Source organism: Thunnus thynnus, chromosome 5 (assembly GCF_963924715.1).
Source record: "Thunnus thynnus chromosome 5, fThuThy2.1, whole genome shotgun sequence".
NCBI classification, from domain to species: Eukaryota; Metazoa; Chordata; class Actinopteri; order Scombriformes; family Scombridae; genus Thunnus; species Thunnus thynnus.
Window position 1 is genome coordinate 13,279,181 of NC_089521.1, and position 72,089 is coordinate 13,351,269.

A 72,089-nucleotide genomic window follows, 5' to 3' on the forward strand; every position below is an offset into this window, starting at 1 on the left:
AATTGTATATACTGTAAATTTCTTAATTTGAATATGGAGTATACTAAGTGCCTTGTATTTCTGGCAGCTGAACCTAACTAGAAAGATATATGCACGTTTTTACATACTGTATGCGCATATATATTTTATATATAGTACTTTGCAAAAGTTTTAGGCACTTTAGATGTTTAAATTATTGTCCTTTATGCAATACCATCAGAAAGGTGTCTGATCTGTCCCAAATTTACTATGACAATGACCCCAAACATACAGCCAGAGTCATAAATAACTAACTTCAGCAACAAGAAGAACAAGGAGTCCTGCAACAGATGGTGTGTCCTCCACAGAGCCCTGATCTCAACATCATCGAGTCAGTCTGGGATTACATAAATAGAAAGAAGCAACTGAGACGCTTTAATCCACAGAAGAACTGTGGCAATTTCTCCAAGATACATGAAACAAACTACCTGCCAAGTACCTTGAAAATTGTGTGCAGGTGTACCAAGTACCAAATTGGTGCTGTTTTAAAGACAGAGAGTGCTCACAACAAATATTAATTTCATTTAAGTTTCTTCTGTTTACTGAACTTTGTATGAACTTAATTGATAAATAAAAACTATTAATGGTATTATTTTTGAAAGCATTCTCACTTTAATTTTAGTGCCTAAAACTCTTGCACAGTACTGCATGTAAATGTCATATTACAAATTTATATAAGCCCAAATGTTAAGCACTGATGCTCTTTTATTACATTCACAACAAATCTTGACAGCTTAACTTAGTGCCACTTGTTGGTGCTGTGTTATTAATGGGTGAAAATGTTTAATATACAAACAAAAACAAATATAGAAATAATAATATCAAGAGAATCCTCGTTGTGAATTTTTTTAACTCAAACGATTTGATTGGTTTAATTAGGACTACATAAAATTTCACTTTGATGGAAACAAACAAAAACATATTCAGACAAAGAAAAGGAAAGAAAGGACATGTTCTCCAACACCCTGTGCAAATGCAGTGAGTGATATTAAATCTATGATTTTTGTGAGGGTGTGTATAAACAAGGAAATTGTTGGGTGAGTTAATGGTCAAAAGTTCATAGGGAAAAAACATTAATGGAAAGTCAAAAAAAATCTGTGCAGGATATGGGCCTAAAAAATCAACACATTTTCAGCATCATCAATACTTCCTCATATTTTGGTCTCATCAAAAATGAAAAGACAGGACTGTAAATCACACTGCATTACCAACTACAGCGTCTTCAGGGATGGTTTCTATTTCAAGTGATGATGAACAATGCATAATTAGTTATTTGATACCTCACTGCTGAGTCATCACCAGTACATTTAAACTTAACTCTGTGCTTCTTTTGTGTATTCACCTTTACTCATATGTAGCTTTTTCTTTCATAAGATTATTAAGTCATGTTTTATTTCAAAATGGGCAGTGAACTGTTACCCAGTTCCCTACAAAGTAAAGCCACATCAGTGACGCAGCTCTAATCTGTCCAACTCACAGTTTGGTCTGAATGCCTCACAGGTCCATTTGAGTGTGAAGCAAAAATGATAAGGGAGCCTGATAAGCTGGGACTGTGTATCCGCTGAGGGAACACAATAGCCCCACTGAGCAGGCACGGGACCAGACACAAAATCCCAGCTGGCTGTCTTTATGCCCATGCTTAGGCTATCTTTCATCACTTCCCTGTTCTTCCTCCAGCATCTATCTGATTGAATTAATGCACTCCCTTTTAAATAATAAAATGTCCTGTGTGGCTCATTCAAATCTGAAAATAATTTTGCGACAATAAGAGATAAAGGCAGTTGTGAACAGATATTCCACTGTTTTTTTGGCAAAACAAAGGCAGCCATTGTTTAGATAATTGCCAATGGATAATGTCATCCACACATGCATTTTGTTGTCATCTTCCTAGACAGTTGTCTCAGCTATTGTCATTATAATACAGTTTTTGTGCAATGAATCCATTCAGTTAAAGTGAGGCACATGGATTAAATATCTCTTCTCAGGTGCGTGTATGTGTTGTTGTTCTTTCCCAGATCTATTACAACCGGTTTGGGTGCATGTTTGTCTACGTGCCATCGGTGCCTGCTGCTTGTGCCCTATAACCAAGTGTTGTAAATACTTGTTTCGCTGGTTTAACGGTGTTTTCCCATATTTCAGAGAATTATTCTTTATCTTCTTTCACTTACTGTTGATTCTCAAGAACCATTTGAATCAGAGGACTCAACAAATCACACACCCACAGACACAACTCCTCACATAGCCTACAGCATTACGCATATTAAAGTTGCTTGATTTGAATCAGAGTTACTGGTTTTTTTAGCGGCCGTCATGGATCTTCACATACTGTGGGTATGTAAAGCCGGTGTTTGCATTCATAGGGCAGTGGTCTGCTAGGAAAATCAAGCACCTGTCTCTTCGCACTGCAGAGGTTAGATCAGTGTAGACACATTTGCCTAACTGTCCACTTATCTTCAGGCAGTCACATCAAACATGTTCCCATATCACAGCTCATAGCAACACTATTCAAAAGTGAAACTAAGGCCAGATTTTAGATGTGTATGCCTCTCTGTGCCTCTGATGATTTGGTGGAAAGTTCATCTATCTGTGCTATAATAATATTCATGTAAAATACATTGAAACACAATGAAGTATAATTTGATCTGTAGCATTTGGAAGGTCACAGTTAAATAACACAATCCTATTCATCATGCTTTACTGCTTACTGTTTGTGGCAACTTAGCACTTGCAATTTGCGACACTGATCACTGAAAACTTCCTTTTTTTAGTTCATTGTTTAAAGATTTAAGACTTACATAACTTATAATCAAAAGTTTTATTTTATACAACATTAATGTCAGCTATAGTGTATATATGTCAAATTAAAAGCGCATACTAGACATGACAAGTGCTACTCTACAGAAACTAAAGTATGATTGCTCTATGTAAAAAATGGAACAAGACAGAATCTAAACAATGGAATATGATGGATATGCACTCAAATTTAAATTGCATTTCTTGCTTGTTTCATGTAATACATTATAACAATATAGCAATCAGTAGCTATTATCTCAGTCCAATCAGGATCAGTCACTGACTATATTGTCTCTCTGCTCGCAATTTTCTTTATTTCATCCAATTGTCAATGGAAAACAAAATTATAGCGGACTCTTTTAATCATTAGCAGTTTCTTGCTACCAGAAAGAGACGCTCTATTAATGTTTTAGAAATTCCATCAAGTCTGATAGTAGGGTTAGAGAATTAGATGTGTCTGGTTCTTGATGACATAGCTGCATGCTGGCAGCTTATATGTCAACTATATTTATTTGTTATTTCCTTTAGCTCACATCAAGATCCGTCTTTTCTGTGACATGGATGACAGTGAGAGCAAAGCAAAAAGAAAAAAAAAACTGAAATGGATGCTAAGTGGAGAGGGCAAATTTTGAACCCATCAGGAAAGATAATAGCAAAATGCGGTGTCAATCACTGGCACACTATGTAAAGAAGGGTTACAAATGCAAGATAAATCAGAGTGAAGATTAGACACGGATTTGCTTGTGAACACAGGCCAAAGACAGAAGTCTTTTATTGACACTGCTTTTATCTCGTTGGCCATCAAGGCCCAGTTAGTCATCTGTTGCCTGCAGGAACCAGCATGGCAGCAATGGCACGCACTGGCAAACAATTAACTTTGTGGCATTTCACATTGTCACGACAAACTGACATAACCTGCACTATCTCCAAGTGCACAGCTTTTCAAAGTCAAGCTTGTAACAGTTTCAAGACTTATAACTGTGGATCTAATTCACACTCACACATATTGATCAAGTCTGGGCAAGTCTGAAAATGCTGATTGACAGGAATGGTCAGCTATTACAGAATAATATTTCATGGTCTCAAAATAATTGATTTACATAATGACACAAAAAATGGCATATTTTGACAAAATGACTCGTAAATATAAAAACAATGACAAGCTTTATTTGTATCAAACATCAACAAACATTTATACATTTTCTTTACAACTCAGTGAAAGCAAAGGATGAAATGAACCAAATAAGACAAACCATACTGTTCATGTTTATAATTTTTCTCTTGTTAATGCATTTTAGTATTTCATTGCTGCATTGTGCTTATGGTCTGTTTGTTATCATTATAATATTTTTTTTGTTTGTTTGTTTTTTATACAGTGATCAAGCATCCCTCCCAAAGGACACTTCACAGTGTCAATGTCAAAACACATCCAGCATCCAGCCTGTTTTCCACATGTATTTCAAATGTTATATCAGCATGTGTTCCTTTGGGACTTAAAGAAAGTATCTGATTTGATATAATATGAGAAAAAATGTTTTATTTAAGCTTTTTGACAGTTTAATATTATTTCTTTTTTGAGATCTTATGTAAACATGTATGTGAAGGTTGACTGCTGATATAATAAGCAATGTTTTTTGTATGTTTTTTTTTTTTTGTTGTTGTTTTTTTTTGATAAGGCACAGTAAAGAACATTTCAGTGCAGCGTCACAGCAAAGGGATAAATTCAAAGAAAAAAAAGATACAAACAATGATTAACAATGTGTAAACAGTCCAAACATGTCTTATCAAAAACAGTCAGTAAAAACTACAATAAAACATCAGACATCAGACAACATCAAAGAAAACATAAATTAATGAAAATGTCACTTCTCTGACTCCCTCCATCCTCTCGCATTCCTTCCAAATTTGTAAACCAGTCTGCGTCCGTCTACTCGTTCTAGGATTTCCCTCTTGTAGTAATATCTGTAACAGAAAACAGATGGACAGACCATAAATTAAATTCAAAATGAAGTAATTACAGAACATAGAAACTATTGCAACATGCATGGTAGTATACTTTTGTAATGCAGTCTGATTAGGTGGATTATTCTATTTTTATTTTCAATTTTCTATTCTGTTTTTGCTCACATATCTAATAAATATGTACTGTAAATGGAATTATTTATGGTGCAATTACTCTTGTCAGTGTTTCATAGGTGAAATTAAATAAATTGTTTGACATTTTGGGAAACCTTGGCCAAGAAATAGTTCCTGCACATAACCTCCTGTAAGATCACAAGTTGCTGTCTTTGCGTTTCAGTTTTTGCACAGATTAAACAAACGCAGTATAATGTGTTAATTAGTGAACTTTAGAGGTGCTGGCAGGCAGATTTTTCACCTTTGGACAGAGCCAGATTAGCTGTTTCCCTCAGTCTTTATGCTAAGCTAAGATAATTGTCTGCTAGCTCTAGCGTCATAGCATAAAAATATAAAACTGGCATTACTCATCTAATTACTTGTCTATCAAAAGCAAATACACATTTTCCAGAACTTCTTTCCTTGTTTTCCCCACCCTGTCCATATATTCCTGAGTGACTCAACAGCCACAGGTAGGTAAAGTGGTACATTATTATTCTTTTATTACAGAAGAGCATTGAATTACAGCAACAGCTTTTATCAGATAACCGGAATCCTATTATGTGTTCTCATTTTAATATGCGATAAAAGTATGAGGGTGTATGCATCAGCTATTGCTGGCTAATTTGATTGATTATTTTAGCTTTTTCGCCAGTTTTATTATATTATTACATGTTCCTGCAAAATCCTCAACAAATTGATAATGGGTAATGGGTGGAGATTCATCACAAACACACTGCAAAAAATGAAAAAAAAAAAAATCAACAGGCCTCAGAAGAGAGGAGTTAAAAGTTACTTCAGCGTCTTTGTTGTTTTGTTAGTATCTAAAAATATAAAATCTCTTCATTCACTGCAAATTAATTCATGTGTCAAATAATGTTCTCAATATAGCCACAGTTCAATGAAAGTAATTCAAATGAAAGGAACAATCTGAAGGAAAGTTAGTTTGGTTGTTATTTTGTTGCTTTTGTTATTCATAACAGAGAGCACCAATCTGTTTGGTGATGCCATCAAGCTGCAAATCCTTCTGCTGCACCACAGTAAATAGAAAATCAGCTTTGTGGTCACACTGACAATACCTGCGGGCACATTTTGTAGTTCCCAGTGGTTTGCACTACAATGAAATTAAGCTCATTAGATTAGCTCATTTGAATGTAAAGCTGTGACTATTGCAGCAGCCAGAAAGATTTTCTGAGGAAAAGGCCATTTCAGTTCATTTGGGAGAAAAGTGAAAAGATGACAAAAAAGAGCCCATTATCAGTGATGGGGAATAGTGGATATGTGTTTTTAAGGGTGATTTTAGATGTGTAACTCTTAATGATGTCACCAATAAACATCTGAAGTGGCTTCAAAGTACATTTAGTTGTTACAGTATGCTCTTTTCAGTAGCAAGTGCATTATAAGCTGCTTAAGTAAATTGGATTAGAAACAATGCAGTGTGAAATTTCCTACTCAACATAGATTTTACAAGCTATTGCCAAACTAAAGAAAACGCCTGTGTAAATGTAGGATGAAAGCACAGGGAGTTTCAGTCTCTTTGAGGAAAAGTGAAGAAAAAGCAAAGAAACAATCTGCATGATAACACTGAGTGCTCACCTAGCAGTGTGTTGCCTATTAGAATGTAAAAAGGAGAGGTATAATAAGCTAAAGCTACAGCCTACTCCTTTTCGGTCAATATTTTTTTGTTGTTTTCCTTTTAATTTAATGCCTTATTGTTATTTATTTATTTCTATGTGCATTCTTTTTGAAAAATTGTTCATAATGACCAAAATAAATTACCACTACTACTATTACTACTAATCACAGTCTCTACTGCATACACTGAGGAGCATTGAAATCAATGCCATGACTTTTGGAAGATTCAGAGTCAGTATCTAAAGCAATTTTTCCCTCTACTGTGAATAAAATACTCAACAATTGATAACTTGACTTTACTTGCAGTGCACTGATAAACCATGACTGTATGTGTTCAGAGTATGCAAACATGAGGTTTTGTATTTGTGTAACTACACGTATGATAGTTGTGCAGGTATACCTCATTGCACGACTGAGTTTCTCATAGGTCATGCTGCTGTTATTCTTCTTCTTGCCCCATAACTGTGCCACTGCCTCTGACTTTAGGAAGCGGAAAACCCCCTCTGTCCGATCCTCCCATTTTATCAGCCCTGGGTTGCGCTCAGGGTTCAGTAGAATGTCCCTGATGAACTCCCATAAGTGGGTCCCCCGTGGGTCTGTTTGGAAAAAAATGTAAATTTAACGGCAGGAATAAACATGTCTAAAAAGATGATAATATGTAAGTATATATTCGTCTCACTTACTGTGTTTTTTGACCTGATGCGGGCGACTGTAAGATCTTTTTATGTCTGAAAAACAGAGATCAAATTGCTGATGAATCCTTTAATCTATTTATTTTTATTTGTAATATTTATTTTGCAGCTCTATGGAAATCAGAAAGTGTGAATATGTGGCATTGCGGACTGGTTTTGAGATAAGGTAATAGTCATGTCTTTTGGATATATCATCTTACCAGGGCTAGAGGGGGTGGGAGAGGCAACAGGTGCAAGGGGGTGGATCGAGGGGTCGTAGATTTCTAAGTTGACAGAGAAAAAAAAAGACTCAAAATCAACATTTCATTCATTTGATACATGATCTATTTAAAATGAAACACTGGTGGCAGTAAACAGCAGATACAGTACCTCCAGGGGGATAGCTGACATCTGGAAATGGACAGGAAAAGTCTACTGTAAAAGAAAAAAAGGGGTAAGTGGAAGCAGGATGTATTATGAATTAATGACTAATTTCATTCATCAGGACAACTGTGGGCATATCAATCTGTTTTGTTTTTGGTTTTTTTGGCTAATAATTTGTTGGAGGGACTCTTACGTTCTGGTTTGAGTTCCAGTTGCCCTATTTCCACATGGTACTGTCCTGTGCAGGGATGAGAAGGGAAAAGTTCAGAAATTGATTATTAGTACAAATGAAGGAATACAATTTGTCAGTATTATGTAATATCTAGCGATTGATTAATCCCTTCCACATTCATTTTTAAACATAAAAACTATTACTCAAAGCACTGCTAAAAGTATTGAGAGCCCTTCTAAGTCCCTTCATTGTATATTACATTGTGACAACTTAATAGATTGTATAGGAAATGTATTGTATTGCTTTATGGCATATGCTGATATGGTTTTACAGCCCAAAATATGGAGATGCTGCTGCATTGCAAACAGAACCACAAAATTTACTATTTCCATATAATACCAGATAGTAAAGGGAGTGAAAGATTTCCTACACATTTATCTTTTTTTAATTGTTCTTCAGGATAAAAACAGGTAGAGCCATCAAATAATCTTTTTCCAACAGGAAGCAAGATGGGAAATGTAATCTAAATTTTCATAACCACTAGCATGAACAATACCCATGTGTCCCATGACCTTAAGTTTTAGTGATAATGATACCCAGGTATCACAGTCAATTTGACAATGATATTTGACGTTTAAAAATGTAACACTTTGTCCCAAGAAACTTAGCTGGTCTCTTACAGCCAGCAACAACAATAGCAGCATTGTGCTCTGGTTTGATTTCCCTTGAATGTCTCCATAAACTGGAGGTTAAACCTGTTGTGCCTGGTCTAATGTCATTGCTGTTGTTTTGAAATGCCATCAACTACAGCCGTTAGATAAAACATGCTGTGCTGATGTCATTCACCACATAATGTTAGACAAGGATCTGTATCATTTTATCCCTTGAATTTCCTCTACACCACATGCTACTCATAATAGTTAAAAGCCCACAGGTGAAGCCTCAGATGAACTCCAGTTTCTATACAAACCCTGTTCCTTCTCCCAAACTCTAATAACAAAACTGTAGATGAGCCAATTCTCAGCTTGTTTCTTAGCTTTGCACCCCCTCTGTGCTTTGTTGGGAGACCCACTCTAGCGAGTGCAAACAACAAATCCATCATCTTCCTTGTTTAAAGCAGTTTTGCCCCATTACAGCACCATGCAGTGCGACCCCTGACCGGCTCTGTGAACACTTCATCAAGACCTCCAGACCCAACTCGAATCACCCAGCTTCTCCTTTATTGGGACTAATCATCTTCCTTTTTTCCCCCTCAGCCCCCTCTCAGACTTTCAGACGCACCGCTCCACTTGAGCTCTGTGAGGCTGTGGAAGAGAATGGGTCCCACACTGCCTGCAGCACGGATGAAGTCCTGGTAGCTCAGGCTGCAGAGCTGATGGCCGTCCATATCAAAGTTTTGGAAGGGAATGTTGGAGGCATCGATCTGGTGCATGTCCATGACCTGCTGCAGCCACTCCCACACCTGGTACTTACTCCAGAACTGAGGCTGGGAGTCATGAGGCCACAGTCGACTTGTGTAACCAGACATCACCATTGGAACTGGGGACAAGCATAGAGACAGAGGGCAAAAATTAGCAGGAACTTTAGAGTGAATTAATTTTGTTTAAATGTAAATATGCATCTGATGAGGGAAACATGAATTCCATTACAGAAGGTATTTATCATTAATCTACAGAACAGTTTACTAAACGAGCTGTTGAGATGCTTCTCAGTCGGGAGCTTTCAGAGCTCTGGGCTCACCAGGTGAGCAATATATCAGTTACTAATTGTTGAATGAATTTCATTTTGAATTGCATCTTCATAAACAGAAAGATAACCAGATTGTTGAATAGAGAGCAATCAGAATCCTTCAGCAGAATTTCTTGGGGCGTTTTAGGATATCATTCAGACAATTTAATTAAGTGATTTATGTTAGTGAAGAGCACATGCATAATACCAGGAAGACATTCAGTAGGCCTTATCAAGAGTGTGTTAGTGTTGGTCATATGCCTCACCATCAGGGTAGGAGTTAGTAGGGCCCCAGGTAGTGGTCAGCTGACTGTCCAGGGTGGTGGTTGGAGTGACGCTCATATTGTAGCCGCTACACTCTGATGTACCATGGCCCAGGGGCTGTGGTAGGAGAGGAGTAATTTACTGTATGGATAGATTGAAAATGAAACAATATTTTTTGCAGCTTTAGGATATTAAATGTAACACAAAACATATTCATAATCTAATGGTTTCATTGTAACTGTAAAACTGTACAACAAATATTTACAAAACACTCTGGTAATATATGAAATTTGATAAGTTTGTTTAATTCAAATGAATGTTACGAAACTGGATACATTAGTTGTTTTGATAGATTGAATGTATTTGCTTAATAAGCCTTCCATGGGCAAACAAGTGGCAAAACAAAGGTGTTCAGTGTTTGCTCAGTGTATGGGGTGTGCGAGCTGTTCATTGAACACACAAGACTTAGGACAAATTGGTGAGTTAGTTTTTGTGTTTTGATCGAGGCTCAATGTAATCTGTCAGTTTTCCAATCCTAATGCACTTCATATTGTAGCATCATCACTTCAGTAAATGCTCAAAACATAAACACGTTACTGCTTTTTGAGTTACTTATCTGTATCTATATTATGTCATTGTATTTTCTATAAGTAACTTAATGACTTCACTTCTGTTTTGCACCTCCGTGAGTTGATTCAGTGTTTAGGACAGGTTGCTTGCTCTACTCATGCTCCTCTCATGCTTCAAAGTTTCAGTTTAGTTTACAGTGCTGTTTGCATCCCATGTAAATATAGCTTGTCAGAATTTCAGCAGCCCCACTGTTTTTCACTCTGAGCGCTAGAAAAGTCTTGCGCGTCCACAATGGCTGAGTCATGTCTGACACTTTTAACTGCAACAACCGGTTCCACGTTACTCTGTTAAGTTACATGGAATTAGATTCTGAATGGTTGCGACATAAGACTAACATGCCAGTGACTTTTTTCTACTCATTTCAGTTCAAGCCATTAATATTGTCACAAAAATACACCACTCTTTTACATTCTACAGTCTATATATAGTTGGTTTTGTTTATGTTGCTTACACAATCAATCCATCCTGTCTGTGGTGCTATTTTACAACCTTTAAACAAGGCTTTATTGCTTTGGGAAGTGATATAAAATGTAGTTTCTTTTAAAATTACTGGAAACACTGCTGAGTTATCATATCATAATGAAACTGTCAAAGGTCAACACAACATCATTTCATTATGATATGATAACCACCTGTTTCAGATGGCTACACAATGAGGCTAATTCTTTACACAGTGACCCACTTTTCACCTGTTACCTGGAAGATCACAGTCACACCTTTATGATGGGTCATAAAAAGAAAGTAACAGCTTATACCAAACCCTGTCACACATTCTAATAGGACTTTTCAAATGCAATACTATGCTGTCTACCTGACATGTCTGTGACATAAAGATGGACAACAGAATCTTAAACATCTGGCAAATCAGATTTATAACAACTTAAAGTCGAGACCCCTGAATGAGATTTCCCCAGGAGATAGGTGACACATGCTGCCATGCCAAGGTAGATCAGCTCCTCAGTTGACAATCTGCCAAGTCTGCTCAAACATTATGCTGTGTGTTAACCCCTCACTGCTGTCTGCTCCTGCCAAGCAGGCATCAACAAGGAAGCTAGTAGTTTCTGTCAATACAAAAATCATGTAGAAGAAAGGAGTGGAGACATTGTCACAGTTAAGGGTCAATATCCCGTTAGCTAAATCATAGTAGGAAGTCACTCTAGAAGCCTTTTTGATGACGTGCAGGAATCAACAATGCTTTACTGAGGAGGTTGTGCCAACAACATCATAAGACTGTTGGTTTCATTTCGGCCCCAATGGCCTTAGAGTAGCATTTAACCTGACCACGTTGGTATTTCTTCTGTTTTAATTCTCTTCATTTTGTGCTTTACTTTTTAAAAACTTTTTTTTTTACTTACTTACTTTCTTTACTCTAAATATTGCTTTTGAAACCAGCCCATAATTAAAATTGAGGTCGATGCCCTGGCATTAAATATGCAACCTGTCCGTGACACCGACAGCTTAAACAGACTGAGGAGGTGCAGTGTTGACAGTGTGAGAGTGTACTGAAAAATTGCGAGTACAGGAGAATATATTAAAGTTAATGCATTATAGTGCATAGCATTAAATAAAACTTGTCAGAAATTTAATATTCTCTCAATAAATGTCAGCAAAAATGTCTTCAAAATGTTAATTTCCTTGTTTACACTATTCAGGGTTCCATTTTCAAAACACTACACTCAATGTCTCAATTTTACTGATTTCCAATAATGTATGACAATATATCTCGATAATCACATTGTTAGCCTGTTAGTCATGGAATGACTGTATAACTGGAGATTAGTACAACAACAGATAGCTGGAGGTCTAAACGCACTCGGAAAAAAATTCACATTACTGAGATACATAAGATAAAACAAAAAATCTTTCCACACTTGTATAAGGAATGTGAGAAGACTGGTTTAAAAAGCCAAATGAATGCATGTTAAAATTGAAAAAAATAAAAAATAAATAAATTTAAAAATATATATATATATTGATAATATATATTGATAATTATATAATTAAATGCCATTAAAACACATTGAGCCTACAAAAAACAGCCCGCAGCTCCATTATATGCTCTCAGTCATTTTGAAAATCACTGGTTGCCCAGCAGCAGTATAGCAGCCTACCAGAGCAGTAGACTGGGGTCCGATCAGGCCCGATAGAGGTCTCACGTAGCTCCACTCTCAACTCTGCTGAAAAGAAATCAATTAAGTTCCTGCAGATTCCGACACACTAGCGGACTAGTGTTTACAGTGAAGCAGGGTGAGTTCTTTTGCGTCCCAATTCTTTGGATTAACAGATGAAAGCATGCAGACACACTAGGTGCTGCCCCACCACAATGGGTGTTTTATCCTCCTAACTTCCTTATCCTGCTCCAATTGGCTACCTGTTCATACCAGGTAAGGTATTTGCATAATGCACACCCACACACCAACAATTCACCTCCTACACACATAGATATAAAACTCATTCACGGCACACACACACACACACACACACACACACACCTGACATAACTTTTATATTCCCTTTTGGCATTGCTCCCTCTCACTTACTCTCTCCCAAACACACAAACATGCACTTACTCAAGCAGAAAAGCACACACTCGTAAAGAGACATATACACAGGCATTGATCCAAACACATTCAAAGCCCACAGAGGGAAACATAGCTTAAAGTCATTGTTCATATTGTTGCTTAAAATAGTGTTTAACCTTTAGAAAAAAAAGAAAAAAAAACATCCCCTGTGTTATAATGTAGCACAACATTTGTTTTCCTTATTTCATCATGATGAACGAGGTGCTGACAGTTTAGGTAAGAGGACCTGAGAGAATTTGTTCCTTTTTTCCTTTTTGAAAGTCGCTGGTACTGCATGGTAGAAAAACATTAGTGGCTGTTTGTTTGAAAATACTGTAAGAAAATGCCTTCATCAGGGTAACACATTTACAAATGTCTCTAATTTTCCACTGTGCCTTTGTTCACACACAGTGGTCTCTTTCAGCCTTAAGTTTGCAAATTAAATTCGCACTTTACATCTGTTTGAGGGATGATCACTATCTGGGACGAATTTATTTTAGTCTCACTAAGAGCTATGGATGACCTCACCACATCACAATCAAATCAAACTTTAATCAGTTCTTTAAATAGCTCCCACTGAAATGCGGTGATCCACAGGTGTCTAACTAGAGATTGACAGATGACAATTAGCTTTGGTATACGCATTCCATAAATCCCAGTGAGCCCCAGTGGAATATCAAAAGCCGCTTTATTATGCGTGAATTGTTTGCCAGCGTTCATATATGCTGTACTAGTTTCTTGTCAGGTATCATGCATTTCCTTTTGTGAAATTCACAGGATGTGCTGTCTTTGAAGAGGGCATCAAATAATACTGTACATGACATGTTAAATTGAGTTAAGTCATGACCTGAACTATGATCCAAAAGATAAAATCATCTTTCCATTCACAACAGCCACTATGCTCTTCAAGGCTGTACTAACAAAGACAGATAGTCAATGTGAAAGTAATTACTTTGTTTTTTTCAAATTCCGCAAAACATGTTCGTCCTGTTTAGTTGTTTGTTTTTTTCCAGTTCATGTAAATCAAATCCAGAACATGTATTTCCAAAATGAAAACCGGCTAGGTTAAACAATCAGTATCCATACAGAAGTAAATGTGACAAAAAAGCATTTTTGCTGAACTTTGTCACCCTTTACACCCGCTGTTGCTCTATACTGACAACAATCAGAGGGAGTTCAAACATTCTATTTTTGCTTGACGCCAATTAGGGTTTGGGCAAAACGTAACATCTTTGATCTGAGATCTAAATCTGATCTGTAGCATTGTACCGCTACAGTACCTCTTGGGACCAGAGGCACTAACAGTATGATGTTGATAATTGAAGTGACTTTGAGCAGGGTTGAACTGCATAATAGGCTGAAGCAGGGAGACGTCTGCGAGAAAGTGTCAGGTTTCTTTCCGAGCTTCTTCAGCAGAGTCGTGCGGAGGGGAACTAGAGGTGATGCTGAACAAATCAGCTCAATTAATTTGGTCTCAAATAATATGGATTTATTGATGCAATCGCATAAAACCAGTCCCGAGTCCTAAATCTCTGATAATTTCAAGAAAACTAGAATAGAACATGCATTACTCTATTAAACAGCATGTCATAGGCTAAAATTGATGGCCTTTCGTCATTTCACACATCCCTATGATCAACATACTAAGCTTCTGTGCTCTCCATAGTTCACACTGAGCACACTTTGGGAGCTCTCTCTGAGTGTGTGTGTTTGACTTGGACTCTTGCCCACAGCTCAGCCTCAGAGGTAATGAGGGAATTCAGTGTTAACATGATTATCTCTGTGAGTTCCCCTCACCTCCTCATGCACACCAGATTGCTACAGTCCTAATGGTAAAACCCAGCACTCCTGATCTCCCTGCAACTTTCTGACACCGTCCTACCCACACAGATTTATGGATAAGTCGCCTCTGGCCTTCCCTGCAGCCTGTCTGCTGCCTATTTGTAACACAGGTGATATTTTCTGGATTTTTTGCAGCAGTTCCCCATCTTCTTTCTAAAGGGTAAAGCGCCTCCAGGGTGTAATTTGGGACCTAAGCCGCGTTTGGTGCCGTCCCACTGTGAATGCCTGACCAGATTTTATTGCAGTAAGATTAATATGCCCATCAGCAGTTAACTGAAGTCACACACTTCTCATTATGGCCAATGGTTTGGCCTGCTTCTCAAATTCTTTCTTTCTTTCTTTCTCTATCACACTTTTTTTTAAAAACTTTTTTTTTTTTTTTTTGTCATGTCACAAGGAGAGCCTCGTATTTGGCATCTCATTTCATGGATTTTCGTTCTGCTTTTTCAGGGTGGATGTGGGTCGACATATGCAGAGGTCCACTGGGGGAATAGCAAAAGGGAGAGACAGAGTGGGAGAGATCAAAGTCTGTCATATCAACTCCACTCTGCGTGAGTCAGACTACTAACATCGTAAGAGGCACTGAAGACATCCTCCCAGACACAAAAAAAATGTCATCAAAATGCTGGAATTATAGACAGTGTCATCTATTTTTAAGTAGAGAGTCAAGTAGAGGCTTATGTCACCATCCAATAATAGTACACTACTGATCCATTTATAAAGAGGCTTATAACTTGCTTAGTGGTACTATGAAATGTTAATGCTTTATTTGAGGATGCGGTCAAAAGTTTATGTTTGACAGGAAAGCCTGTCAAAGCTGTCAGTCAGAAGAAACAGACAAGACAGGAGGAGGGTACAGTTTGCATGCTCTAATGAACAGGAACTTATTAGCAGGAGTATGTCTATTACTGTCCCACTTGCCTCCCCTCTTTCATTAGCTTCTTATCACGCCCGTTAGTGTCATCTTTAATACTTCACATTTTGATTAGCATATGATCCACGGGGGAAGAAGGAAAAATCATTTTATTAGTGTCAATTACTGCTACAAATGACAATTTCACTGCCTAAATTGTAATTGTACGTTTCCTCCCTGTCAAAGAACAGAAAAATGAATTATTCACAATCCTCTTCCTTTCTTGTTCTTTTGAACTCCTCCGTATCTATTTGCTCAGCTGTATTAATCACTCTGCATGGAGAACACAGGTTCTGCATGTCTCACAAATGATATGTTCAGATGTGGGAGTGTGGGTTCATGGCATGAATCATGTAAAAATACCTTTTGACCTGCACAGTGTCCACAAGAGCTTGACTACACTTGATAAGGTAGTGTTGATTTCTCCTCCACCCATAGGTGACACTGTTGTCTCATACTGCTGGGATCTCTGAACGCAAGGTTATGTGATGAGTGAACAACACAGATGTGATATGAGAACGTGTAGGCAACGACATGCGCCCTGACAGTTATTGACTATGATGTCCATGGATGCTGCTACTCATATGGGTTACAGTAACCTGCATTCATTATCAGCTCTTACACAGAGGTGTGCGAAGGATACACGAGAGACAAAGAGAGATGAGAGACAAGACGGAGGGACAGAGATGACTCCAACGAGTGCAGGAGTTGTTTGTGGTGTCATAGCTATATTGTACTGCTCTACCACAACTAGTGGCAGCCCCTTGTGTTTCAATTAACACATCCCGGAGATGGACCACCAACACAGCTCTTCCTAGGCAACAGTGACTGCTTCTTCTTCTATGTCCCAACTACTGCAGGTACAATACATCAGTGAAACATACTGAAGGTGTAACCTCCATCACAAATGGACACTGTAGTATTATATAAACTTCCAGTGGACCGTGGAGATTAGTATAATTACTTACTTGATAACAATATATTCTTGTTGTTAGGGAATACATATGTGATGTTTGCAATTTGTAGCTTTAGAATCTCAGAGCACACAAAAAATGATGTCAAATGATTCTACGACTTGACATTATAATTTCATTCACATGAGTAACAGTTATTCTGATTTTCCAGAGGTCATAAAAATGTAGTGAACCATGAAACATTTGACCCAACATATGATAAAGCTGAACATTATCTTTATCTGAACTACTAAAAATGCAGATTCTCAATACAGTATGTACTGTAGACACTTGTGTAATCCACATTTTTCATTTTTATCTAAATAAGTTGCATTTTTGAAAATGCTTTTAAATGACTAAAATCAGAGGAATATATTTGACTATACATTTATTATGATTTAGATATTTGCTGGGATTACTGATTAATTCATAAACTGATTGATAGTTGATAGGTAAATGTGGATAGATGGCTTAATCAAGAATGTCTTGATTTATGGCTTCATTTGTACTACCCAACATTTCAAAATATTTGGTACCATATGCTTTCACTTATGGAAACTCATGGAAAACAATCACTAAACAGGATTTGCATGTGGAAATTTCTGAAGGTCAAGAAGAATTGATGGGTACCAGGCCGTGTACATACCAGATGTTGTTTAGTACAGCACTACAAATTTCCATAAAAAAAACAAAACAACCTACAGGTAGGTACTGATACTGTTATAGGGCTCACAACTTGCCACCATCTGAGTGAAATCAGTGCTGAAAAGAGAGTGACAGTGGATCGGACATAAAGGTGCATGAGCTGTCTGATTATGTAATGAGTCAGGCTTTGGCAAGGCTTATTGGTATAGTTGCCATGGAAACATACAGTATTCATCTCATCTTTGTCCACCCCTTATTAAATAAGGCACCTATGGCACAGGTTGTCAGTAAGCGAGAACTGAATAAAATGTGATGAGTGGATAAATTTTGAAGGATCATTCTAGTGAACCAGAATGTCACATGACTAGCAATAGGGTTGAAGCATACTGTCAGCTGAATACGTAAGCGGGGGGCCAGTGGTCTTGGTGAATTAACTGTTGTGCTTTCAAAGCTATCAACCTTTTCCTAACATTTCTAGATACCCCTTACTGTGTGCATATGATTCTGATAGTATGATAATTAAGTAAAACCGCATGTTGCATGGCAGATTAATCAGTTTTGACCCCCCCCTGCTGAGTTAAAGCTCCTGTCATATACTTCAGGATAATATTTTGTAGTTTCACACACTTGAACGTGTGAATACGAACACGGCAAAGCAATAGGATTCAGAAAACAGCAGGCTCCCATGATGAAGAGGTATTATATGTGTCATATTTTATTGGCGAGGAAGAAAGCAGGGAGCATGATTTTTAGTTTCTCTGCATGTAGCATTGATATCTATCACATTGTGGGAAATCTTTTTACAACGCAAGTGGGCACTCACCTCCCATCTGGGGGACTGGACAGCTAGGCCCCACATGTGGTGAACATTTTTCCAGTGAAACAGAACAACTTGAACTGCAACATGATATGAAGGTTAAAGAGGCTGATGTGAGGTACTGTGAATGACTTATGCGGTTTGGCAGTGTAGTTCACAGTTTTGACCTTTTTAGTGTTTTGATGATCAATAAGTAAACATGGCACCTTTAAGCTGATCTAATATAATGAAATATGTAATGAGTTGCAGCAACTGTTATTGGCATAACTATTTCTCTTGCAGTAAATATAAAAATCTTCACTGGATCTACTTTTGGGGTGATACCACACAAGTTTTTCGCAATTTGTTCAATTAAAAAGAAAAGTCTTCGGTAAAGGTTTATTAGACACTTTTTTTCCATGAAGTTCAGAAACAGGGCTCGATAAATACAGCAATAGCCAAAAGTAGCACCATTTCTTCAATAATACAACAATTTGTGTTTGAGTTTTATCTTTGATCTGTGTTACAGTTTCATCATAGTTCACATAGAATAACTTAGCAAAGATGGAAAGATTTTGCAGAAACAAACAGACATTAAAATCATAAATTAGTCAACAGTTTGCCTCCCATTCACTTTTACTTAATGGTGTGATTCTAGGCTTTGCTGCTTCATGATCAAATTGTTGAATAGGCTGGTGACCTATACAACAATGACCCCTCCCACTGACCATCACCTCATCAGTATACACTTTCTGCTGACCACCTTAAATGAGCAGGCAGCGATGGTTGATGGAGTGAGAGGGAGACAGAAAGCAATAAGAGAAGGGATAAAAGGAGAGTTGTGTCAGGACATGTGAAGAACACATTTGGTTTCTAAAAGTGACTAATTTCACATGCAAGCCCTCCAGCAAGCCATCTCTACCTTTCCCTTTCTTTTTGTCTCACTCTCTCTCTCTCTTTCTTTCTGCCTCTGTCTCTCTCTGTCTCCATTATGCAGTTAATAGGTTCTCAGTGGGGAAATTTAAGCTGTAATTTGAAAGCTTTTCTGAACAACTTTGACAGTCTGAAAGTGGCACACTATGCCACCTGCGAAGTGAACAAACGAGAGGAAAGAAGGAGGATGTGAGAAACTGTATAGAAAGATACAAGCAAGTGAGGGGAGGAGAGCAACAATTAGCATTCCTGAGGCTGCATGTGTAACTAATTATGTGTGAGCGTTGTGGCAGGGTGGCTGTTGAGTGCAGTAATGGGATCCCTGCTGCTTAATGAACATGTCACAAGCTTTTGTCTGAGTTGAAGGAAAGAGACAGTGTTTGATGACCACTCCTGTGGAGATGTGCATGTTGCATGTGTTTTTGTGCATTGTGTCCCTTTGCCTGTGTGCATGCTTATGAGACCATTTGCTTTAGGAAGAGTGGTATGAGATTTCAAATTCCAAACATGCTCTGATGGAGACGAGACAACAGTCATTCTCAGTTGGTGACATTATTAACATTCAACATATTGTGTTAGTGTTCCATAGTTACACATCAATTCTTGCACTAAGGCTCTTATATGCTTATACTATGAATTAATTACCCAAGAGAAAATCTTGCAGCCTTTTAGTTTCATGTGGCACTATATGAGTCAATTCTTCTCTTGATAATCAGCCTTTTTGATTATTCATGCTTTTATATTATCCCGGCTAGACTACTGCAATTCCCTTTTCATCTGCCTCAGCAAGCTGTCCCTGGACTGGCTACAAATGGTCCAGAACGCTGCTGCAAGACTGTTGATCAGGTCCAACAGGATGACTCGCATCACACCCATCTTATCATCTTTACACTGGCTTCCCATCAAATTTAGGATTTATTTCAAGGTTCTTGTTTTCACATAGAGAGCCCTGCATGGTCAGGCACCTGTATACATCTCTGACCTGCTCCATCCTTATATCACCACTGAGGTCTCTGACCAGGGCTTACTGTTTGTCCCTCACTCTTGACTAAAAACAAAAGGTGATTGTGCCTTTATGGTCTTATTTTTTAATAATTTAACTCTTGTGAAGCATTTTGTGACTTTGCTCTGTGAAAGGTGCTATACTAATTAAACTTTTCTTACTTACTTTACTTACCTTTCACTGTGTATCACTGTGACTTTTGCTGAAAAAATACCCATCAAAGCTTCTTTAAGGATGGAGTGAATAAACTATATGAGGGAGTGGGCACATTGCTGAGCCTGTGAGAAAGATGTCTATAGACAAAGGTGAAGGTAACAAGCTGCTGGATGTGTATTGTTCTAAATTTTGATTTGACTTGACTGTAAAATTTGCAATATTTGCCTTTGTAAAGGCCCCCTTGCTGGCTGTATGTTGTGTTCATCAATAATGGTTGCAGTGTTTGCATGCACTGTATCATTATATAAGAAGTCAGCAGTAATTTTCTTGACTATTTTTTATGCCCACATGGCATAAAAAATAAAATCAAAAAATAAAATAAAATAAAAATAAAAATAAAGAAGATTGGTATATTATTTTTTAACCTAATAAGCAGCATGGCTCTGGGGATGGCAGGCTGAAACATACAGTATCAACAATCATCAGATTACCATGAAATTTTGCACACACATTCACGGTCCAGATCCAGAGGATGTATCCCAATGACTTTGGTGATCCCCTGACTTTCCCTTTAGTGCCTCCATGAGGTTGATACATTGTGGTTTTGATGGAAATGTGTACAGCTACTGGATGGATTGGATTGCTATGACATTTGATGCCACCCCCAGATAATTTGTGATCACTTTGGTGATCCCTGACTTTTATCTTGTGCCATCATCAGGTCAAAATTTTAATTTGTCTAATACTTTGGTTTATGACCAAATACCTGTAAAACTAAAGATATTTGGATCAGTGTCGGTTGTAGTTTGTGTTAATGCTAATTAGTGCTAATTAGCAAAATTAAGATGGTTAACATTATACCTACTAAGTATCAGTATATTAGTATTATCACTGTGAGAATGTTAGCATGCTGACGTTGGCATTTAGCTCAAAGCACAGCTGTGCCTAAATACAACCTTAAGAGACACTTGCATGGACTCTTAGGGCCAGATGTACTAAAGCTTTTGTTCCTGTTTTCCAGGCGCTGATTGTACCCATGCTGCCCCAGACACATGCAGTGTATTTAGAAACAGATGCACCAGGCTGGAGCTGCCGTCTGCGTGTAATTTGTGTGAGGGTTTGCAAGGTGTGTCTCTCTCCTCATTGCATATGCATTTAAGGGAGGACTATGCAAATAATAGTTGGAGACATGTTGACAGAGGTTGATTATGTATTCCTCTGGATTTACAAACATCACACAATATGGCGTAATACCAGGTGTGGACATACCCCAGATGGGATTTACAAGAGCCACAAAGAAGGCTGTAGTTGGGAAAAGAGATGTACATCGACTAGTGGTGCATCGGATCGTTGTCGATCCGGGATCCATACGGATCGCCCCCCACGGTTCGACACGCATGTGAACGGCAGATTAATTGCAAAATTTAATGTCTCATTTAAGACAACGTAAACAAACTGCTGTAAGTACAAGTCATGGACAGCGCGTTGCTAACAGGGATTTTGAAGAGCGATGACCAAACTAGCATTTAACGGGTCTGCAGTAACATCTGTAGGTATGTTTACACACTGTTTAACGTGCTTCAGCTGAGCAGCTAATTAGCTATGTAGCTGCTAACTGACATTAGCAGTGCACTTGTCCCCGCTGAATGTTTGTTTGGTGGCTTGTTCAACAAGCTAAGCTGCAGGACAAGATGAATGTTCATGTTTGTAGGTTATCAAGTTTTGATGATGTGGAGACAGGCTGTTGTTTTATTCACTACCATGTTTAAAAGAGGAAGGTATCACGCCTCACATTGCAATTTAATTGATCAACAATTGAACATTGAATATTTTATATATCTTAAGATTTTATTCAAACATTGGACATCTTGCACGTTGTTTTCATTTAAGACCATGGGCAAAAGTTCCTTGCTGCCCCCCCCCCCTTTTTTTTTTTGCTGATCTGTAAAATGATCCGATCCGTGACTCAAATTCGTGATACGATCCGAACCGTGAGTTTTGTGATCCGTTGCACCACTAGCATCGACTATAGGGTGGTATATGACCGAAACTGCTTATTATCTCCCTCTCTCCCTCTCTCTTCATCTCCTTTTCCTTTCCCATGAACATGTTTAATGCTTTCTAATGTATCAATAATCACATATATGCTGAAGATTATAATACCATAATTTATTAGTAATATTTTGTTGCCTAATATTTTTTCTCTGGTGGAGTTGAACTGCGGCCAAAGTATATATTCCGTAATCAAGGTCAAGATGATGTCTTTTCTGAGCTCAGTGATCTCATAGAAATCACACTGTACTCCTTCCCTTGCAGAATGTGTCTGGCAGGACAGTCCATGGCACAGAGCTGACTGCGTAATGAGCTGCTGTCTTAGTAAATCAGGTGCTGAATACACGCAGATTGTGCAAATGTAGTACACATTACACATTAGAATAATTACATTATGTCAGTATCTCTTTAATCATATAACAACATTGATTGGCATTTTACTTTTTATTTAATCCTTTATTTAAACAGGTAATTATAATTTGTCAACAGGTAGGCTATAAGATTTATGCAAGTTGTTGCCACTTGTCATGATACGTGCCATACCTAATGTTTGACATGGCACCATAAGAAATGCTTCTGATCTAGATTCCCTAAGTTTGGCAAGACCTCTTATAAAGTAAAACATATAAAATGTAGAGAAACTCCTCAAATACAATTAAGTCACCATAATCACTTTCTCAAGATGACAGCGAGAAGAAAAAGATTAATGGTGTGGAAGAGCTGTGAGGGAAGGGACGTTTTCTTCACCATCTTGCCCCTCTCGCTCACTTCCTTTCACAACCCCCCCTCCCCCGTCCTTTTGAGCAGCTGAAAAGTCTGAGATACATTATTGGAGCTAATCAGAGTAGAATGAGGAAAGCGCTGAGGTGAGACAGCAGAAATTACCTCTCTCCTCAGCCTGCCTGTTCTCTGTGCCCTCTTTCACTGAGCCTCTGTCCACATGTTCTCTGATAAAGGTGGAGGGAGACGGTGGTGGCAGGGTTGCAGCTTGGGTGAAGTTATATAGCTGCAATTCTTCACTCCTAAGTGAAATGGTTGATGACATGATTCTCTAATACGATAAAGTAAGAATGAAAAGAAATGAGGGTGATTAAGACTTAATATAATTACATTTTTCTTCTTTGTTGGTGGTAGTTCTTGTGGCAAAGCCCTTTTAACCAGCATAGCAATGAGTTTACTTTGAGAAATTATCTATAGTACAACATCCCCTCACATAAGGATAAAACATGACATAGTAGACTTCATAGTGCCTTTAATTAGGCTTATGCTTGGTTATGTGGGTGTCGTGTCTGTCTGTGCAGAGCTGAAAATGGATCATAGCTCCCTCTGGGTTGGGGGTGGATGTCCAGAGGAAGTAGAGGGATGACAGGTGGGGGAATAATTGAATCTGTGCCATGGTGGATTCGAGGTTTGGTGCCAAGATAGAGTCTCCCACATGCTTGAAGTAAAAACACTGCAAGATTTCCTCTTAACCGTATCCATCATATCAGCAGTTACAGAAAATCTTTATTTCCTCATACCTCCCTCCAGGATGTGTTTCCTCATTCCCTTGAGTTGTGTGTTTCTGTCTTCCCTCTCAATAGAGGCTTTCTGATGCTTGGGGAATAATAAGCACAGTAAGACCAAAGCAGTAAAACTGGATAAAGGGCTGAATTTATGGTCTGAAAACTGATCACAGAGAGGTTCTAGAGAGGAAGTTTGTTGAAGTTTGCTAATTTGACGTTTCTATGCTGACAGTTCAAGGGGCTGTCTGAACCCAAGAAAACCAGACTTCAAAGGATTGTTTTCCATGTTTATGAATCCTTTGTACCTTATTGACTTTGGCCACCATAATGGCTAGGAGTGTTTGTTCAATATAAGTTTGGGAGTAGATTGAATAGCAGGCACACCAACCTACACACACAGCCATTGCCCCGTGATACGTGCACCAGTCTACTATCACCTCTTCAGCATCTGTCACCTCAGAGGATGATCACCAGGTTTTACCAAGCAGTGACAGCCCCTCTGCCCGTTTTCATTGTCCCTGCTGGCAGACCACTTCTCCCCCTGTCCCCTTGCATTATCTCTTTACACATGGTGCTGCTAGCCTACGGATGGACAAGAGGGCTTAAAAGGTTCATTAGGATTTATTTTTGTTCATTTTGTGGTCTGCCTATGGAGTGTTATGGTGCCTCCACAGCAGGACTGACCCTGCGGTTCAAACGCTCTAACAGCCCATAAACAGAGACAAGGCCTGCAGATGACAACCTGCCACTGCCCAGGCTCCGTCATCTGCGGCTCACCAAGCCCCTTTAAATAGGTGTCTGGGGTGTCATCGTCTCTGAGGGCTGCCTTATGGGGAGGTGTATAATAAAACCAAGACTATAAACCAGAGTGTGGCACAGCCTTGCCTGTGGCTCATGCTACAACTTTTGAGCAGCAGCAGAATGTGGGGCTGTGTTAGCTGTATGAGAGAGAGGGAGAGAGAGAGGGGAGAAGAGTGAAGAGGGATGAGAGAGACGTAATAAAAGAGAGGCTTTATGGCATTAAGAGATGGAGGTAGTAAATCAGCATTAATGTCAGAGTGATGCATTCTCCATACATACCTCATGCACACTAGTATTTTGTCATCATTGTGAGGTCGTCCACCTGTAGCTATGAATATATGGCAAATTAATACATTATTATGCGCATAAAATACTTTTAAAAATGTGAATGAAAATTTTATTTAATTTACTTCCACATTGAAGTTGAAACACCACTGATTGATTTTTTCTTCCTAAACCTGACAATTCTTTGTCAAGTCTCAAAGCACTAAGCTATTTCCTCTCTCTGAGGTTTATTTAGTTTAAGGTTATGTTCCACCACAGTCAGAGAACTTGGCAGTTCTCACAGTCTGGCCAATAATGACATTTGCTCTGTTCACAGTGTTGAGGAGAAATGGTCTGGCTTTAAAAAGGCTTGTTTTCCAGCGGCTGTAGTAAGTGCATATAGCAGTAAGATTCCAGAGGATGAATGGCCAAGAGCCATCTGCCAAAACCATAACATCATAAGCAGCTGCTGTGCTTTTATGCATGTGTTGATTTTTCTTTTTTTACATTATGTTGTTGATGTCTTGACCCTCGTATCCAGATGGAAGCTTTCAAGTGGCTGGGACAATAATAAATATAGAACAGAGGCTATTCACAGTCCTCCCGCTGATTTATGAATGTAAATGTTGTAAAAGGGCTGGTGTTGGGATGTGTAACGAGCTATGTGTTCTGTGTATCTGCCAAGGTTGAATGACTGATGTGGTTATTTTTCCTTTCAACTCTGCTTTCTCCATGATGTATAATAGTGATGGCAAGGGGTAAAGGGTGAGGAAATGATGCACTGCATGCACTAGTTGCCGATCTTGTTTTCTTTCAGCTGCTGTATTGTACCATATTGTTAAACATCACATGGATGACTGTATTTGTGGCTCCTCCACCATATATGCGTAATGACCACCTTCCTGTAAAGGGTCCCTGTGAGAGTCATTATCCCTGATCCAGTCGTCGATGACAGGGGAAGGGGATAGAGAGGACGGATGTAAGATGACAGGCGCTGTGCTTTCTGATGTCCCTCTCATGTCTCCAGGGGGAAGACTCACAGCCCCCACTCTTACAACGAATCCACAGAGCAACAAAAGTAATCAGGCCTCTTCAGCGTCAAACTCAGGCATTATGTTTTCTTTTATGGGAAGCCACATATTCACTCACTGATGTTCTCCTTGAAGGGGAGCCTACCAGTTGTGTACAAGATAACATCCAGGTCACCGGGGTTTAGAGGAAAGCCTCCTCACATGCCACATGTTCCATGACATTTGGGATATGTTTTTATTGTTAAGGGGCTAAAGCCACCATGTGACCCAAGGGCTGCATGCATGGCACAATGCTTTGTTTTGACTTAGCATGCAATAGCAAGCTTTGTTTTGGTAATCAAAATGTGCCCTTTTCTTTGTGGAAATCAAAGAGCAGCCATAATCAACACACACACATGCAAATATATGCTGATATTTGATTGAAAAGCGCTTTTTACAAATCTTGTATGATCATCCATACAGGACGCAGTATGAGATTTCCATGCACTTTGTTTTTTATTAACAAAATCAAATGTACAATCATAATCACTGACATTCGAGTCAAAACAAACATTTCAAAAATACATTATATAATCAAAAAGTGCATTCCTCCATCATGCTGATTTCTAAACTTGTTAATATTGAGAACTGGTGTGTTCCTTGACAGACTGCACAGCAGAATTTATGTAGTTGAAAGGAAAGAAGGAAGGAAAGGAAAGAATACATATCCATCATCCGTCAGAATGCTCAACACCTCTGTTAAGTGGAAAGAAGACATTTTCACATTTAACCCACAGAATTCAACCCTGTATCCAATAAATGTTGGACATATATCACTAATCTGCATTAGAAGTTTACATTCACAACATTTAATTCGTAATTACGTAATGCGATGTTCATATAGTGCAGTAAAAAGTACGGGCATGGAGTTCAGGGAGATAGAGGAGGGTATGAATTGTTGACATTTTTAGTATCCAACCATGACCATTGATGTCCACATGCTTAACCAAGTAGATGTAGTTGTGTAAAATGAACCATACCTTAACTACGCTTTATTTGCCACATGCAGATATTGTAGATTTGTTCAGTAAGACCATTCTGTCTGATAAATTGATTTAAAAATATATAATCTTCGAGGCATTATGTTTCCCCCAAAATGTATTGTGCTAATGCAAATGATTTGCATATGAATGTAAATTCATAGGAGGAAAAATTATATTACACTTGAGAGTACAGCTGGAGATGTTTGTGTATGAATTACCGAAAATGTTTTGTTCTGACAGGCTGGAATTTAATGCATTCTGTTCAGTAGTTTTGCTGTGTCTCTTGTTTTCTTTTTACAGCTGGCTCTGCTTTAGGGAGCCATGTTTTCTTATATCAGCCGGCCTGCACAGCCAAGCTGTGCCTGCTGACTCTACTTTGTCAAAGTGGTTCTGTATTTAATGCCCTCTCTACAGTCAGGTAATCTGCCACTCTGTTATGTCTTTTTAGGGCCACACAGCATGGAACTGCATTTGTTCTGTGCTTTCCCTTCAGTGCTCAAATAAGTGCTGAAGTTTAGTTTAAGTCTAGTAATTTGGTTTAGTCTCATTGCTTTGAGGGTCCTACTGAGGCACAATAATAAACTGGTGTCAAGAACAATTAAGAGGGGAGTTTTTTTTCCCTTTTTCTTTGCTCATCTATTGGCTTTGTACATTTTAAATATGAAACAGTTGCTGGTTTTAGTAATGGGGGTGTGCTTAATTTAGCTCTATTGGCAGTGTCTGAATTGTTTGTGCCGACATGATGCTTTTGCAGAGCTCTACAAAAACAACTGGCTCTTCAAGAAAATTGGGGTGCAAAACATTTCTTAAACTGCAATTTATTGGGTCAAAAGACCAACATTTCAGTGCAATGTGCATATTTTGTGTCTTCGGGTCCTGGGACATTTCAGTGATATGTGTCTTTATCATAAACAGATGATGATGATGATGATGATGATGATGATGATTTTCACCTGATACATTACAGTTCGAAATGGCTTCAATTTCTTTCTCATGTCTATTATCCACTTGCTTCCCTGGGGGCACCAGTCCACATGCTGAAGCGTAGTTATAGTGCTTTGTGATTAAAGCGTATTCACTCAGGATCAGTTCAATTCCATACTATCACAGATTCAACCTGTAATTTGAATATAAATGGCACAGAATGCCCTGCATGCCTTCCTTCTCTGTTCATTCACTTCTGGATGTAAACTCACATTATATCAGAGCTCAGTATAACACACTACTTGTGTAGAACGTTGTAGTTTTAACACTCATCCAATTTGATTAACTGCAATGTAAAGGTGTGTGATAATTGCTTGAAATCTGGATCTTTTTTGGGACATCAATCTTTTAGTAGTTTTCCCTGTTTACTGCCACCAAACTCTTGCTTCCATTTCTTCTCACACAAATGCTACACCTCATGCAGTTAGTATTGATTTTTGTGTGTGTGTGTGTGTGTGTGTGTGTGTTTGTAGACTGGGTAATTCTCTATAAGCCTGGTCATGTTTAACTCTTATTAAAGTCCTTGAGTCCATGCCCGTAAGTAGGGGTGCTGGATTCATTTCAGAAGTGCGGTGGCCAAAAAGTGTGTGTGTGTGTGTGTGTGTGTGTGTGTGCGTGTGTGTGTGCATGTATGTGAGGGGGGGGGGGGGGGGGGGGGTACTTCCAGCACCTTTGCCTGTAAGCAGCTATCTGGCTCTAGTGGAAATACTGATAATAGGACAGAAATATAATGTAGGAGAGCAGTTATAAGATATACATTATGAATACTATAAAATTCACTTGTGAGAGAACACTAACTCACAGCCACAGAGATACATAACAGAGTACCCATAAATTAGTGAGTTGAGAAGCTAAGCATGATGGGACACTGTTTGTACGTTGACCTGGAAATATTTAATTACATGCTCTGTTTGTCTCCCCGTCTAATAGCAAGCCATTATCTTGGACTGTTTTAAGAATCTGGAAATAACAACAATTAATTTGAATCACAACAAAACATGCATAATTAGCAGCAGCAAGGTAGTGACAAGGATCTTCAACCTGATTCTTTCTCTGAACAGCCTCTTTCTGCATTCAGTGATAGTCATTAGGCAGAGAGTGCAGGTTGTTGATGATTGGCTGGCTTTGGCTCAGCTGACTATACAGCAACACCTGTCTTATCTGATTGCCACGGAGATGGTTCTATCAAAGGCACCAATCGGGGGAGCTTTGCCCTGCAGAAATCAAATAAGATATGTGTGCTTAGCAGCATCTCTGCAGATTAGGCGGCTGAATAAAGAGAGAACTATGAAGGAGACAGAACAGGTGCGAGATAAAATGGCACCCTGGAGGAACATCTCCTGCAGGCCTTGACAACTCACACACATGTGTGCATTAACACTCCTCTACACACACATATACTGTATGCACGTACATGTTGTACACTACTTCACAAAAACACCCGCACGTTCCCACACGAGCATGAACACATTCACGCACACTGTGAAATAAAAAATATAAACAACATACCAGCCATATAATTGGAAAGTACAGTATGTTGAGGTGGGGGAGGGTGGCAGGAAGAGGGCATGGCCTTCAATAAAAATTAGCATCTGCAGCTTTGTTCATGACCTTGACAGTGACATTGCTGCTTCACCTCACTTGATTCCATTCATGCACACAAGCGTACAGTATTGTAAAATCTCAATCCATCAAGCTATATACACGACAGACTTCTTGTAAACCATTCCAAGGGTACATATATATAAAACATTAAACACAGCATGGAGAGCTTTTCGTCTCTATTTACCTTCACTCCAATGTGACCTCAATTACATTAGGTAAACTGCTGATTTAAACAACAGACTTTTAACAGACTATTAACAGCAGTGGCGACAACCCCAGCAGAGCTGAGAGAGGCACCGCAAAAGCTTTCTGCATGGAATGATCATATGATGTAACAACTGTCTGATGTAACATGATTAAATCATGCCACATGTCTATTTCCGTTGTATCAGTAATGATGATCACTCACTCTTTGAATGATTAATTTGCATGTAATAAATATGTAAGTTTCATGTCCACTGAATGCACTAATCAGTCATCTGAGATGTACACACCAGACTGGATTATTTTTATCCTCCAGCTCATGACACGTAATATGTCAGCTATGAAAGTTCAAGTTGGGACTATGTTAAAATCAATTATTAAGTGAACACATTTCTTCTCTTATACCTATCTGACAACCGACTTCTTCTGCAGGTAAAACATGTTAGGGCTAACCTAAGGTCACAGTAGCGGCTTCACAATGACAAACTTAGAAAAGGATTATGTAAAATGGTCACACAAGTCTAGAATGATTTATTACCTTTTGTCTCCCTCTCATTGTGGCACTGAAGACTATGTGATGTATTGGATTTTAGTCTCTGAGAATCCCATTGTCTCCTAATGTGGATGTTTCTGCATGGGTCGTACGGGACGGCTCAAGTGCTGTCAAGCTGTCCTTTATTTCACACATCACCGGTCTCTACGCCTTCAGCATTATAGGCATGATGTGAATGCTTTTTGGATGGTTGATGTATTATAATACTCACAGATTAAGGCACAGTGCACAATTGGCTGCACATGAAATATGATTTACTTATTATGATATCAAGACCAGAGAATAGTATGTCATTTCAGGTCCCACATCCCATCTATATGGTCTCGAAAAATGCATCTGTGTCAGTTTTTATAGGTAATGTGCATTAGGCTGAGATAAGTGATTGTAACGCATTGTCTTTGTGGTGCTCTCTGGGGGAATACAATGAATAAATCACTTTTTATGGAATATACCAGACTTTATTTGAGACCATGCTGTTACTCATGCGATTACAAAAGTTAACTTTGTAAGTGTGTGCTTTTTCTTCTATGCACATTTTCAATGACCTTCAAGTAGATAATGCCGCTGTGAAAACAACTTCACGTTCCCCTGACATTAGAAAGTCACCTGCTGCTCTTTTTATCACCTTGTTCTTCCTGATGTGCAAACACAATATTACTTGACCATCACTTTCTTTGCACCCTTTCTTTGTCCCTCTCTCCATGCCTTCTTTTTTGCCCTTTCTCTGCTGCTCCCACTGCAGACACCTAATGCCCTCTTCCTCCACCTGCTGTCCTTAAACAAGTACCTGCCCTTGACCTGTAAATTTGCCACTCGGATTTCATCTTACTGTATGCCAGGAATGTAGTCTTCCACTTCCCAAATCACTGGTGCAACACCTCTGAATGGCAACAACACACCATTAGTGGTCTCCAGTCAACATGTGCACTTTCACAAGGCTGCTCGGGAACTCCACAGGGAGTTGTCCGCTCTCAATGTGTGTGTATGTGTGTGTGTATTGCTTTTTTTCATCCTGTTTGAATCCCCTGAGAAAAAGCATTGACTCTATCTAAAAACACAACACTGAGGGCTGGTCACACCTCATTAATCAACCAGGAATCCTTGTTGTTTTTTTTGCTGCCATACACCTGTATCCTTTGTAACAACCTCCACAAATCTATCAACACAAAAGGAAGACGCAAGGTCTGTCTGGTGTACACACACACACACACACACACACACACACACACACACACATTTGCAGCAGTAAGGTGAGACAAGCTTGATTTAACCACAGCTTCCATGTCTATGTCCTTCCCCGTGTTCTCCTTGTGACTACTGTCCAGGTCAGCCCAGATTTATAATTGGGTCCAGAGTAGGACACTGGGTACGCAGATAATGGGACACCCCCATCACACACACACACACAGGCACAGACAACCCCACCTTCACCTATCACCATCGGTTCTCTCTTCAAGGCTACTTACAACTGCATGTGTGTGTGTCCCTTGAACCTATTAAGAGGAAAGCTAATGTCCCATTATGCTCACCAGTACAACTGCCTATTAACCATAACACATGGTATGATGAATGAATGACTGAACTCTGACCATGCGTTGACTAATAGTTTGGTTCAAGGCTTCTTCTGTGTCCATATTTCTTTTCTGGTGAAGCTGTTCATACAACCATCTTGCATCCTAGTCTCTGTATATCTGCTTCACACCGCTCTATTCCAGACATGGCTGTAACCACAAGGCCGTAAACAACAGGAGCTGTCTGAAGAAGAGAATGAAAGCTGAGTATTCACCTTCAGGTGAGGTGGCACTTCATACAATCAAGTGTGGGAGTGTGTGAGCTTTCTTGTGTGTTCCTCTCTGTGTGTTTGTGCTTATGTGACTGAATTATTAATACTTGACAAATGACTGCTATTCTGAACAGGACCCTCCACTCGACATCGATTAAATATAAACAATGCGCATGTGTGAGCAAATGTGTTTCTACCACTGCCAGTGGAGCTGCAAGCCACTTTTAGCTCAAGAGAGGGAGGCAGGGATTGTGGTTGATGGCAGGGGTGAAATTTATGGCACCGGAAAGTCACTTGGTATGCAGGGAAGGGACAGGCAAGACTGTTTTTCACATAATTGTTCCATCATCATCTTCTCAGAGATATGCATTTTGTTTGTAGGGTTTTTTTCCTTTAGTCTTGTGTGCTTCTGTGTGTATCTTTGCAAAAGATAAAAAGAGAGAGCGAGTGGTAGAGAAAGGGGAATAGAGAGTGAAAATGAAAAATATAGAGAACATATAAGTGCAAATTTGTGTTTGTAAGAGAGAGGAAGAGAAGTGAAGAGAGTGAGTAAAAATGTAATACAGAGTATATGACAGCACTTTGTGTGTGTGTGTGTGTGTGTGTGTGTGTGTATGTGACTGCATGTGTCCATATGTCCATGTGTTCACCTGTCCACGTTCACCTGGGAGGGAGCTGAGAATGAGATCAAAGGCAAACAACTTTATTGGCGGTCTCCATAATTCAGCAGCCATACCAGGGGTCATAGTCTTTCCTTTGAGGTTGAGCTGCAGAGATGAATCTTTAATGCACTCCTGCCTGGGAATAATGGATGGCACGGGCCAGCTACTACCCAGCCGCGGCGGCAGCAGCTTGGAGCGGGGGAAGAAATGAATGGGGGTGCGGGGGAGAGAGAGGACATGTATGGACTGTCGTCCGCGAGTGAAACGAACAAAGTGAGAGAAATGTAGAATAGAGAGCGTGAGAGTGAGGATTTGTCTTAAGTTTATAAAATATGTCAGCTCTTTCTTTCTGCTTGCACACTTGTATGGATAATGTATGTGTGTCATCTGTATGTATGCATAAGCATGCTATCATAAGACTCTACTGTATATAGGCTGAATTTCCCCGGATGGCAGTCTTTTCACAGCTGCGTAGCTCTGAGGTGCCCTTAGGGTAGGTGGATGATTGAGCTGCACCACCCTTCTCACTGTGACTCACTAAGCCTCTCTGCCCCCTTTGGTTCCCTGGCAGTCCCGCCCCTGTCCACCTGCTCTCTCTGCACCTGGACTGGAACGGTAGGGCTCACTCACACACTATCTCTGTCCACATGGAGGATGGGAAATCTTTGGGAGCTCATAGGGTAGAATGAACGAAGCTGCAGCACTCCAGGTAATGCAGAACCATGAGTTTTATGGCTCAGTGCAGTAGATAACACCAGAATAAAGCCAGTGAGTTTAGTGTCTCAACAAAGCCTCTCAGAGAATGAATCCTGTTACTGTGCTGTTTCATGACTGACGCAAGACAGGTTGAAGGTTAAAAAAAAGAGCCATCTACTATGTTTATGTTGTTTTACCAATATATCTTACTCATATGCTTCTCTGTACCCATAAACAGGCCATCTAAGTTTAAGTAGCCCATGTTTATATCCCTGACGGCCCAGATGAGCTTGAGTCCTTCTGATGTTTAGAGTGCTGTCAGAGTGGTGTCACGCACAGCACTAACATGCTAAAGTACTGCATAGCTGTGCCTGAGGGGACGGAGGAGAAACTATCGCAGTGGAATAGCAGAGAGTTTGTATTTCCTCAGTGAACTACTTTGTACTTTGTACATATATTCCATTAAATCACATCCACACAGTGCAGCGTATTTACTAAAAGTAATGTATTAAAAGAGGAACGTTATATTATTAGAGAGAGAGAGAGAGAGAGAGGGAGAGTCACACACTGTTGTGAAAGTGGGTCACCCGCAGCCGTAATGTGGAGCCGGCTCGTCTGAGCCGAAATGAGGTATAAAATACAAACAAATGAGCTTGCGATGCAATAAACCGAGCATCACACATTGCCCCAGCCCTTTCCCTCTTACACACACATTCACACACAAGCACACACTTCACATTTCAGCTCGCACAAGATTACATCTCAGCATCTTAGTCAATCAAAACCTCCCGTTCCCTCCCTCATCTCGATCTCTAACCCAGCACGGGGTGGAGGCGGAGGTGAGGGTGGAGAAGGTGTGGTGGGGGGAGGAGTAACAGGTTTTTGGGGTGGTGACAGAGGAAGCGAGGGAAAAAAAACAGTCGTCTACAACCTGACAAGGAAGAGAGAGAAAGAGAGAGACCCTTACCCTTTTCTCTATAGCTCAAAATATATTCCACATTCAGTGGGTATGAAAGCAGGCAGCTGCATGGCAGCAGAATGTTGAGAATAGTGGAGGAGAGTTCATTATGGAATGACATTGACTCCGGCTGATTTGCTGAGACAAATCAGATTGCAAAATGAGACATATGCATTTTTTTCCTTCTCTCTATTCCCATTCCCTGGTGTGCAATGAAATATTAACTCGTCCTGTATGGCAGCCCCTTAAATTGCATGCGCTGCTCACACAAAGGGCCTAGCAAATGTGCCATTACCTCGTTTTAATCTGAACCATTTTCTCGGCTGCCTGCCTGCTCTCGCCTACCTAGAGGACAGATTGTTGATCTGACGGATCAAAATACGGAACAGAGAAACAATCCTATTCGAGAGTCTTAAATTCTACTCTCACCTCGATTTAAGGACATCCATCAACAGATGAAGATTGTGTCTTTCATAAAAATAAATAAATACATTTTAAAAAAACAGCAAAATAAGGGACATGAGCTGCCAATGAGCATGTGGATCTTCACTCTGCAAAGCTTGGCTCACAATGTTTCAGTGTTGATTATTAAGATGTAGATGATTGTTGATCATATCACTTAGATCACACTGACTAATGCAATCTGTAGTGTGTCTGTATCAAGTATATATACTTTTTGTATTGCCATTTTTATATCTACCAACCCTGTTCTCCACAGCAGAATCCAACACTATATATTTTATATTCCCTTTTTAAATTAACAAAGAGTTCAATGGGAGAACCAAGAAATCATAGGTTTATTCGTCACACACAACAAACAATATGTGTAGTAAATCACAATCTGGGACACAATAAATCTATAATATCTGTGATATAGTAAATGCTTAGGCATTAAAGCTAGAGCAACGTGATTTTCCAGATTTGTCTGGGAAGAATTTGTCACTTAAGCCCACCAGTACAGTACTTTAAAAAATCCAGTATATCTCATCAAATTCCATTAAAAATTGTATGACTTTCTAAAATTCAGATTGTGTGTTATGCACTGATAATGTGAAGATTATATTACCATGTGAATAGCACAAATAAGGCCATGTCATGTTCATTGGTCCATGATGTGAAATAAGCAACTAGCTTATAAGTTTGCTGGTAAGCTTTAGGGAACTTGCCTCAAATTCGGTAGAGACTTTGGTTAAATAAATACAAATTCTGTCACTCAAACATAATTATGGGTTGTTTTTGGGCAACTGACATTACAACTTATTATGTCGTTTTCTCTTAGTGTTGCACACCAATTCTCATCGTGTGTATCCTTGCGATCTAACAAATGTGTTGAATCCATTTCCTTCCTCAAAAAACATTTGCAAAACGAATTTCTCAAAGTATTTTAAATCCTGCATTGTTTACATGTGTGTTTACTAGTTTGCAGTCTTCTTTTTCTCTGCCTTTGCTGGCACATTGCTACGTTTCTCTGCACATTACAGCCACCTGTAGGTGGAATAGAGTGAGACCATTGGTAGGACTATGTCATGTCACCTGTGTCTGCATATACGTCCTCATGCGCATGCATGAGACAAACAAAAAAGGGACTCGCTCGAAAAAAAAAATCATAGTGCTACTTGAGGTAAAAAACTACACAAGGAACCTTTAATGTAAACATTTTATAGTGGGAAAACATGTTTTTCTCAATTTTGAGTATCTACTCCATTTATGGTCTATTAATTTCATGGTCATTATAAAACATTTGAAAACCAAAAAGACTATGTATTCTAAAAGGAGAATGGCCACATGACTATTAGTGGACATATATTTTACTGTGAATAATGGGATGTCAATATCTATGCATCTTTCCTTGAATCTTAATCCCCTACCACCACGTTCTATATTGGTCATCTTTCTCAGGATAAATGTTTCTGCTTTCTTGAAGAGTAACTCTCACAAAACATACAGAAGCTCTTCAGAGTATTCCTATGTCTTTAAAATTCATATTACTTCTGTTCTGTCGGATCAAATCTTTTACACATGCTGTTTCCATAATAGATTCAAACACGCCAGATAATTTCCCAGCAGTCTAACTTTATTGTATTCTTATTATCTCAGCTACAGTACTACCACCATACCTCTGGTTCCCCTCTTAATGCTTCTCTTAGGGATTTTGTTGGGGCCTAATTAGCCATGTTGATGGATTGTATTGACTGTGTGCTATGCTTTTTACGCAGGGTGGTGGGCTGTGAGAGTCTCTAGAGTCTACGTTAACGCAGTAGTTCTCTCTTGGAGAGTGCTAGCCATTAGCAGGCCTCTCACCCAGCCAACACAGGGGATTATGGGAATAAAGGAACGAGACTGTGTGACCTTGGCCTCAGACAGCCACTCCAGCATCAGCCCATCACACTGGGGTTGCGCATTTGGTCTGAGGCTCTGTGTGTGTTGTATGTGTGTGGCGTGTTCATGTGTATAAGTCCGTGCAAGCGTGTGTTTATGTTGGGAATGCATGCGCTGTTCTCTGAACTGTAAAAAAAAGTTGAGAGCAAAGAATTCACACATAAACACTTCCTTCATGGGCAGCTCTTACAGCACAGACCACCTATTCTCTGAGACCTGTGCGCTGTCTTTGGCACCAAGTCAAACAAGAGAACAACTGAGATCTGAAAATTATATGAAAGCTCACCTCACTGCATGCTGAGACACTGACATTCTCCCCAGGATAAGCTGAAATTTCAAGGGAAACAATGGGGAATTGCACCTCAGAGTACTCAGCAGGGGGTTGTATTCTATCTTTTGGTCTGTCTCTATCAACCTATCAATTAACATCAAAACAATCCCATGGAACTTGACAGCCCTGCAGGAGCTTCATAGCAAGCCTTCAAAGCCTCACTGTAGTGTTACCTTGAGAAAACACTAAAGACTGACAATGGGTTGCATGTTGGAAAACAGGCAAGAAGACTGAAATGAATGCTCTTTTTTCTATTGACATATCTTACCTGCTGCTTTATAATGTGGACTAGCAGCAGATGATTTCTGTCACAATTGATCCGTTGCACTGAGGCCCCACGCTCTGCTGCCAACAACTCTATTTAAGGTGAATGCCATACATCCATTACCCACAGAGAGGAACTGCTGGTGAGTACAACATTTACAAACCATTTGGTTCTTTCGCTTTGTTGCTGTCTCTGTCTCTCCTCCCTTACCCAATTTCTTTCTCTCTACCTTAACACAACACAACACAAGCACATGCACAAGCACACACAAAGTGCACACAAAAACACAGTCATGCAAATATCAATTCTGGCGCAGATGGTGGTTGCACTGATAACCAGTAGAGGGAAACAAAGTGCTTTCATTTCCCCAAGTGCAGTTGCTGTCATGGTGGCCCTCTTCTACTGTTGACATGCATGCAACAAACATACAATTCAAAGTCCCTTATCATCCTCCACTCACAGTGGTATGCTTTGGGATTTGTTAATATTTTTAAGCAAAATCAGCAACAAGCAACACAAAGTGTCTTTATAGTTCAATAAATTATTTGAACATGTTTGTATTCGCCAAAAAAAATGTAATAAAAACATGCTCCATATGAGGCTATTGGTGTAACAGATTGGTTAGGCAATGTTAAATTGGTCCAACTGGATGAAAGTGTATTAAAACTATGGGTTATGTGGAGGGGTGAAACTACACTTCACATCATTCACTCCTGCCCACTAAGCAGTATAGAGGTAGAGGTGATGACTCTCCAGTCCAAAAGGTTATTCTACATTGCATTTAAAATGAATCGGACCAGAATGTGTGAGATGGAGGGACCCATTCATTATGGTTATCTGCACAGTACTAGAAAAGATTTTTCTTCCACTCTTATCATTTTCCTCCACAGTTTCTTTTTTCTTATTATTTTTCCAGTTAACTGGAAGGGAACGTTGTGTGTTCAAGTATCTTGACCTGTGACCTTGTGATTTGGGCAGAAGAAGAGTCTTGGTTGATGTTCCCCCCATCACTGATTTCATTTAAATAGCACGCATCATTGGAATACATTATTCATACAATCAATGTGCTAATCATCTTTTACAGAGCATCATCTGGGGAATGGCTATTTTTACTTTGCTCCTTTTGATGCCTTGTTTTCATTCACTTCCAGCTGAGCAGGGAGTGACAATAATAACAATTAGAGAAAGTAATAGGTGATGTGAACATCAAGAGAGAAAAGACACCAACACCTTACAATACAATGCAAAAAATGTAACATTTAAACCTTAATGAAAGTAGTACCTATCACATGGCTATGTCTTCTTCAGTCTGTCCACTCTGTGTATATACGCAGCTTCATCCAGTGGTGTTCATCTTATATGAGGCTCAAAAGTGAGGAGGAGAATGTCAAAATACCATGTGGACCTGAATTCTAGACAAAGTCACTTTACTTTGCACCTAAAATCCCAGAATGAGTAGTGAAGAGTTTCGGGAAGTGGGCTAATATGTTACGACAGGTGCCAATGTCCATCATATCACTGTGTTGATATGCATGCTGCTGCTGTAAGCCAACATGTCAGGCCCAGGCTTCCATCGCAGCCCCCTCTACAGCTGACCAATCACTCAATGCTGATAGGTTAAAAACAGCTTTTTCAGCAGGATAGACAGTATGATATGGCTTGGTTACAAAGACATACAGTAGTGAACTTTTAGAACTTGGAACAGTCTTTTGATAATGGCAACATCAAAGCTGTGTACAATGTCACAAGATCTAAGGCACCGTTGTGGTAGTGTAGTGCCTGTTCAAAATGTGCCTGTTTGGAACGGGCCAATTGCTTGGCCTCTGCTATTGCCGCTTCAATGCATAGAAAAATTAGTACAGTTAATGTGAGGTGTGAATGAGTATATAGGCCTATACCAACAACGTGAAAGAAACTAAAATTCTATTATAGACAGATGTTATAAATAATAACTACTATAATAGTAAATAAATGTTTTTTTCTCATTTCAAGTAAAATAAGGGCTGCATTTAAAAATAAAATACATAACAGAGAGCTTGTGCATCTTAAAATAAAGTGGATTGATCATATTGGACTCTTAGATTGCTTATTTCCTGTGTCTTCAGTTCAGATTTGAGTGGGTACGTTTGCTCAAAAGATTTGTGCTTTGTCTCAAAGTGGCACTTCACATTGACGCTTTTAATAATCGCCACAGTCTCGGAACATATGAGACATACTGGTTTTGAACTGCCCATAGGAAGAATCAACATGTAAGAATCTGCTCATTCTTGATTAAAAGCTCTGTTTTTGCTGTCTACTTTTCTGCTTTTAGAGCATGTCATGTGAAATTACTTCTCTGACTCACTTATTTCTGCGACTGTAGTCTTTCGTCTTGTCGCTCCCCTGTGTGTGTGTGTGTGTATCACCCTCAGTCGCAATGCTTATCAGAATGCACAGACTTGATTGACTGAGTAGCATCATGTGAGATGATTTACGGCAAGTGTGAAGTCGATCAGAGACGACACCTGATTGGCTGCTGTATGTCGCAGCTATGCGTCTGTGCGGTCGCTATATTGGAGAGGTCAAGACTCAAATAACTTCACACTCAACACCGCACTTCCTTGGGTCCCCATCAATATACCTGCTAAATGTGAAGTATGTGTGAATGTGAAGGTTGTTGAGAAAAGTGAAGAAACAGGCAGAGACTCCTTCCTTTATAGATAGGTAAAGATGGATCTGACTATGTTCATCTACATAAACACTCATATCATAGTCTTTGCAAGTTGACAAGGCATAGATCAAGGATCCTGATGAAACATTGGAACAAAACCAGTGTGCTTGTTGGCAAAGAAGTCAAACATGCAGTATCACTGACAAACTCTTTTAGTCATGACTGTCTTTTATCAGTTGTTTCTGAATTGTTATTTCCTTCCTCTGTTTGTTTCTCTATGGTTGGTGCCAGAAGGTGGAATACTCATTAAATCTCATTGATGGGGGGGAAATACAAGGTTCATGCTATTTTGCATTTCATAGTTGTTTGATGTTTTCATTTCTAGTTGCTCTCTCTGTTTTTTTTCACTTTCTGATTTTCTTATTCCTTGTATTTTTCAGCAGGCAAAAGATTCATATGAAGGCTTAAAACAGGCTCTGTGCGGGACAGATAGCAGAAGGAATTAACAGCCATTTCACGCTAGCACTTCGGTGCAGGGCACTGGGAGAGGGATGCAGCTCGGGTGCAGCTGGGGCACTGACGGCCCCGGAGACACTCTGTAATTGTACTGCTCTGAAGAGCAGGTAGGTGTGCAAATTACCAAATGTGCCATGTAAGCCCATTTCAGCCAGCTCAATCACTGTCAAGCATTTCCAAGTTTTGAGCAATTTAGTTTTTGGTTCATGTCTGGATTTCTCAGTGTTGTGAATGGAGCAGAATTAAATACTACAGAGATGATTTGTAAGATGTGCCCCAGTGAATAATTCATTTTTTAAAATACCAATTAAGGCATTTCCTTTATTACATCTATAAAGTTTGTTTGGTTCAAAGGAAAACTTTTAATATTTTTACATCTAACTTAATCTATTATATAACTAAAATTGTAAAGAAATACAATTTTTCATAAAAATTCCCATGAGTAATATTATCTTTCTTATGTTATGACATAGTTTAAGGCAAGGCAAGTTTATTTGTATATTTGTACCACTTTCAACAACAAGGCAATTAAAAGTGATTTACATAAAACATAAAAGTCAAAAAATGTAAAGGAAACATAAGACATTGCAAAAAGATGCCTTTAAATATAATTCAAAATAATTAAAGGCTTGATACTCACTTAATTTAATGTGAGTGAGTGGATAATGATACATCATAATGATACATAATGATCCATCATAAGCTTTTTGTGAGCCTACTCATGAACAAACTTCCTTACATGTCAATCGGCATTGAATTTCTCTTCACATTCTACACTATCTTGTATTTCACTTTGCCACTCTGTCCAACTTTTTACTGGATTGAAATTCCTCCCCTTGATGTATTGCCTTTATATAAGAAAGTGTCAAACCTGCAGGAATGTGAAGGATTGCAGGTCGACTTGGGAGCGCCTCGGGGTGGGCAAAAAATACCAGCTGATGTCACCCGCTAACAGAGCTGCAGCCTCTGTAGGCAGCATGGAGTTGGACCAGAGCGGGAACAAAGGAGACATTGACCCTCGGGTGCGGGACAATAATGTGGCACTACAAAACAAGGTAGACCTTACACAGGCTAGGCCTGGCATCATGCACTGTGATTTCTATCTGGCTTCTCCAAGCATTCACTGTCATCCACAGGCTACCCGTGGGGCAGGTGACAGGACTTCCAGGGCACAGGTCCTGTGAACTGTCAGGAGTGGGGAGTAATGCTGACTGGGCAGGGGTTGGGGGTGAATAGTCCACATCACTGACCTGAAGCACTGGAACATTACCAACGTACTTACGCAAGGTAAGCTGATTGAGGATTTGCTTCTGTATTCAGCGCTCTGAGTAAAGTACCTGTTATTTATTACCATAATTTAGTTGGATGTTTTTTCTACATTGCTTCAAAATTTAAGATGCAGAGCACTGTAATAAACATAGAAAGTAGAATGTGTTTGCTTGCCTTGCTCGGTTCAGTGTTGTACAGTAGCATACAGGCTACTTTGATCTTGTGTGTAAATGGAGGAATACATCATGACCCAATATCAACTTCTTATTAGAATCACCGCTGACACCGATAGTCTTTACCTGCAAATTTGTCACCATCAAAATCTTTAGTCTTTTTTTTTGCTGCCAATCCATCACATTGCCTGAGGCTACAACCCTGTATAATTAATGGTGATGATTATTTTTTTATTTGAAAAAAAAAAAAAAAAAGACTTTAATTTAGATTTAACCGGAGGGAAATCAAATTTGTCTGTTAAAGTGTGCAGGTGTGTGCGAGCATTTTTGCAGACTGGAGCCTGAATAACGTTTGCAATTCAAAATAATATCCACTGAATAAAATAGGTACAGTCTGACATTTTAAGCAGAGTAATTTATTATGAATGAACTAAATTCCATCCAGAATTCCTATCCACAACATGTTTCAGATTATGGAGTATTGCTGTGTTGTAATACTGGTCAGATTGTCAGTTTAAAACAAAAAACAACAACAGAGAAAGCAACTACAGAACCATCTTGAGTCACATCTGCCACCTCATTATTAGACATAAGGCTGATGTCTTATTACTAAGTCCCTGCTGTATGGACTCAAGTTTACTTACTAAATTGTTCAAATACCAGAGACATCTAAGCACTATTCGCATAGGAATCTGGCTCTCATCTGACACACAGGAGGCTTTGCAGGAGCTAAAGGCCACTGATAAAGGGGCTGATACATGCCAAGTCTTTCTTTTATATTATTACTTTTTGGCTTTAAATTTTCTACATAATGGACCTTATATCAAAAGAGATGATACAACATTTGCCAGGAATCTCAGGGATTTGGATGGAGCAAGATTTACCAGTTATTATCTTACAGGAGATACTGTAAAACAGCTTCTAACTGATGAACTGATTTAAGAAAAACTAATTTACTTCAAACTAGGTTTTGTATTTTCAATAGTTCATTGTCTCTGTGGGTTTTCTGCTCTCTGGGTTTGGATATTCCTCATTTTCTTTATCCTGTTTTTCATCTACAAACCTGTCACAGTGAGACATTACAATAGAATTCCCATGTCTGAGACATTACAATAGAATTCCTGTGTCAAGTCATGTTACTTTGATGGTTGAACAAATGCCTCGGCGATAGCAACAAAGCAAAGGAACCAAAACCAGAGAGAAAAAAAAACACTTATTCCAGCACTCGCATTCCGCCACATTCTGTGGCTTCGAGTGCCACTCAAATGACGCCCTATTTGGAGCATTGCAGTAACCACCAGCATCTACAGTGACAAACGCACCTCGACTGTAAAATTGGGCGTGCATGTTGACCCACGAGCTTCCGCTTTGGCCTTGACTCCTCAGTATTCAGCCACCCAACCAGATCAGAAGCAACGCTGTCTCCTCCACTCATCTCACAGTAGAGAGCCTCTCTGCCCATTTCACTCAAGTGCTCACGGTCCGCAGCACGGCGATAAGACAACCTGTTGACGTTTGGCACCTAACTCTATGTGTCACGGTCTAGAGTGTTTTTCATTCTGTGCTTGTCACTGTAGTGGGTGGCCAGTTGTCACACTTGATTGGTTCTCTGAGCAGACAGAGATACTTCTGCAGTGTTGTTGAAAAAAAGAGAATGGAGAAAGAAAAATCGTTGAGAATCACCAACAGCAATCTATGTAAGAGAGTGACTTCAGCGAATAGCCTGCTCTAGTTTTACTTTGACTCATCACCCAAGCACAAAAGTGATGAATGTGGACTTGTAGGCCACTGTAGACAGACTACTGGGCACAGGGACTAAAGATGAATAGTTGCTTCTACTTTCAGCTGACTCATCTGAGTAAAGTGAAATCCTGGACAGGGCTTCATATTCTGCTGTTTTACTGCTATTGCACACACATCTTTCTGGCTGGCGTTATTTGCTGTGGGAATACATTGAAGTCCTTACTAATGAAAACACAAACACAGGACAGCAGGCATTTAGGACTTCATCCCTCATCCACTGAGGGAGCTGAATCACCGGGCTCTTATCTAAATGTTGACATTTGAACCTGAGAGTAATATCTTGAGGAATTATGGTTTTAAGCCGCCTTTAATGGTCGAGCCGATGGATCGAAATCAGCAGTCATCCTGTAGCGGCAGACTGCTGCCCCTAGAAACACTGCGAAGTGGAGAGGCATGATGAATAATATATCCAAAAGGGAAGGCAATATGACAGCAGGAAATTAAACACACTAATACTGGGAACGGAGGACAGGACGATCAGGACTTAATTAAAGACTTTGAGGAGTACAGGGCATGATTTAAGGCCAGAGATATACTACTTTCCTGCTGACATCAATGATGAGCAAAGGATTATGGAGGCACGGCAACTGGGTGTGTTTCGGGAGACCTTGTGCCCTCTTATGACTCTTGTAATGAGTTGCTATTTCTGCTGTGGGATAATTACCACCCTCCACATGTTAACATGAAGTGTCTGGAGAAGAGTCAGCTTTCTAATAATACATGTGTTGGCAATGAGCTTTATTTCACCTCATCCAGACCTCTGTTGTTCAAACAACCTCTTTTTTTAATAGGCAAAACTACTGCTTTAAGTAAGTGCTAGCATCTTTCTTAGTGATCATCCCTCTTGTTGTACAGTAACTATTTAATAGAGATAGCACTACAGATGACAGATGTTGGGGTGAACCGGACAATCGCTCAGAGAAACTACAGGTACAATCTATTACACAAGAGAAATGAAGGAAAAGGGAAATAAAAACTCTACTGCTCTCCCTCAGCTTTTAACAGCTGTATCATACATCTCTCTTGGGAGGGAGGGGTGCGAAAAGGTGTCCCAAGCTGCTATTCATCTTTGGTGACATGTTTATTTTTATTTACACTTTCTGTCCTGCAATTCATGCATAATTTTATTTGCAACCACACATGTTGCCAAGGTGTGTGGAGCCTGTGTGTTTGTTGGTATTTTCATCATTTGACCGCATCTAATGAATGATGTTGGGAGGTATGGGAATTTTCTCGACCCCTTTGCACATGGCTTCAGATGCTGAGTGAAATCATCAAAGCATAGAGAGGAATTTCAATTATATTTACCCTGGATTGGAGAGTGAATTGCTTCCATGTTTATGTATTACACTGTGCTACATTAATAATAGATAGTCGTAATAGTCATAAGGAAATATGAAAGAATATGTTTGAAGGAGTGCTGAATTCTCTCCTGCTGTCTGATCCTGCTGTGGTGCTTTTGGGCATACAGCTATAGCATCTTTTTTTCATTTCACTGATGTTTCAGTATGTCATCTACATGTCAGGTTTTACAATTTTAATTTTGTGGAGCTCCAGCAGTGGAACTACAGTCTTTGAAAAGCTTTCAGTGGAGGATGAATGACTTGCTGTTGCATACCCACTCTGGTTTTGTTAAAATCTTAATTTTTCAAGGGTGAAAGCTTGTTGCTGTGGCACTCATTCAGGATAATTCAATAAGCCCTCATAAACATTTCAGGATATTTTTTATCAAAGCAGACAAAATGCCATTTTGAGGATAAATATATTAATTTGAATTAAGCAGCTAGAAACAATCAACAAATGAAATGAGAACTGATGCTTATCCTTCTCATCCGGCTCTCCTCCATTTCCACATATCTTCCGCCCAACTGGGCTCCTCTCTCTCCGTCTCTGTTTCCTACCTTCACTTTCCCCTCCCATAGATAGAGCATGTAAGGTTGATAAATGGAGCTAATTGTTTTATGGCATGGCTGGCCTGATGCTGGCAGTGCAATCAGGCTGAATGAGGAGGCCTTGGGGAGGCCATTACCCTTCCTATTGTTATAAAGGACAGGAGGACGAGGCGAGGCCAGTGCACTCTGTAGGGACTGGGTCACTGAGAGACCCTCTGGCATCGTACACTGTGGCAGCCTCTGAAACATAAACATATACACATGCACATCGATGTACGCTACCTCCAGAATTAAATGAAGGTTTGTACAGTTAAAAGCATCCTGTTGTCTCATTTGTATTTAGTTAACAATTTAAAGTTGCCCTAATCAATATTTTCATATTAAAGATGGATAAAATATCTACATGCATCTTTAAACTCATTGTTTTGGTTTTACAGCCCACAACTTCACTGCTTGGATCAGCCTGACCAAGCTCATCAGTCTAGTTCAAGCTGCCTACGATCAGGGAAATCTGGCTCTAAAAACCCACTGTCTGTTACCTGTCCATCACCAAACACCTTCCCTTCTTCCTCTTCCTCAGATGGAAGATGACAAGTGGAAGCAGTATTTTTTCTTTTTCTTATCCTCCTTCCATCCTTTTTCCATAGCCCTCAGAAAGCAAAGGCTGTGATTTTATTTTGCTGTGCATTTGTTTGATTCTATGACAATGAATATGATTTATCACAGGGATATTTTGAGTTTGTATTTATGCATCATATGGGTTTTTTTCTTTTTCTTTACAGCTAGAGTGACATGTGCCACATGCTAAGCAATATGTTAACCAGTGGTTAGTTATTAGTTTGGCAGATCTACTATATGGTAAGTTATCAAGGAAATGTGAATTAGATTCATAAAACATACCTGATTTTTATTTTATCTTCAGTCTTCAACTGCACTGTGTATCACTTGGAAAATTCATTGAATGGTCACCCATTTCATGACTTATGCATAGAGTTTGACTAACTGTTGATCTGCCTACAAAGCTTAAAACAGTAAAAATTTAGAGTCAATAAGTCATAATGTCTATGGTAAGAGTTGTTTTTACTATATTTTTAAGTTAAGACGGTCCAATTCTGTTGTTTGAATAAAGACTGCATCAATGTGTCCTGTTTTAATAATATGGCATGTTTCTATTCAGTAATAATGTAGTGATGTTGTGAAACAATTCACAAACACTTAAAGGTGTCTCACTTTATAATATGTACCCATGTCAGCAATCTTAGTAAATCATTAAAAAAAAGTTGCATATTTATCACTTTCTAATAAGTCATGCCATCTTGTCTGCAGTTACAGATGTTAGTAAAGTATTAGGTCCAGTGTTTCCAACTTTCTAATAAATCATCTTCTGCAGGTATTAATGTTAGTGAGTCATTAATAATCAGGTCTTGGGTTTCTAAATTACTAATAAGCCAAAAGTCAGCAAGAGTTAGTCAGTCACCTGCAATTATAAATGTTAATAAATCATTAATAAAGATGTCTTACTATAATCCACCAAGTCTGTAGTTGTAATTTTAATAAGATTTTTATGAATGGATTTTGGTCCAGATGACCTGCAGCCATTTTCCAGAAAGGTAGGTGGTCAAACAGTCCATTGGAGGGTTCATTAAAGATTTATTAACCTTCAATAAAGCCATTAAATACAGCATATAAACCCTCTATAAGGGCGCCTCAACAGAAAGTGATATCGCAAGTTCACCAAATTGACTTTATAAGGTGAAAATATGTCACTGTTGTGTTTACAGCTTTTTCTGCTGCTCTCAAGTGGCCAGAAAATCAGTTAATGCAGATTTAAGTATTCCATTTTAAGAATAACAGGCATTTTGATGAGGTTATTAACAATCAGTGTCAGTAGTGTAGTAGTGTGCTCTTTATCTAGGAAAGCACAAATTAAGGATGTGCCAAATCAGCTGAGACTGAAATCTTTCATATTACTTTACCATAGTTTATTTACCACCACCATCTTTTCTTAGTCTTAATAAAACTGCACGTGCAAAGCGCAGATAGTGTACAAAAAAGAACATTTTAACTGTTAGCACTGAACATTGCAAAACTGTCAAATATGAATTGTCTTGTCAAGTGACAAGGTTGTTCATAATATACACATAGATGTACTGAATAGCACTCAAACATTTACATACAGCCAACTACGTACATGACATATGTAGGTTGACATTATAATTTTAAAGGTGTGTGAGCTGCTGATGCATTATCTGGAGAAAATGGAACAGAAATATTGACCCAGGCCCAGTTAGAATAATTTCTTACAAGAATTTAAAAGTGTGCTGCATCAGCATGAATACAAAAATATGTGACTTATAATGCATAATCCCTAGGTACAAATCTCTGTTCACAAATCAGATCAATTATATTTGCACTAGACCTAACCATTACAGTTGTACAGGTTGTTACTGTAATCACCCAATCAATGTTTTTTTTTTTTTTTCATCTTCTACAGTATTCTGTTCCTGCAAAGATAACACCCTAGCAGATAAGGCACCGACATCTCAAGAAATAACCATATACCACTTGGAGCAATCAAAATTACTACTATCTGCTTCTATTTAATAATGACGATTGTTGCAATTAGAGCTCTTTTGTCCCTGATGTGCAGATAGGTCTTCAGAATGACTTTTTTACACATTTCTACAAAGGGTGAAGTCAGTTATGAAAAGTTTGTATCCACTGTTTTTATGCACAACTTGAATTTGAGCCAAAGAAAATCTGAAGGTAGACATCAGGTTCATAAAAAGTTCATACACTTCAGGAAAAGTTGGCATAGTGATAAAGAGAAGGTGTACTAACATGAGATTGAAATAGTATTTTGAATAAATGAGGCCAAGTTGGGATTTCTGGCTGAATAGACACGGCAGACAGCCCATTTACCCACTCATTCATATCATAAATGCCATATTTGATGTAACATGTCAATAAAGTGTTACAGTGTACAAAAATGAGTCATTGGTGCTTGTTTGTTTGCATAAACCATCTCCTCTGGTGGAAACACATGTCAATGGCACTGTTCCTTGTCCCATTTTTGGAACTTCTGATACATTTTGAGCAACAACATACCTGCTCTGCCCTTTTGTACTGTCAACAGTGACTCCACAACAGCCATTTGTCTGGGCTCCAAAAGCCCTGCCTGAACTGTAGCAGCTGCACTGCCAAAATACAGCATCAGTTGGCTGTGATGGAAAGTGCTGTTCCTTCGGTACTGTTCCTTCAACAATCTGAACTGGGGTCACATGTTGTATCACCTGCACAGTAAAGAACATGGCTTATTCCATGGACCAGGCTAGGAGAATTTTTTTCTGGTAGTAAAATACTTATATTACCTTACCGAACACATTCACTCTCCATTTAAGAGTGGATCCAATAGGAAAAAACACAGTGGCCCTGGAGTGACAAGTGCCTCCACATGTCTGTTTGCTGAGTGGCAGCATAAGTGGGATGAATGTAAAACACGGTACACATTATAAACTGAAGATGGGAAACATGATGGAGTTTCCACTTCCTACTGACTTAAGACAGAGCAGTAGACTGTGAGCCAGGATGTCGTGGTTGGCTATGTCATTTACATCTACATCACAGAGTCTGTGGAGTCCTTAACTTCAAAAACTGGACAGGGGGAGCCATGGGTAATGGTCATCCCAATCAGACAGGGGTCATAACAATGCAAAAGAAACTTTTGACATTGTAGCAAACCTATGGTACATGATACAAGCAACCAACTGCACTTTATATTATACAACTGTCCCTATTTTGGCCTAAATTCCAGCAACAAATGCTCCATAAAGAACTCAAGCTAGAAGTATTTGTAATTCAATGCAATGTAATTAAAGGTGCATGTTGAAGTTTCCTTGCAAACACTGTGTTCACATACAGTGTTTTCCAATAAAAAAACATTATGTGCATCCATAGAATCACTTTTTAACATACTTCCACAGTCTAATGGGAGTATGTTGAAAAGTGATTCTTCACAGAATACCAGTGAATTTGACAATAGAGTGACTTAAAATATAAATGTACACTTCTTAGGACCATAGCGTCATTAACATCAATAACGCCACTGAGTCATGTCCAGTGTGGGTATGAACACCAGTTCAAGCACAAAAGGATCTTCTTTTTGCTCCCTTTTTGGTCGTTAGGTTAGAGTGGCACATATCATATGTTGTTCTTTGTCATTTAACCATGAATCCACAGAGTTTCTGACACGATTAGCTGTTTCATTTAACTGATTCTTATGTTTTTACATTTTGTTTCCGTTTCTTGTCAGAGAAAAAATAATTTTCTCATTCCCAGATGTGTTCATGTCCTCGTGTACTTACAGTTGCTGCAGAACAATGATTTTGGATTTAACCATGGTAATCTCTCCCCTAAGAGACATCTGAACAAGCACATTTTCAGTCCCATTTTGGCATTGTAATTCAGCTTTCAGCTCCAGCAGAAATGTGTTTCAGTGTCCTTCCAGCTTGGTCATTAATGTTTGTGTAAGGCTCAGTTCCACCCCTGTAAACCCAACACACAAAGTGCTGCAGCTGCCAACAGGAACACATCCTTGCTCACCAACAGTGGAAATACTGAGTTCCTTCCAGCTGTCACTGCCTATCCAAATCAAGGCCACACTTTCCCTCAACGCAGTTTTCTCCAATCACTGGAGCCGATTACAGACATAGCTCATCAATTTCACAATGGCAGTGGATATGAAGGGAGTTAGTTTGTCAGAAGGCAATCAGTGCCAAATGGAACCTCTTCACGCTTTGGTTCACCCTTGCACGTTAGTTAACCAGGATTGTCTCCTTGCTCTAACAAGTCCCCACCACCCTTTGGCTCTGAAAATTCACTATGCAAAAAAGACCCTTTTAAAACTGTTGTGTGATAAATACATAATTATGTATAAATATAAAATTATGCACTGTTTAAACATGTGAAAGCTTTTTCAGTGTTTGCTTTTTTGTGTTATCTGATGTTGTCTTTCTTTCCTGCAGAGCTGAAATTCAGCATTACCATTTGACTCTTATAGAAAAACTCCACACTACCAGATGGTGGACACGTGAGCCATACAAATAAACTTTATAGCCTTGATACAGTGTGTTCAGAACCAGTGATAAAATTAAATTATCTCAATTTAAGTTTAACATATAAAAAAATTCATTACAACAGCATTTTCTTTGTTAGACATATTACTAACAGTTGTCAAGCTATAGGTATAACCGAGTGTGAATTTCCCCTGAAAATGTCTGTATTATGTTAGTGGGTAGAGGTAATTATCGATGGTTCCTCTCCCTGTAGACTGATAAGGTGGCCGAGCTGACAGATGGATTGCTGTGCTCTGCATATCTGGGGTTGGAAACATTGATCTCTGGGATTAATGCTGGCCCCAGAGGAGTAGATGGCAGTCAAATAGTGTTTCTGTAATTATACATTTACATGGGGCTACTATCTTGAAAGATGCTGACATGCACACTTTCATGTTGCACAACCACTCAGGTGGGAAAAGAATTGGGTTTTTTTGGTCCTAGTTATTATAATATTACCTTGAAAGATGAAAATGACTGACTCAGTCTTCATAAATGCAATGATTTGAGATATTTCTAAAAGATTTATGATGCAAAGTATGGAATTCTTTTGTATGCAACCACATAAAATTTATGATCCCAGGTGAATACTCAGCACTACGCTGGCAGCCAAGAGACAACAATCACTATTTTATAGTTGAAATGGCTGCTGGCGTATTGATAAGCTCACTTTGAAATTCACCAGACTGTTATTTAGGCTGACCTACCTGAATCAGTACATAAATTTGTCAAGCTTGCCATCATTTTCCTGCTAGCGCCTGAAGGATTTAAAGCACATGACTTCTTGGCCATTGCAATGACAAGCACAAAGATCAAAGAAATGGAACCAAATATTATAATGCTGGTTTTGTGAATGCAGAGGTCAGTCCAGGAGAGTTTGTAATCAGTGCAGAGCAGGTGTCCTCATCCTGCCTATGAAGGTAGGATGAACCAGTACATACTATGTAGCTTCATCAGATCATTACATGTGGGGTTGGGGTGCTCTCAGGTATGGGATAGAGACTAATTTTGATAATTTGGAGTTTTTTCCATACCATAAAGCTACAACAAATATTTCTTGTGCTCTACAGTATGTATGAGTGACTGAACGAGTGTGAATATAACACACATTCTTAATTCAGTTAAGATCAGGATAGTTTGATGCAGTGTGAATGCAGCAGAACTGTTGTTCATGATGAACCAGTTGCATAATTGATGTTGGTGTTTGCTTCTATTAATTGGCAGAGGGGTAGCTAACACTGATTCCTGTGAAGGACAATGATGCAGTGGCTACAGATAAGCCCCCTCAGTAATTACTATTGACACTGCTTTAAAGGTAAGCCATGAAAGAGATCCTTTGGGGTATTGGTCTCCTCTTTTCTCAACAATTATAACAAGATTCACATTAAAAGAGATTTATAGAAAATACATCTGCTTTGGCCATGATGGATTTCAGTTCAAATTGCTTCCAGACTTGTTATAAAAAAGATAAAATGTAAGGATAGATTAGGGGTGAAATTAAAATTACATGGATTAATATCAAAAGCAACTGTTTTCTTAAATATAGAAAAAGTACATACCCAGCTTTTAAGCAACGGCTCTACAAACATGACACCGCTGTTCTCTTCTTCGCTGTGTGGAAATAAAACACCTTTAAGATAAAAAAAATACCTTTGAAGATTTAAATTTAAGATTTAAGAAATTTCACTACTACTTCCCTGTATTTTATAGATGTTTTAATTACACTGCAGTTACTCATCCTCCTGGCAGGGATGTTAGCAATTTCATCCCTGATTTTTACTACTAAAGAAAGGTGAGAAAGGGAAGCTAACTTTGCAAGTGGCTCATTTGAAAGTTGCACCGCCGCAGCAAAAAGAAAGTTTGGCTTATTTTTGTTGATGGGATACAACTGGAAACATTAGGTAAACAGTGAAATCAGAATAACTAAATAGAGGATGTTATCAAACAATTTGTTTAACCTTTTGCACAGTGATGGTCATGCCTTTATTATGTTGATTTATTTTCGATTATGTGCTTTGAGCTATGTAAAATTCGAAAGTGTCTAAACGGATATTCTTACCATGGCTCCAAAGTGAGCTGTATTTTCACTGCTTCACAAGCATCACTGTTAAGCAAAGTATAGCAGGCAACAAGATCAAGCTGTCATCTTTAATTTGCGCATCAGTTCAGTCTTTCTGTGTCATGACAGCATGGTTTGATGAGTCTCTTGCTGTATTGCCCCCTTAGGGACACAGGTGTTGTCATGTAAGTGCTGATACACACTGATTAGCAAGCCCCCTAGTATCAAAATGATATGATATGGTAACAATCAGAACTGCTCCTCCGGCAAATAATTTAAATATATTTGTGTGCCTCTATGTGTTGCACACAGTTGTTCAAAATCCATCTGGAGAGTTTGGTCATTATGTTGTTAAATTTCTGCTCGGATAAGCAGAGCATCCTCTCAGCTGGGCTTTAGGTGGGCTACAGCCCTCCAAATGATGGGAAACTGGGAGGCAGTGAAGAGAAGTGACTCACATCACATTCAGCTGAAGGGCCCCTTGCTGTCAAGCTTGGTTTACCATCATCTGTCATCCTTTTGTAGAAATAGGTAATGCCACTTATCCCACCAAAGATGCATGTATCAGACCAGGTGACAGAAAATAGCAATCAAGGCTTACTAAAAGACATCACAACAATGTGTGCTTAGCCAGAAGTATTGCTCACATCAGATGCAGTATGACTGGAACAGGCAGCTGGGCAGATGTTTCAGGCTGATGTTATTGACAACTGAGTGAGCTAAACTAAATTGATATTGTCCCAACATTTTTTTTGATTGTGTTTTGTTTATGTTTGCCTTTGGACCTGCACCATTAACTCATTGTCCCTGTTATTATGGTGCTATACCGCTGCCATGTGTGAGGCATATGCTTCCATCAAACTCTCATTAACCTTGTGTCTGATTATGTCCTGCATGGTGAGATTATGCTCTGAGATTCTCCTCACACAACAGAGTGGCCATTTACAGCTTGATGATGATTAACAGTCTAAACAAACAGTTGCCCTACAGGCTGAGTTCACACAACTGTGACTGCATTGTGGTCTTCAGGTAATGCAAAAAACAAAAGATATGTATGATATTTCTATCTTTTTGTCCTTGAAGTCAAAAAGATGATTAATTTTAAGTTACTCTGATTGCATGTGGAGGGCAGATCTGAATGATAAAGGAAAAGTTTGACCTTATGGGAAAACACGCTTATTCACTTTCCTGCTGAGAGTTAGAGGAGAAGATTGATACCACTATCATATCAGAGTGGTATCAATCTTTTCATCTAACTCTCTGCAAGAAATTGAGTAAGTGTATTTTCAGAATTGTCAAATCATTTCTTAAAGTCTATAAATCCTGATTGCTTCTGACTTTACCTTGCATACACATGACCCCTGGAGCTGCAGAGCACCAAAGATTTTCACTTTAGTAGTAGTTTAGTTTTTTGTAAAATGGTGATGTATTACTCCAAATCTGAGCCCTCTTGCAATGTGACTCAAGTGCACTTTCACTGTTTAGTACAACTTATCATGAAATTACCAAAAAATTGTAGGTCATTCCGTGAATAAGCTTGAGCAACAAGCTTGCTCAGCAACCTACAGTAGATGCTTTGATTCATAAATTCTACAAATTGTACACTTGACAGTATGACATTATTATAAGGTCAATGCAGTTTTTGATTATCCAGAATCCTCTTCACTTGTGTGAAGTGATATAGGTATGGCATAAATTTTTGGTTCCAAGAATGACTCAGAGGAGGCATTGGAATATCTCACTGCATCTATACAAGAGTCATCAGTGTTCACTGTTTAGGATGACTGCCTCACTCTACTTTATGAGAAAATTAGTTTAGAGATGCCCTTTTACTGCAGGGCTAATGTTTTGTGTGGTATAGTTCCCATTACTTTGAGTTCATAAACTGTTCATATTAGCCAAAATAATGTAAAATTAAAACTTCACATATTTTAAACTGTCACACTAAATTAACCTACCATGGTCACAAGAAAAGTAATCTATTGAATGAAGGGCATTTGAACTTTTACAGTTTTTCTGTCTATTGAATTTAAATTTTTACATAATTTTCATGAAATACACTGTTGTTTCACCCTCAATGGCATTTCCTCACATTTGGACTTCTCCTCTTTTGTGGTTCACAGATGGCCTGTGAAGAGGTCTATAAACACTAGCAAGAGAGAGAAGCTGAGATGAAATTTAAATGCTATAAGATGGAGAGCCATCTATTTTCATCAAAGGGCAAAGTGTGGAAGGTCAATAATTACACAGCTAGTGGTGGGTCTAGCTTCCCTTCCCGGGGACGGGAAATAGGTGATGTGCTTACGCAAAATCTGAATTGATGAAATTAAGCAATTTATGACACACCATTTAAAATTTAAATTGACATGGATAAATGGGGTGAGGGTCCTCCAAAATGGTGGGCTATCTGTTTGCATTCATTATAGGTCTAATAAAGTTTGCTGCCGTGCCAGCATGTGATTAATATTTGTTTTAATTTCATTCAAGCTCTGAGTTAACACACAGCAATCAATATTTAATGTTTTCAGTGAATATTTATAATTGCACTGTGAGAGAGAAATTGGCTGCAGCACAATGGCCCAGATTTTCTCAGTGTGTGAGAAAGGAAAAGTAAACATTTCCACTGTCTATTTCAGTGAAGATAGACCAGTGTTGAGAAAGTTTACACTGGCATAAAGTCAACATTTTGAATAAGTTGTGTATGCACTCAAGTAGGGAGTCATGCAGAACAATGTAATGTAAGTATTTGTTGTTGAATTGCAGTGTTGATGCAATAAGTTGTGTTAGTCAGTTAGCAGCCAGACATCGTTTTCCATCAAGGAACACAAACCAAAAAACACATAGTCATACCATTGTAAGAGTTGCCATTTAATTGCTTTTAAAAGCACCAATAAGTGTGGCCAACAAAATGTTTTATTATTTTCCTTACTCTGGCAACAGTCCAGCTGAAACTTCCTAATGAAATGGATTTGATGTGAAGACCCTTTTCGAAGAGAACTTTGGAAGATGAGCTGACTTTACAATTTAACTCTATGTGAAGCCTTAGAGTCCAAGGTTAAGTGAGGTGAAGGTAAATGAAGTGAATAAGCTGTATTATTTGTCTCTTATGATTCAGAGATGAGGGCAGGGTGACATTAACTATCAAGCTGTGGTGAGAGCAAGTGGAATTGTTGGAATGTTTCTATAGACCACATGATTAATTAACATCACAGTTAACTGCAAATTAAATGAATGAAAGGAATAAACCAACGGATCTTCACATTGGGTTTAAACTGTCTCTGACATCAGTGATAATATTTAATGATAATGATAAAAATATACAATATTGAATGTATCTCTACGTATCCACCTTATTTAGTAAGATAATATTTTTGAAGTTTGCTTTATATGTTGACCTGTCTTTATATATAATGCAGATTGCATAATATTGAAACATTGTTTTAAAAAAGCAGGAAGTTGTGAGCACTTTATGTAACAAAGCCAATCCATCCTCGTAATTAAACAACCACATAGGTCGATTGTACCATGCACTCCAGAACGACTCATAGGAGCGTTTTCTAATATGCTGCCTCTATCAGTGCTTTCCAAAACCGTTACATATCACTGTTCAAAAATAATTTATGATATGCTGTGGTTAAGGTCTGCTTAGGTTTAGAAACAAAAACCACTTATTTAGGGTTAGGGAAAGATCATGGTTTGGTTTAAAGGGATAACTTGAAACGTGGTGTGGGTTAAAGTTTTTACTTCCTTAAAGTGAGGCAACCTTCGTCATCATGGCAACAATAAAAACCACAACAATCATAGTTACGTTTTTTAAAAAACTGGCCCGACTCGAAACAGGAAGTGAACAGTGGTCTCCTGCAGCTAAGTCCACTTTTTGCCATCTATCTATCTAGCCATCCACCCACCCCGCCTCTTCCTAATAAGGAAATTTGTCATCTTATATAGACTTCATCTGAACTGCGTCACTTCTCCCAGTCATTACTACAGCCGCTAGATGGCGTCTGTCACTCAAATGTAACTATGGGTTGTTTTTGCCAGCTGAATTTTCAACCTATACTGTCTTTTTCTTTTGAGCAAGGCAGAGAACAAAGATGTGGAGGTCAGGGTGGTAGATGGGTGTTGGGCATGACTGACAAACCTGAAATTAACAATCGCCATTTTATTAACTGAACCATGATCCTTTCGTGACCTTAACTATACTGTGGCGGCGATCCACAGATATTGTAGAATATATATATGCGTATTTTGGCTGGAGCCGAATCGAAATACTTTATTCAGCAGAGCACAAATAGTGTTTTTTTTATCAATCAATCAATCAATTTTTATTTATATAGCGCCATATCACAACAAAAGTCATCTCAAGGCACTTTTCACATAGAGCAGGTCAAGACCGTACTCTTTAATTTACAGACCCAACAATTCCCCCATGAGCAAGCACTTGGCGACAGCGGTAAGGAAAAACTCCCCTTTAACGGGTAGAAACCTCAAGCAGAACCCAGCTCTTGGTGGGCGGCCATCTGCTTTGACCGATTGGGTTGAGAGAGAGAAAGAGAGAGGGAAAGGGGGAGGGGGGACAGAAGAACAACAATCATAACAATAACAATAAGTATCATTAGCCAGGGAAGGATGCCATCAGGACTGTGAAGGACCACAAAGGCATCTCACAGGAAACCCTGGGTTTAAACAAAAAATGTAAACAATATAGGATATTTTCAGAATACAAGGCAGTCTCAACCTTGCACGAGTATACTCAAATCTTCCAGCAAAATTTTAAAGGTGTCAGTGTTTGAAAGTATTGTTGTTTAAATAAAAACTATGTGTGCTGACTGAGTGGCTGTCTGGAGCTAACGGTTGCTAACGAAGATTACAATATTATAACCCTAGTTCTATAAGCACAGGTAGAGTCCTCTACTGGACTCTATGGGTAATACTCTCCTCCAATAACATGCATGCAATAGCCCATTGAAATTTGCATGTATGTAGCCACCCAATCAGGACGCGCCTACCAATTACATGTGTCCCACACAGTATAAAAGGCAGCGTCTTGCTGCAGCTCCCATCCCGAAACCACTTCACAACACAACACTGTATTGTCATTGAATTTTTTCAAAATCATCCAATTTGTAATACTGTATGGTTGGCCATACAGTAGTTGAATTTGCCCACCCTGTACAGAATGGAGATACCTGCATTAATGTCTGCTGCCCAACAAAACAAGTTAATGCATCAGGATAAAGCATGGTTCTGTTGTGAATATCTTTGATTGTAGTTCATTTCAACCAATGACACCAAAATGTATGTATTTTCAAAACAGTTAAATGTAAATAATTACAACAATTATCTAATTAGGTATGCAGGCAGACATTTATACTATTCTGTTAGGGGCAGAAACACATTCTAGAATATTCCCTGAAGAGTCTAATACCACATATAATGGCCTAAGCTCGTTAGCAGGTTGTGCTAAATGGAACTAATTTTTATCTCACAAAACATCCAACAAAAATCTAACAATTTTTCCACCATTGACCCTTAGTTATGTACTATAAAATACTGTGTGCAGACAGTGCTGCCTTTTTAAACTCTCAGTCTGTGATAAACTGATCTGTGCTGGATAATTGCTTGAGGGCCATAGAGGAATAGAGGTCTTAAAAAAGGGAGATCTGAAAAAAGCTAGCCTGCAGGGGTGGCATGGGGTCAGATGGGGTTTGTAATATCAAACTGAGATCTGCCAGCAATGCTAAAACAGGGTCATACAATAAGGGCGACAGCAAAGCAATGGTTATTGATTTAGCAGATTATCAGCTCTCTGATGAATTGAATAGATTTTTATCTTTGTTTGTCATGATTTACTTAAGATTCCCCAGAGGCGCTCAATGTCCATAGTTTCCATCTTTTGTCTGTTGCTAAAACCCTGTCTCTGGAAAGCACTACTGCAACAGCATTATTATAGCACCTCCTTATAAGTCTACAACAAGCTTCAATATGCTCACACATCTCATTAGGATTTCAGGTCAATAACATTGCACCAATGAACTTTATTATTAACACAACCTACAGAGCCTTCCACAGTTGGTTCAGGACAACTTTTTTTCTACTAAAACTTTACCAAAATACTATTTCTTTCTTTGTAGTGACTATGTTTGATCTTGTAAAGAGGTAGTATTTGTCAAACAAAATAAGTTCAGTATTCAAGCATTTCTTACCTGAATAAGTTATTAGGTTTTGATTATTCAATTATGCACAAAGCATGCCTCTGCATTATAACTTCAGATTAATTAAGTAATCGTTCCTGCTATTAAGCTAAAATACAGCCGCAAAGGGCTTTCATGATAGTTTCTATCATGTTAAACTTTGTTTAACCTTTGTATTATATTTTATGTTGAATTATAGAAACATAACAAGGATATCTGGCATAATTAAGAAAATGATTTTTAGTGTCTCATCTACCAACTATGGACTGTACGGCCAATTAACCCTAATGTTCACCGGGAAAGCAAGATATTACCGTACTAGAACTAACCAGATTTGCCACTTCTGGAAATCACCAGTAATGATCTACTTAATCACATGAGAAAGTTCTGTAGCTTCACGTGTGGGTTAAATGTGGGTTAATAACAAATTATAAAAGGAATAATGTTATGAACCTTACAGATTTAAATAGCACTTTGATGTTATGAAAGCCTTTAAATGCATTGTTCATTTGTATTTGTTAAAATCAATTCTGCTTTTGCCAGCATATTGAGCATATGAGCACCATATTAAAGTATTGTGAAGCACTGTCTGTATGTTTACATCACTGGGCGAGAGAAGGCACTTTTATTTATTCAGTTTTAGTGGAGCTCTGTTGTGCTCTTTTCTGACAGTGGGGGAGCTGCTCTCCAGACCTGCAGATAGAATTCCTTGACCAAAAGTGTAACTGAACACTTAACCAGTCAAGAGAAGACTTTATTGGTCAAAGCATTTTCTGATAGTGATCTACTCTACCACAGACTGGGTAAAAGGTGCAGTTTGCAAACAGCAATCAATGATGTCGGTTTTAAGAGATGTTTCTCTCATTACTGCTTATTTCAAGGCCTCACCAAGGTGCTGTTCCTGCCTGGGTTATATCATAGCCCTTTCCAAAGTCTAGGTTATATCTCATGACCACACTCACATCATAGTTGGGTGTGGTCCTGCCTGTGATGTTGCATCGCAAAATAGTACATTATAAAGTGCCACACAGCAGAGGGTGGGGACAGAGGATACAGCAACTGCTACAGTATATGGCACCATTATCAGCCTGGTTGTAGTTACCTTTTCAAGACTTAAGATTTCTCACTTTACCATCTTTTCACCCTAGAGACAGATGAGCAGCAGGTAAACTGCCTCTTTCAGAGACTGCATGCCAATCAGCAAACAGATTTTAGTGCTGAAAGTTCCCACTGAAGATTGATCCTCAGGGCATTGTCTGCTCTGTGTCCTTGTAGAGAAACAAATGGCTGGAAAGGTTAGCCACACCTCTTGAATCCACTGGTCAAAGAGAGTTTTGAGTGTGGCAAGCTCAGTGGAGTTCTGTTCTCAACTGACCAGCTAGGTGCAACAGCCACCAATGGATATAAAAGCCAGTGAAACTTGGTTTGCACTCAGCCAGTCAATCCAAGATGGATCAGCATCTGTGAAACAGAGCGATATGCACATGTAACTCTGCATCTATGATCATCCTGCTGTTCAAGAAGCCACTGAATTAATATAGTACAGCTTTGCTCATGTTATATAGAGGAATGATAATACTGAGTATATTATGTTCATACAATTTGGATATGAACACATATGCAATTTTCTGAGGCAATTGGATGAATGGTTAAAAGAGCCCAAAGGAGGATTCCCAACGTAATTGTAGTTATGATGCACAACTATTGAAATTACAGTTTTTAAATGTTTGTGCAATTTCACGGATAATGATAAAACCACAGTGATGCACAATAAAATTTTAAAAAGCCCATATTTGTCATCTTGAAAGACAGAGAGAGGCAACACATAAGAGAGGAGGCCCAGAGACATAGAAGCATTTTTCACTACCAGCTGCTCAGGTACAGTATATTAGACGATGTGGAGAAGAGGGCTTGGCGACCCGTGTCCCCCACCTTTCAAATCCCATCTCCCTCAATGAAATCAGGTGTCAAAGTTTGCAGAGGATGTAGTGAAAACAAGCCAAACTCGATCACGGCTGGAGCTGTCACAGCTGTTGAGAGGGCCGATAAAATAACCTAATAAAGAGGAGAGAGCTGTCTTCAGCTCGGTGCTGCCATTGTGGACAGCAGGGCAGAAACATTTTACAGTGGCATCCGTGCATGAGACTGTGAACACGTAAACTTGGTGAACATTTTAAAGTGCCTCAGTAAATCTGTGTGATGTGTGTTGAACAATTTGAGAGGAGCTGGCCCTAAGCCAGAATTTAGGAAGGCCAGTGGCTGGCCCCGACACTGTACAAAAAACTTCCGTTTGCAAAGAAACGCAGCGCAACACACAATATCTGCTGGGATGTGAGAGCATGACTACGATTGATAATGTTGCAAATGTAAGGACGGATTAGGTTGTGTATGTAGATGATGGACTGTGAGGTGAAACGGTATCTCTCAAAAAGATAATTGTCTGGAAATGCTAGAGCATCTATGCACGGTCTGATAACCATCTCTCGACGAATATTTAATTCTCTGCGCAGTAATGCTGCACCTTCATCCACGGGATCGTTATCAAAAGGACATGCCATGTTAGTGAAAAAGTCGCCACTTACTGTGCCTAATGGATTTCTAATATACTGACTCTGATTTTTTTAATGATTTTTTTAAATGATAGACGGCAGAACTAGGCTACGCCAAAACTCGCCTGCTGACTGAATGAATAAGGAAATCAAATGGAGTGTGTGGCTCTGAAAGAGGGCGGGGACTGAAAGAAACTCGAGGTTCATTGAGAAAAACCTGGTCCCGACCAGGTTAGGTTCATAGAGTCTGTTACTACGGTAGCTGACTGAGAGCTTAAGTAACCCCTCTCTCTGAAACAGGCTAGAGTTACCCCTCTTTCTCTGGTTTGAGTTACTTCCCTTTTTGAAACGGAAAACTCAGAGTTTCCCTCATTTCAGGGTTAACAGACTCTGAGTTTTCACTAAACCTGCTTTGTGAAACGGACCCCTGAAGAAACTTTTTTTGCACATTATTTTCTGTTGTAAATATCATTATTCTTGCCAGTAGAGAGTTATTATTGGTACTGCCTGATAGTTAAATTAATATTTTAATAAATATTCTATATTCAAAACATGAAGTGGAACAATACAGGGCAAGGTGTTGTTAGTTAACCCTAGTCACCCACTAAACACCTGTACTGTTCTCCAATGGTTTTCCTCACAGTGGTACTAAATCTCTCACCAAGTGCATAATTTCTCCTATTAATAATTGTTGAACTTAAACCTGCAGTGTGGAACTTTTACATATAAATACATTTCTGTTACATTCAGTCCCTTGCTAAATGAGTTCACACAATGCTGATTAAGCCTATCATCACCAGGTAAATCTCTCTGTATTTCACAGTATACCAGAGTTTTTAATCTGGTGTTGGGTTTGAGATTCCTGTGCTGGCCAAATAAATGCATAAATGCAGACTTCCGTCAGCTGAGCCAGCTGACTTCCAGTTAGCTCTCTTCTAACTTGAATGGGGATAAAATTATTTAATCGTGTAGCCCTTCTAAATTTTCCAAATGTTATTGGACTGAATGGATCAAAGTGAAACAAATCATTATGTGGGGGTTGTGTGACACTCAAAACAATTTATCCACCGTTTTACAGCCGCAATGGAGTAGGCTACGGTGGAGCCTATGATGTAAGCACGTGTCAACAGTGTTATTGTAATTACTCTCAATACCAGAAGGGGAGACAAAAGTCCCACACTCCAGCTTTAACCTAGCCATGTTAAATTGAGTTTCCTTTTTTTTATTTTCCCATACTTTAATTAACTGGGTCCACCAACCTAAAAGTGACTTTTTAAATTTGACTAATTGAAGACAGTCTTTTACTGACTCAACTTAGGCCTATTCTTAGTATGTTATACTTTAATGCTGATCCATATCCATACATCAAGTCCCATTAATAGTTTTACTCCTAAATTTTGAAAGTTGTGCTATCTTCCCTGCTATTGTTTCCTGGAAAAATGAACCCTCATGAGGCCCAGCCTCACATAGAGTCACCAGAGATGATGGATTGCACTGTAATCTGTCATCCACTGTCATTTTCCTTTTTGAACATGTCTCTTCTGCCCCTCTCTCATGACACAGTAGGCTAGTCACAGGTGACACAACTAATATAATATCACCTGTCACCTGTCATTGTGTGAAAGACATGGGGTAGGGATTGATATTTATCCAACTACTGTTGCCTTTACAATGTGTAAAAGCAACAAGTCATTTGATGTAACTTAATATGTCCATTTTATAATGGGCAGTTGCCTGTGAATGATAAACTGTACTATATAAAGTGTTAAGTCTGAATAACTCATACCTCCCACTTATCAAGGTTACAGATCATATCAAAGAAACAATATCCTTACTATATTGCTTCTTTAACAGCAGGTTTGCATGCTGCAGTGCTGACATTTAGTCTGTGTACACAAAATGTCCTCTTCATTTTCAGTACCAACACTACTGCTACAATTAAGTGATGAAAAATGCAATAGATTTTTTATGTATTACTCAGTATATTACTCAGTATACACAGTATATTTCTGTGTGGTCTCCCATATACAGTAAACAGGAACAAATAGTAAAATAGACATAGTATCTGGTTTTAGTGGGGGTTTTTTTTTCCAGTGAGTTTTTTTCTTTGGCCAGCAATTTCATATTTCACATTGTTTGCTGTCCTCCAGTTCTAAATATCTGGAATGTCATAAAGGTTATGAGTTGAGGCAAATATGATCAATTTCAAATTACACAACATTGACATGATTCATGTGGAGTGCTGTCTGTAAGGCAGAGCCCTGCCCCACCCCCGTCACCAGTCATGCCTTATGAAGTAAAACCAGCTGTAAGGCAGATCTATTCTTGGCTCGTCTTCAAGTGCCCTCCTTCTGTCATGTTATAAGCAGATACTTGTTCACAAATTAGACCAGTGGTGCCATTAATTATGGGCTAAGATCAATTGGTGAAGTGTTATTTTAGCCACTAGTCTGATTTCAACAGTAAGTGAAGGTACAGGGATAGTGAGGAGGAGGCAGAGGATGACACCACAAGGCCATAACGAGTTGTGTCTTCCCCATTAATCAATGCCTTCCACACAATTTGCTGTCTGTGAATTGGGACTGACCTGTCTCAAGGGTCACTTGCCAATTTTCAGCTGCAGTCAGCCTGCATCGCGCTGAGCTCTGTGCTTATGCCCAGTGTTCCTTTTGAGTGATTCCATCTTTAAGACCATGGCTGCCGCATACCTCTCTTTGTGAGGCTGATATCATTCTCGCTAAAGGCACTCCTAAACAACTTCACTAGGGATTTAAGGTTTTTTACCACTGCTAATGGTGGCTGGATAGGTACAGAATGATTGTGTGTGCCTTTTATTGCTTTGTTCATTCATGTATACATTTTCCTATGCAAAATGTTTAAGGAAACTGCAGTAAACTGTTGCAACATGTTAACATGACAGAATGTTGAGTAAAGTTTCAATGATGTTAGATTGCCTCAGACCATTTGAATGTTCATCCTCCCAAATCACAAAAACAAAAAGTGCTTTATAACATAGTGTAAAATTGTGGCATACTTATTTGTGAACTATAACCAACAGAAAAGAAGACAAAAGAAGACTTGAAAAGAAGACACTAAATGCTGATGCAACTGACAGTTCACTAAGGCCCACCCCCCTACTTACTGTTACTATGCTTGTTTTCTGTTAATGCACGACCATGAATGTATTAAGAGATCTGTCTATGACGCCACACAGTGCTCAGCCTTGCTGCCAATTTTTCCCAGCTTCCACTCACAGTATTGCAACAAAAAATCCACTGCAGCCCAAAAAGCAGTTTCCTCATAGACTGCCATTATAAAACTGTTGACAGGACATCTCAAACAATTTACTACTTTTTTATTACTCTTTGTATGATGAATTTTGAATCCATAAAGGTTTTATGTCTGTAAAACTTTCCCCCAGCCTAGATAAATGATTTTAAAGTGTGTGATGTCATCTCTATGTAAAGTCTATGGGCCAAACCAGTGGGCAATGGGAGAAATAGTCTGTTGAGTCTGTTATCCATTCCTATAATACATTCATGTGTACATTACTAGCTAGTTAGCTGGACATGCTAACGTTTGCAATTTACAATAGAGTTGGTGTATAATCCATTTTGTATACATCTGTGCTCATATTTTTGGTTTTTGAAAGGCCAAAAAGAATGATAACCCCTTCAAATCTATAGAAGGCCAAATATTGCTCTTACTAGAGCCTCTTGCACACTGCTTTGGCATGCAGAGAAATCCACAGCTTGACCTGCTGTGTTTAGTTACAGTTGCTGAGATATTAGCTATGATTGGAAAGTTGCTGTTTGGAGGGGTTTAGTGAATGGTCAGTTATTAGTTATTAGGATAATTCAGGTATCTGCTAAGCTTCTTTAAATAAAATGAAGAAACACATGACCCCTACTACATCAACTTTGGGAGCTAATTATAAACTCATATTAAATTTATTTTGATTCTGTGCCATGAATTAGGCACACACTAGCTGATATCACCAATTTAACGATGGACTTGCTGGAAGTGTACTATTGAGCTCACCTGTTGCCATGAAGTTCAGTCTCTCGCCACTTGAAACACAGTCACAAAAGCTCTTTTTTTTTTTTTTTTTGGTCTGCAGAGTGTTACTCCTTCAAAATGTGACACTAGAAATACATGAAAGCTGGTACATTATTGGGACTGACAGATATTCCAACAGTGTGATTTGTACAAGTTACTGGTCACAACTAAAAGGAGCCTTTGATATCAGTTCTACATGGCCAACCAAATCATCACTACTGCATTCATCAGAAGAGTAGTGTGAAGTACAGGTGCACGTTGGCCCCTTGACGTTACATACCTGGTGGTGGAGATAACCTGCCAGCTTGAAAAGAGGGGAAAAATGCCCATTGGGGAGGTTTTTTCTTCCTCCTCTCTTCTCAGCATCTCCCTTTCAACTGACAGTAAAGGTACAGAGATGACTGTAATTGGTTTGAATGAGGATGTGCACATTAATGGTAATGATGTTTTATGATACTTTAATTCTGTATGATGTGTAATTGAAACAAGGTGCTCCAGTGCTTGAGGGGTATCTAATTAAAAAGCGTTACCCAAAACAGTCTGAAAACACTGGTGAGGGAATTGAGGAATTAATTATGTACACACAAGTTTGCAAACTTGAAGCTGGCAAGATAAAGGATGATTATTATTCTTTTGTTAATGAATTTGATTAAATTAGCCTATACACTTGTTGGAAACATACAGTTTGCTGCACCTTTGATTTGGAGTAAATTAAAACATTTTCAGTGTAAGCAAAATGTGTCTATGCTGTGTTTCATCCAGGGGAGATGCATGACTTACATCTCACCTGCCCACTCTTTGACTGACAATGCCTGCACCACCCAAAGGAACATTAGCAGCTCTGGTTAAGACCGGCAGATGTAGACATGTTAATGTCGCCACCTACAGGGAAAGGAGGTCACAGCTGCTGCTATTTTGACCACCTGGAGGTTAGTTTGATAGCTGCATTTTTTTTGTTACAGCTGGATTTATGACTGTTTGTGTTTGAGGATCTTCATTTAACACTTGTACCACGATGACCATAATTCTGTCATGCTAATATTAAAATAGAAATACAGTTCATGAATCTATCATTTATTTTTTTGTTAGCATACACTTAACCATTAGACAAGTTAGTGTAAATGTAAAAGGACCAGTGTGTAGGATTTAGTGTTATCTAGCTGTGAGGTTTCAGGTTGCAACCAAATGAATACCCCTACCCCTCCCCCTTCCCTACTAAACATGTAGGAGATCCTACGGTGGCTGTGAAACTCACAAAAAATCCAAAAGGCCTTCTCTAGAGCAAGTGTTTGGTTTGTCCGTTCTGGGCTACTGTAGAAACATAGCGGTGCAATATGGCGGCCCCCGTGGAAGAGGACCTGCTCCCTATGTAGATATAAAGGGCTCATTCTAAGGTAACAAAAACACAACAATTCTTTTCAAAGCATTCATGAATATTATATTCAATTTCTGCCAAGTCCATTCCACAAAATGCCACTAAATTCTACAAACTGTACCTTTAATTGCAGAAAATTGTCACCTCACCTAAGATATTATTTGTATATGTGTAAATGAGTTCAATAAAACAAAACAAAACAAAAAAAAGTTCAATTATTAAACATAAAGCGTATTTGCACAGATAACATTAGGACTCTGCTCAATCCTTTTTCAAAGTAACTATCTGGACAGTTCTGAAGGACAGACGAGATGCACTCAAAGCAATGTGAACTCTTTTTGGAGAGCTTTTGCTGGGTCAGCAGCTATTGGTAATGTGGGCTGGTATTGCCTAATGAGACACTGTGATATTGGGCAATTCAAAATTCACTTAACTTTACCCCTTTCTGTGTAACTGGGAAGAGGTTAGGAAAAAGTCTGAACATCCCCATACTGTCTACACTAACTGTAGCTTTAGTAACCACAACATCTGCCAGTGGTTACAAGCTATGATGGTTACATTACAGAAACCCAACTGTCCTCTTGCTCCTGTTGGCATTTTTTGTTTTTGTATCTTTGAAGATCGTTTCAAGCTCCCCTTTGGCACACACCACCTCCCTCTGAACTGGTGTAAGCTACAGAGTCCAATAAAAACAGTGGAGTGAAACTTATTACTGCATACTAAATCACCCAGCAAAACAAATTGTATATGGTCCAGGATAGAGGCACGGCTGGTTGACATTAGATTTGTCAGCCTGAGCTTCTGCCTCTATTTATTGTATTTTCTCAGCAGTGGACTTTGACATATAAAGTATTCTGACACAATTATAAAATGTTATCAACTTATATAACCCATTATGTCATTTGTGCATATGTATACACTGGGAAGCCATCATAGTTTTCCAAAAAGAAAGTTCCAGTTCCAACTAACTTAGCTTTAGTACAGTGATACTTTTAGGATTCCTTTTGACAGAGAGATGAAAAAACAAAAAAACAAAACTTATTTGAGCCCAACTCTCAATCAGTGTATTCACAGCAATAGTGAACAATATTGCAGACATTGTACAGGTAATGTTTTGTTTAGAAAGGTATTTGCCCTGTTGTGTTTGTTCACCAGAAGCTTTCTCATGAATTGGCATTTTATCTAGTTTTAAACTACATTTTTATGCTACTCTTTTAGATCCGGGTTGTTTTACCTATATGTTTTTTAGTGCCCTGGTTGGGTTAGCCTGGCACAAGTGGATTTGCTGCTAGCACCGGCTTATTTTTAGAAATGGAGCTAGCTAGCTAACAGGGACTGCAGAAAACATCACTGCTATTTTTACTCTATCAACATGCCCTGTGAGGGGCTATCAACATGCCCTTCACATGCCCTGTAAAGGGCATGTTGATAGAAGGAAGATATCTGAAGGAAGATATCTCTCTCCGCAGAGCTGTGGAAGAAGGACTCCTTACTGTTGAGGTATATCAACACAGCAGCTGCACAGGCAAAGAGGATCTCGGCCATGAACTCCGCCATCACAGATACCATACTGTGGGATCCAATACACCCTTGGCCATCATCTTGCTTGACCCACAGGCAACCTGGTTGGAGGTGGTGGATGAAGGAGCAGGGGACCAATTGTTTCTCCCCCACCATTCCACTTGACAAATCACTTTGCCACACTGCCAGACGAAGCTCCGGACCATCCAGGTGATGCTGTTGAAACCTGCCTGGATCCAGACCGTGGCTCCACTGGAGCGTCCTTCCAATCTGTTGCTGAAAATGGGCTCCATGGTAGAAGACCCAGGAAGACCTCACTTCTAAAAGGGAGACACAAAAAAGCCAGACTAGACTTTGCCAAAATGCATGTTGACAAGCCACAGTCCTTCTGGGAGAACATGCTTTGGACAGATGAAACAAAATTAGAGCTTTTTGGTAAATCACACCAACCCTAGGTTTACAGAATAAAAAATTAAGCCTTCAAAGAAAAGAACACCATGCCTACCGTTAAACATAGAGGAGGCTGAGTGATGTTTTGGGGTTGCTTTGCTGCCTCAGGCACTGGGTGACTTGAGTCTGTGCAGGGCACAATGAAATCAGAAGACTATCAAGGCATTTTGGAGCGAAACATACAGCCCAATGTCAGAAAGCTGTGTCTTATTCGCAGGTCATGGGTCTTCCAGCAAGATAATGACCCCAAACATTCATCAAAAAGCACCCAAGAGTGGATGAGAAGAAAACGCTGGACCATTCTGAAGTGGCCTGCTATGAGTCGTGATCTGAATCCTATTGAACATCTGGAGTACTGGAGTAGTTGGGCCAAACTACCAGTGGAGAAGTGTAGAAACATTGTTCAGAGTTACAGAAAGCGCTTGACTGCAGTTACTGCCTCCAAAGGCTGTGCTACTAAATATTAAGTTAAAGGTCTAGTGTGTAGTATTTAGTAACATCTAAAAAAACAGACTTGGTAAAAATTGAATAGATTATTTATAAGTATATCTTAATTAGTGTCTAATCAGCTGAAAATAATAATTGTTGTGTTTTCCTTACCTTAGAAATAAGCCCTTTATATCTACATGGGAGCGGGTCCCCCTCCACGGTGGCCGCCATGTTGCATCGCATTGTTTCTACAGTAGCGCAGAACAGACAAACCTAACACTGGCTCCAGTGAGAGCCTTACGCGTTTTGGATTCAGTGGGAGACTACCGGAAATGCACTGGTTTTAAAACGAAGAAGAACGGACCAAACATTTTGTATTGTGAGAAGTTTTTGAAACCAAAATCTGATAAATGGAGGATCATACTCATTTAGAAATTCACAGGAGCGTGAAATGTCGTCGTCAAAGAAATTAAAACACAAAGAAGCTTAACGAAATCGGGACAAGCAACGGCATAAAACGAGGATAAACCCAGATGGAAATCCCTGATGAGAGAAATGTTTGCAGACTGATGGCGAAGTTTCCTGTTTACTGCTGGACAGGTAAGAGTGTAATGTATATTTATTTTGCCCCGCTGGTAATGGTTCAAAACCTAGATGATGTACAATGTTTATTAGCAGTACATTAGTTTCCCTGAAAAGAAACGCCGCCACATAACGTTAAATATTAGCACACTTTAGCTTCAGTTTGTGCCTCTCACGGAGCTGGTGGTCTGACAAGAGACAACAAGGAGGCAACGTCGTGCTAATAACCCAACGATTTATTCATTTTCTGTGGCAGTAAGACAACACATTGACTGATAACTAAGATATTGAGCGCTGGTGATGTGCTAAAGACAGTAAGTCAGAGTAATGAGTTAGTGTGAAAGATAAACTGAGGAGAAGTCTGCTCATCACTGAATTAATACATCCTGTGAATTTATATTTATATTTTTCACAGTGCTCCATGATTTCATTGTTTGCTCCTGATTTGTCATTTAGGAGCACATGTACACATTAGGGGGCAAAGTTAGCTTCTAGTCCAACACAAGTAACGTTTTCCCTGTTTCAATGTTGAAAAACATGTAATTGCTACCAGAGTTTTAATTTTACATTTATCAGTCAGAAGTAGAATTTTTCTGTTATTTATTTTGGTGTGTTTATCCAGGCCAGCCAAGGCTCCCAGCATCTTAGGATGTAACATAATGTATTACAAGGGTTTGTGACTGTGTCATAAAGCACTTATTTTCTTGATGTTGCTGTTGTTTCTCCAGCTATGAGAGAGGTCCTGTAGCATCGATGCATGGTATTGCCTTTATCGTCATCCTAAAGTGACATAGTACATTGGTTTTCATTACAACCAAAGACAATAAAAGTTGATTTCACTGAATAGCTACTTGTCTCTGACTGAAAGTGTGTTAATCAATTAAATAATCTGATCTAGTCTGTTGTTGGGATGAAAATCTGCATGGAATAAGGTTGAACAGTTTCTGGTGAGCACATTAGATAGATAGATAGATAGATAGATAGATAGATAGATAGATAGATAAATAGATAGATAGATAGATAGATAGATGATTTAAAATAGTAAGTTAATTAATTTGTGCTGTTTTATTTTTCTCAGGCACTATGGATTGGCATTATTCACCATGTCTGTGACATTCATACCTGCCATATCAGAAGTATTGCAAACCAAGTCAGGAGGTCCAGGTAAGTGATACACATTTGTTTGCCTTTGTAGCATATTAATTTACCCTGTAAGTCCTACTCTTGTTTAAATAGCAATATTTTCACATGTACAACTGTATAAAATGTATGAAATAGTAAATCAACTCTATGTGTAATGGTACTGTCTTCCACAGAAGCAGTTTTCCATGCAGCTGCTGCTCTACACACAGCTCCTGGAGCAGATGAGGAACAGCAGTGCCAGTGAATCACGGGTGTTGTTCCTGCCATGAGAGCATCTTCATCCAGAGCAGTAAATTGAATACCTTTGGTGTGGTATTGGTCTGACCCTTGTCAGCTATTATATGTGCGGCAATTTGACTGCTGGAAGTGGATCAGATAAGTTTAATCACACTGCTTTTAGTGTTCAAACAGACTAATGATTTGATAGATTATTCTGTCTTTATCAGAATCAACTCTGAAGAACACACAATAAGCTGTCAATATGTTTGTATTTGAACAGTAAAAGCTGCATGTTTATGTTATCCTTTTATTGTTCAGATTGAAAAGGATGTCCAAAAATGTTTCTGTTAAATAAAATGTATTTTTATTACAAATGTCATTATTCTTAGTGTCGTTTTTTATATTTTTATTTTGTGGTTCAAACTAGTGAATTACAGAAAACATAACTTGAAGTGGCAATGAAAATTAATCCATAACATGTACTACAGTGCCCTGTTCTGAGGATCAGTGGTATCCCAACTTCACTACTGTTTTATGTTGCTTTATAAATATGAATAATGACATATAAATGAATGGTGGAAGTGGTAATGACAATATACTGACTGCAGGGAAATACTGTCATTGTATAAGTATATATTAATATATTTATCAATGCAATTATCACAGCACATCTGATGAATATCTTTTATTTGGTAAACTTGCACATTTAAGTTGAACAAATGTGAATATATAAACAAAAAGTTTAATAATTATCCAGAAAATATGTAAATATAGAAAATGTATAG

The 72,089-nt window shown here is 38.9% G+C and overlaps 1 protein-coding gene and 1 long non-coding RNA gene across 4 annotated transcripts; one reads left to right on the forward strand and one right to left on the reverse strand.

The window, feature by feature from the left end:
* Positions 1-3,958: 3,958 nt before the first annotated feature.
* ehf (ets homologous factor) lies at positions 3,959-12,724 on the reverse strand. 3 transcript variants are annotated; one of them, XM_067589346.1, is made up of 9 exons: positions 12,522-12,724; positions 9,783-9,897; positions 9,070-9,327; positions 7,810-7,854; positions 7,623-7,664; positions 7,454-7,516; positions 7,245-7,289; positions 6,962-7,157; positions 3,959-4,773 (listed from the first exon to the last, which is right to left on the reverse strand). In XM_067589346.1, the coding sequence occupies exons 2-9, from the start codon at positions 9,856-9,858 to the stop codon at positions 4,674-4,676; spliced, it is 825 nt and encodes a 274-aa protein (XP_067445447.1). In that variant the 5' UTR covers positions 9,859-9,897; positions 12,522-12,724; the 3' UTR covers positions 3,959-4,673. The 3 variants fall into 3 exon arrangements, with proteins under 3 accessions (XP_067445447.1, XP_067445445.1, XP_067445446.1); XM_067589344.1 differs by having other exon boundaries at positions 7,623-7,667; XM_067589345.1 differs by having other exon boundaries at positions 7,623-7,667; positions 9,783-9,921.
* Positions 12,725-40,176: 27,452 nt separating this feature from the next.
* On the forward strand, positions 40,177-47,063 carry LOC137183810 (uncharacterized). The gene is made up of 4 exons (XR_010928540.1): positions 40,177-40,580; positions 41,351-41,528; positions 41,610-41,760; positions 46,048-47,063. It is a non-coding gene; the product is annotated as an uncharacterized lncRNA (long non-coding RNA).
* Positions 47,064-72,089: the final 25,026 nt, after the last annotated feature.

Coding starts and splice junctions, on each gene's coding strand:
- ehf (XM_067589344.1), bottom strand. CDS start 9,858: ATGAGCGTCACTCCAACCACCACCCTGGACAGTCAGCTGACCACTACC. Junction 7,855..9,069: donor CACAGAGCTCAAGTGGAGCG/GTGCGTCTGAAA, acceptor ATCCCTGCACAG/GACAGTACCATGTGGAAATA. Junction 7,158..7,244: donor GCATCAGGTCAAAAAACACA/GTAAGTGAGACG, acceptor TTTTCCAAACAG/ACCCACGGGGGACCCACTTA.